Source organism: Eschscholzia californica, unplaced genomic scaffold (genome assembly GCF_041429995.1).
Source record: "Eschscholzia californica isolate CP2 unplaced genomic scaffold, dmEscCali1.0.p SCAF_3, whole genome shotgun sequence".
Lineage (NCBI taxonomy): Eukaryota > Viridiplantae > Streptophyta > Magnoliopsida > Ranunculales > Papaveraceae > Eschscholzia > Eschscholzia californica.
The window spans coordinates 39037086-39108076 of record NW_028238420.1 but is presented as its reverse complement, the minus strand read 5'-3'; the positions used below and the strand labels follow the sequence as shown (position 1 = coordinate 39108076).

Genomic DNA, 70991 nt, shown 5'->3' with positions numbered 1-70991 from the left:
TGAACTTCATTTGCTTCTCTATGTTTTTCTTTAACTCGACTCCTAAGTTTTGTATCGGCAATTCGTCATGTTTTGTACATTTTCACTAAAGGGCGTTTAATTGAGTAGAGGGATGAATAGCTAAGATATAGACACATGGTTGCAGGTTGTAGCATTCATCTCCCAGATGATCCAAGATAGTTACAAGATAAATGGATAATCCAATTTATGGAGAATATAGCTTAATATATATCCTCATTTCTGGGCTATTTAGGGCCACAACACTATGTTTTTCTGAAAACTCCACAATGTTGTTAGCTTATGCCGTATGTGGTCTTAGTCTTTGTGTACTGTCATCAACCTCTAATTTGATACCTTTTGATGGCACTTCTTGACCCATTACGATGTGAATTAGTGTTCTTATTGTTTGTTAGTATTCCCACGTGTCTTTCTCTTGGCTCTGCGCGTCCTATAAGTTCTTTTCTTGATTTGCTCCATACTACACCAGTCACATATTCTGCCAACGCTTTCTGCTGATCTTTTCACTATATTTTTTAGTTCCTTTGGTTCTATGGTTGTCGGCTTCTAGCAGACACATGACTAAATAAATCGTGTTAGTGGTAATAGCAAGACATAAACTGTGATGAAATTGATATCTAATGGATATGGCATTTTTATGTGTTCATAAAACTGGAAAATGGCACAAATAGACATTAAGCATGCTTGAACATCAAGAGTTTAAGGTTCCGGGAGAAGTGAAAATATAACTCCTTAAAACTGCCTTTCATCCAGAATATTGACAATGTTGTGTAACCTGCAGGATCTAAAAACTAAGCCAAAGTACTTGGTGACATTCACAGTTGGATACGAACAGAGAAATAATATTGATGCAGCAATTAAAAAGGTTGTTTGAAGGGTTCTCATAATTATTATTTACTCATCCTTCTTATTTGACTAGGATAGTCAATTTATTTTGTCTACTTCCTTTCCTCTCTTGGCAGTTTTCTGAGAGCTTCACAGTTTTACTCTTCCATTATGATGGTCGGGCAAGTGAATGGGAACAATTTGAGTGGTCTAAGCGTGCAATTCACATTAGCGTAAGGAAGCAAACAAAATGGTACTATTTAAAAAGTTTGTTTAGTTTAACATGTTGGATAACCTTGTCTAGTGTGCTTGACGTGCCACACCTTTCTTGTATTTAATAGGTGGTACGCGAAACGATTTCTGCATCCAGATGTAGTGGCATCATATGATTACATCTTTATTTGGGATGAAGATCTTGGAGTTGAACACTTCAATGCGGAAAAGTAACCATCTTTCGCCAATTAATCAAGCTCCTGCCCTAGCATAAAACAAATATAATTTTTTTGTTCTTATGTGTTCATATATTATATATTGACCCCAGATATATCCAATTAATAAGGAGGCATGGCCTGGAGATCTCTCAACCAGGCCTTGAGCCCAATAAAGGATTGACATGGGAGATGACAAAGAGAAGAGGTGACAGTGAAGTTCACAAGTAAGACAATTGTGCAGTTCCTTAAATGTGAGTTCTGTTGTGCCACATAACGTATCCAAGTCTTGAAATGACGGTGTAATGTCTGTACAGGGAAACCGAAGAAAAACCTGGCTGGTGTTCTGACCCACATTTGCCTCCATGTGCAGCGTATGTATTTGTAAATATATTTGTTGTTGTTGCGCATAGCACTAGGGCATGAAAATATGTACTTGTTTCATTTTTCTTATTTAGTTATTTGTCTATTGGGGAGCAGCTTTGTGGAAATTATGGCTCCGGTATTTTCTCGTGAAGCATGGCGTTGTGTCTGGCATATGATTCAGGTATGACAATATGTATCGGAAACTGCTTTCCTGTTTGGAGTTCGCCCTTTGGTTCAGAAACTATTCTGTTTTTCTTTGTTGAGCTGTTTTTGGATTCTCACTTCCCATTGATAGAAACTCTTAATATGCTTGTAGAATGATTTGGTTCATGGATGGGGATTGGACTTTGCTCTAAGAAGATGTGTAGAGGTTGGTGACTTGTAATTTTCTACTGCATTTTTATGTAATATTCACATAAAACCCAGCACAGGTGACCTGCAGGCCAGATGTGTCAGTCTCTTTCACTTGTTTTTGGAACATCAAACCCATGCAAAATGACTAATTCTTGTGTAAACCTTTGAGTGTCTTTCGAATTTGATTACTATCGTTCAGGAAGAGAACTCCAATTTGTTTTGCTATTTATTCATGTCTTGTTTATCTGGACCAGCCTGCGCATGAGAAGATTGGTGTGGTTGACTCACAATGGATTATTCATCAAGTTATTCCTTCTCTCGGGAGCCAGGTGTGTACTTGCAATATAATTTTATTGATAAGTTTTGCAAAGTTTGTCATGCGTCCCGCGCTCTTGATTGAGGTGAACAGTTTGTATTTATTAGACACCACATCAACTATGACACACTATGGTTTGTGCGGGTAATTGGGAAGTAATTGATTCGTGAAACAATTTTATGACTCCAAAAACTTTTGCTAAATTTGCAGGGTGAATCAGGTGAAGGAAAAGCTCCATGGGAAGGGGTACGTCCATTATCCTCGCATATCGTGCTAGTAGTTTCTCAAGGAGATTTCTTTTAAAGAGATCAAAACTACTAGAAAAAATTCTTTTCGTTTTTTTACATATTCTTAAATTAGACTACAAAAAACAAGACTTGTATTTTCTGGTTCCGCAGGTAAGAGAGAGATGCAGAAGTGAGTGGGCAGAGTTTCAAGACCGACTCTCTCGGGCAGACCAAGCTTACGTAGCTACACATACGATGAAGCGCTAACTAGTCTTCTTTTAGTCCGTAAAATGCCATGATCTTATACCTTCTTGATGGAGAAGGTTAAAAGAAAATTCGATTCTTCAAGTGAAAGTTTCTTCCTTAAAGAGTTGATAAGTAATCCTCAATATGCAGGAGGGAAGAAACGTTCGCTTTCTGTCCATAATCCCGACGTAGCCCATTTAATCTTTGTCGGATCTTTTTCCCACTCTTTTATCGTAGATAACCTTAGTGTTGTGTGTGAATGTTGTAGTTTTTGAGTTATTAAAAGCATTTAGTTTCTCAGTTTTTGGTGTTCTTGTAAACATAAGATTGATTATATGAGAAGAATTTATTTGTAATCCACTCACATGGAATGATGATGCTTTTTTTTTGTTGAACTTAATTTCAAAACATTGGTTGGAGCAACTCCAAGGTGGGAGGGCTGGGCTCTCAAATTCACCCACTCCACTGCGAAGCGCAGGGGCTGGGAGCCCCACCCTCTGGGCTCCCAACCCCTATTATGATCGTCACGGGGTGTCCCAACTGTCGTAATTGGGTGGATCCCCTAAAAAGAGATCTACCCATTTTTCATTTATTTTACTTTTTAATTTTTATTTAATTTTTAAAAGAAAATTACTGTTTTAAATAATTTTTTTAAAAATTTATTTTTCTAATTTTTCTTTAATCTTTCTAAAAGATCGATGTTTTGGGGAAATAAAAGTTTCTGAGGAAGAAAGTTTTGGGTGGAAACAAATTTTTTTTGTTTTTTCCAAACACTATCCAGTTTTATCTTCTTCTTCCTCCATCTTCCTTCCCACCACCATCAACTTTGGCGACCTTTACTATACTCCGACGACTTCCAACATTAACGCAGGTGATCTCCACCACCAAACCAGTCGTCTTCTCTTTCTCTGTTTCTCTTCCTTTCTTTAAGTTCGGTGAATTGAAGGGTGTGTTTGAGGAATAGCTTTTGAGTTTTCCACTTTTTTCCTCGGAAATTTTTCTTATTTCTCCAAAACAACCACCTTCTAAAATTCTCTCTCTAGAATAATATCAAATTTTATATATGAAACTAATAATTTATAGTTGAAAATACACTCGTACATAATTTGGATTTGGAAACCCGACATTAGAGTTGAAATAATACAGGGGTTCCAAAAATTGAGCTTGTGCTCTTACATTGGACTCACTCTTACAAATTGCCAACCCAACCACAGAGAAGTTTTACAGGCACACACATAATTGCCAACCCAACCACAGCTGTGGGCACCTTACCTAACAGGAAATTAAAATAGATGTATTACTCAACATTTTTTTTTTGTTGAACTAGATGTATTACTTTACTTGTTTTCCAAAGTCAGATATGAAATCTCAGTTGAAGCTTGAGAAGACTAAGAAAACTTTCGTTTTTCTAAAGTCAGATGTGAAATCTGATTTGAGGCATGAATTAACTTGAGTTAGATTTTAAAAATGTTTATTACTGTCTAATTTATTTGAATGGTTAATATAAACTGATTTCTGATTATTCATATTCAGTCAGGTCAAATTTAGATGAAGTGGAAAATCACCGTCTAAGGTGGTGTTGGTTATTTTTTAGGGTTATTTTCCGATTGGCCCCCAAAAGTATGACCAGTTTTCCGCTTGGCCCCCTAAAGTACCATAAATACCCAGATGGCCCCCTTTTGTGTTTTCAATGCTTTGACTAAAAAAAGTCAGATTTTTACTTTCCAAGATTATCCTTTTGTCTTTTTCTTCTCTTATTTTTGGTTTAGTCCCTCATAATTATATCTCTTTTTGTTTTCTATCCTCATCATCATCTTCTTCTTCCCTTTCTCTAGTTTAACGAGGGGACTCCCTAGAATTTGAATCTTCCGAAACTAACTTGTTATACTCGGGAGTCCCCTCGTTAAACTTAACTGTTAAATAGACTCGAAATTAATCTGATCAAACGAATTCTTTTAAATCAATCCGAATAAGCTATACGAGGTAATCATGTCTCAAAAGAAAATGAAACCAACACTTAAATGTTGTTTCCATTCATTAATAAGACAGTTCAAGGTAATGGGTGGTTGTGCTTAAACAAATCCATCCACAAATCGGGTGGGAAGAATGGCTAGAGGTGTTTGGCAGGTTAGGTTGGGGATGGCGGCATCAATATAGAGCCAGCCAGCTAGGGTTAATACGTTAGGCTGCTACTAACCACAAAGTCACTAACGGCCGAAATCAGAAGTTGGAATTGGTCTTTGGTCCATCCAGCTGCCTGATAGATACTTTATTTTCTGTTACAAACCCACAAACAATAAAGTCTCCATACTCGATCATATTTTACGTTTCCTGATTTAAGACAGCTGGTCCCTATACTTTTCTCTTCATTGAAATACTTGCTCAATTTATCGGACAAAAAATAATAAACCAATAGAAGACCATGAACGATTTTGGAGTTTGGACCGATCGGCTATCAACTGCTAGGATTTTCAACAGGGGTGGCCCTGGGCCAAAGCGAACAAAGCGTCGGGGCCACCGGCTTTTAGGGGCCACCAAGACATTAATTTCTTTAAGAAATATATAAGAAGTCCAACTCTCTAAGAAAATTATAAGGGCCTCATTTGACAAATGTTAAGTAAAAAAGGGCCACCAAATTTGATGATCTTTAAATGAATGGTGGACCCAACAGTTTGTTTGACTAATGAAACAAAAATGCTTTTTAAATTTCCAAATCATGAAATCTCAATATTCTTTCCTTTCTTCAAGCCAAAGTGCCAAATCGGGTTGTTTATTCAATTTCTAGAAACAAAGTCTATCTTTTTGTTGTTGTAAGTTGTTTAATTTCAGAAGCGCAAAAAAATATTTTGTTTTATGTTTAAAAATTTAAACTCAGAAGATGATGGTGATTTGAGAGATTCACGTGGTCGCCTTGAAACCTTTTTCAAGCATAATGAGTCATATGACATAGACAGACTAGTCTTATTTTCTGAACTGAAAGTGTTGAAGCATCTTTTACCAAATGAGGTCAAAAGACCAATCGAAGTGTTAGATTTTTTGAAAGATCTGAAAGGTTGTTACCCGAACATATGAGTTTCTTATAGAATTATGTTAACGATATCAGTTAATGTTGCCTCTGCAGAAAGAAGTTTTTCTAAGTTGAAGTTGATTAAGTCTTATATTCGATCTACTATGTCGCAAGAAATTTTGAACGGGTTTGCTATATTATCTATTGAGAAGGATATGACTGACAGTCTTGATTATTAGTAACTTTGCATCGAAAAATTTAAGAAGAACAAAATTTCAGTGATTGTAATTATCAAAAAAACTATTTTGTTATATATAAATATGACGAAAATATTTTGCGGTACTTACGGTTTTCATGTAGTACATTTATACGTTTTACAATTTGATAGAAGGGCCACATTTTCAGACCTCGCTTCGGGCCACCGAAAAGTCAGGGCCGGCCCTGATTTTCAATCAGCTTAAAGTGAGATGTTGATCCAAAAATTTAGGTCGTCAAACTTATTTCAGCTTAAATATCTTCACTTTTGGCACATCTATCATCCTTGTTTATTTAAAGCCCGTTAAAGTTTTAAAACCCGATATTCTTGTACATATAGACAAATTTACTTTTAGTGATACAATATTGGGTTTTTGAGGAAGTTCGCGAAAGTAAAGAAACGCCTATAACACTTTGGGGAGACGCCTATAAAACTTCCGAACTAAATACGAAAGAAAGACAGAATACCCAAGTGTATGAGTGAGATAAAGGAGAGATTAAGATTGAGGCACAACTAAGAGAAAATCTAGAAGACCAAGATATTTATAAACTAAGAATCAAGAAGTCGATTGATCGTCAACCTAGAGGGGCATCCAAGTATTTGTATGAAGGATAGACTGATGTCTATCCGAACAGACTGGGGTGCCCCGGCCCGACTGGATTGCCCCGACCCGGTTTGTTTGGACTAGGGTTTGTTTAAGATAATCTTAAGTTAATTTTAGATAAGCTATGATATGGATTGTATAGTTTTTATGTAATTGTAAATTCCTAGAACCCTACTTGTATAAATAGATGTAGTCATTGTCAAATACATTATACAAGAACTATCTCTTCCTCTCTATAACTCTCGGTTTCTCTCTCTCTCATCAGACTCAACTCAATTGGTTCTATATTAGTAATATATTTCACAATTTGTTCCGTCTTCAAAAAGAGAACTTCTTCCAAGTTGTATACATTAGACCAGGATACCTATAAACTTTTTTTTTTTTTTTGTTGAACTAGGATACCTATAAACTGTTCAACAACAAAAAAAAGAAGAGGATACCTACAAACTATGAACAATTTACATTGACCGTTGAAATGAAGTAAGCAAGAGTCAAAAATAGTGGGCCATTGATTTCTAGAAATTCCTCCTATTGACTTATTTTGATTGGCTTAGGCATCTCTTTTACTCTTTTTTTTTTTTTTTTTTTTTTTTTTTTTGTTAAACACTCTCTTTTTTTCTTGATACGGCTCCGATAAGTATATAACTATCATAAACAGACCGAATTATTGATAATGGTCCCTATATAATAAGCTAAGAAAAGCCCCAAACACCATAAGAAACAAATTATAAGGAATCTTTTACAAAATTAAGGACAAATTTCAGAATTTGAATTTAGGGGGGGGTAGTGGATAGGGATTTAGGAGGACATTCGTGGACAAAATGTCTCGTAGACATTTCGAGACATTTTAAGACATTTCGAGACATTTGTCTGTAGACAAAAGGTCTTTATAGACATTTTAAGACATTTGATATATGGACAAAAAGTCTTTATGGACATTTCAAGACATTTGGTTTATAGACAAAATGTTTTGGAGACATTTCAACATATTGAATCCATGGACAAAATGTGTAGTGGATATTATTATTATATTATTATTATTATTATTATTATTATTATTATTAATATTATTATATATTATTATTATTATTATTATTATTATTATTATTATTATTATTATTATTATTATTATTATTATTATCTCATCATGGATGACAATTGGTAGGCATTTATTATTTTAGTATTGTCATTATTGTCTAACCATACAAAATAATATATTTGTACTCATATTTTAAAAATATATTTTTCGAGTTTTGTGGACGTCTGTGGATATCTGAGGACATTTATGGACAATTAGTGGACATTTATTTATTTAATTTTATCATTATCGTTTAATCATATGAAATAAAAATAATTGTACCATTATTTCGAAAATATATTTTTCGACTTTGGTAGCCATCCGTAGATATCTGTGAACATTGATGGACAATTGGTAAATATGTATTATTTTATATAGTATACTAATATATATATATAATATAATAATAATATAATATAGTAATATGATAATAATATCATTATTACTATAATATAATATAATAATATAATAATATAATAATATAATAATATAATAATACAATAATATAGTAACATATAATAAGATAATAATAATATAACATAGTAATATAATAAGATAATATTATAAAATATAATAATAATAACAATAATACAATAATATAATAATAATAATACAATAATATAGTAATATAAGAAAATAATGTAATAATAATAGGATAATAATAATATAATATAGTAATATGATAATAATATCATTATTACTATTATAATAATAATAATAATAATAATAATAATAATAATAATAATAATAATAATAATAATATAATATAGTAATAATATAATATAATAATAATATAATATAATAATAATACAATAATATAGTAACATATAATAAGATAATAATAATATAGTATAATAATATAATAATAAGATAATATTATAATAATATAATAATAGTATAATATAGTAATGGCAATAATATCATTATTACTATAATAAAGTATTATAATAATTAATATTTTTATATGTTATTTATTATAAATTATTTAATCTAATTTGATAATAATAATTATTTTTATATTTCTTAATGAAATGTCCGCAAGTGTCTTCCATATTTTGAAAGACATTTTCTCTCCAAAAGCTCTCCAAATTTACACTAAAATGTCCTCACATGTCTCCAAAACCAATTTGTCTTGAAATGTCCGTAATTTCGTGTCTCTAACGAATACCACAGACATTTCAGGACATTTGAAATGTCTCAAACGAATAACACGGACATTTAGAGACATTTTAAATGTCCCCAACCAATAACACAGACATTTGGGGACATTTAAAATGTCCCCAACCAATAACATAGGATTTGGAGGGACATGACAATGTCCCTCCAAATCCCCAACCACTACCCCCCCTTAGAATAATCTTGAAAGAGATATACAATAGTTGAGTTAAAAGCCGCGGTACAAAATTTCTAGTATTAAGACAACATTCGTCTCACTTTCATTAATCAATTAGTTGTTTTGAGTGAAGAGATAAAGAACATCACCATGTCACATCAACACGGTATTAACACGGGTTTGATCAAAAGTAGTGTTAACTAGGATTAGATTTAGGACTAGACTTAACCAAAACTCAAAAGGGTTAGGTTAGAATTGAGGAAGAGGTTCAATAAAAATATGCAGATTCAACGTTAATATCTCAAGTTCAAGAAACAAATTAAACAAACTTCCTTTCCAATTTTTGAAAGATAAACCGAGATAGTTATATTTGGAAAACTTATCTCCAAAGATAGAAATTTTGGAAGAAATCACAAGTGGGGTTATTAATAATCAAGAAAAAGGAGATTCTTTTTTTGATTAAGACATTGTTCAAAACACTACTATATCAGAAATTTTCAAAATTATTTTTCACGTTAATTTCGAGGATAAAATTGTACTTTTACAAAATGAATTTTCTTCAAATATTACTTGAAATTCGAATTGGTTTCCTATGAGGAAAAAGACAAAGGGGGGCCGAAATTTCTTGGTTGAAAGTGGCTTGAATTGCAACTAACCCTTGGATTCACACCACTTTCTCTCTCCTGATGAAATCAGCGTGAATCCAACACATTAGATGGTGATTCACGCCACTTTCACGCCAAAACCGTCGGTCCCCCTATCATTGTTGTTCCTATTATCCCCAAAGGGTTTTTAAATTATCTCCCAAAAAAAAATTTGAGGATAGAATAGCATACACCTTTCCCATATATGCATTGCTTGTTTTTTGAGAGCTAATAATTCTCAAAAACTACTCATTACTTAGCAGAGAAATTATTTAGTTTGGTAAGAGATAATTAAAGCAAACATGTTCTTATACTTATGTTTTTCTTGTAAGAAATAATCATTAATGTTGATGACAATAAGATGGTTTTCATTTTGCCTTTTAAGACACTGCTCTCTATTTGATAGTACTATAAAATTTCATAGGAGACCCCACATGTTCTTCTACGACTTATTTCTTCATTTATTGTACATATATTTCATTTCGACTGTGATCAAATTAGGGGTTCTTGCTCACATGCAATTTAACAACCTCACCAAATCTAGTTGAAATGCTCCTAAATATAAGAAAATATAAAATCTATAAAATAGTATTTCTCAATTCTACCCTTAAATATTTTTAGTTTTTTGTGACGTCTCCTATTTAGCAAGAAATGTCGAGATGTTATATAAAAGATATCAGATAAGTCAATTGAACTACTGATTTAACCCTCGATAAATGAAAATATATAAAAACAAATCATTTCGATATTTCTTATAGAATAAAGAATCACGTGAAAAATCGATTAAGAGGCTAATCAGAAAATAGACAAATATTAATTTCTTTGGTTGATTTTCTTTTCTAAACCAACAAAACTTTTTTAAAAGTTCAACAACAAAAAAAAAAAAAAATTTTAAGGTATGATTTGAACTCCAAACTAACACATGGTATCAAAATCTTGAATAAAATTTCTCAGTGATTGAAAAATGAAAAGATATTTGGAAAGTGAGGAGCCAGGGATGAGGCAACACTTAGATTTGGTGGCAAACTTTGAAATGAAGAATCAATCTTTTTGTTAGGCACCAACCAGTTGGATACTCTTATGACCTCAGCTGCTCAGCATATATAACAAACAAAACCTCTCTCTCTCTCTCCCCACAGGCTTTAGTATTCAAATATTGTCACTTTTTTTTTCTTTTTCTTTTTTTTGGGTTTTTTTGGACTTACCCCCTCGTCACTAATTGGTAATTGAGTTTACCCCCCTCAATAATGGGTAATTGAGCTTACCCCTTTGACTTACTATTAGGGACAAAAACACAAAGACTATGTTTGGCGTACGTGAAATAATTGTCACTACCAAGAACAACTATTCTTCAATATAATTCATATTAAGGATTCTACCTCATTTTATTGCTTGATTTGGTCAGGAATATGATTAGTAAAGATTGATTTTGTTTATATATTATTTACTTTCTGATTTTATTATCACATACCAAACATATCCTTAGTAGTTTTGACAAAAAATCTAAATTCAAGGGAGTAAGCTTAATTACCAATTACTGAAGGGGGTAAACTCAATTACCAATTAATTTTGAGGGAGTAAGTTCGAAAAACTCTTTTTTTTTCGAGAGAAATATTGTCACTTTAGAGTTTTTTTTTTTTAACTCGTCACTTTGGAGTTAGACAAACACCTCAGTCCTAATTCTATGTTGGTTCACAATATCAATTTTAACTTGTTCCTCTTCTTGTAACAAAGCTATAGTTTTCCACATCCTTCTTTTTAAGACTTAAAAGAGCATATTTAAGTAGATAATTTTACTCGATATATTGTGTAGATACAATTAACACAAAAGCATAAAAGTTTAAATTGACCTATTAAATCGGTAGTTATTCTGTCACTAAAGTAACTTTATTTTGTTTACTCATTTTCGTAGTATATGATATCTATTACATTATTATATCTACACATTTGATAATTTACAATTGCCAATTGATGTGCAAGTTGGCCAAAAAGAAGAACTCATTTTGGATAAAAACATATGACAAAGATCAATATTATAGTAATTGTTTCACTAAGTTCAAATATAAAACTAAAAAGAAAAGAGTTAATTCCTATATGGCCCCCTACTTTGTGACCAGCTTCCTTTATGGCCCCTTTTTTTTCGTAAATTCAAATATGACCCCCTATTTTCATGGAAATGTCCTAACTACCCTTCCTTTAAATCTTTTTTCAAAATAAAATCAAAAAAACAAACATAATTCCACCTCACTTCCCTCTCCACCACTTATCTCTCTCCACCTCACCTCTCTTTCCAAATCATCTTTCTCTCTCTCCAACTCACCTTTTTCTCTCTCCACCTCACCTCTCTCTCTCCACCTCACCTCTCTCTCTCTCCACCTCACTCTATCTTCTCCGATGAAGGTCGCCGGCCGGAAAATTTTCCGGCCGGCGACCTTCAACCTAAAAAAAAAAAAAAATTTTTTTTTTTTTTTACTCTCTCATCTCCCTCTCTCTCTAAAAACTCCGGCGAAGGGGGTTTCCCTTCGCCGGAGGATCTGTTCGTGAACAGAGCTGTTCACGAACAGATCTCTGTTCGTGAACAGATCTGTTCACGAACAGCTCCTGTTCGTGAACAGCTCTGTTCACGAACAGAGAGAGAGGGAGATACTCCGGCGAAGGGAAACCCCCTTCGCCGGAGTTTTTAGAGAGAGAGGGAGATGAGAGAGTAAAAAAAAAAAAAAAAAATTTTTTTTTTTTTTTTTAGGTTGAAGGTCGCCGGCCGGAAAATTTTCCGGCCGGCGACCTTCATCGGAGAAGATAGAGTGAGGTGGAGAGAGAGAGTAGAGAAAAAGGTGAGTTGGAGAGAGAGAAAGATGATTTGGAAAGAGAGGTGAGGTGGAGAGAGATAAGTGGTGGAGAGGGAAGTGAGGTGGAATTATGTTTGTTTTTTTTATTTTATTTTGAAAAAAGATTTAAAGGAAGGGTAGTTAGGACATTTCCATGAAAATAGGGGGTCATATTTGAATTTACGAAAAAAAGGGGGCCATAAAGGAAGCTGGTCACAAAGTAGGGGGCCATATAGGAATTAACTCAAAAGAAAACCAAATAAAAGGACTTACCTAAGATACATCAAATCAATAGATCCATCTGCTTTTTAACTAAACGACTAATTATGATGACCCAGTCATTCTTCATATATTACTAACGATCCTTAAATTAGTTGCGCAAATGATTCAGAATTTATATGATAACATTAATTACTTAGTAATGGAAAGAAAAATGATCTAAAGATCTATTATATGTTGACAAATAGTCCTAGCTTAGGATAAAAATGACAATTAGTCCAATTCGTGTTTGGACTAATTTTATTTTTAGGCTAAATTATGGGGAAAAAAACTATAATAAGTCAAAAGTCTAAAACCAATTTTCTAGACCAAAATACTTCTCAACTTGTGAATTTTCGTGGATCCTCGTAATGCATTATGAATGTTCATAATGTATTGTGATCTGTCTTGTTTTAGGTCTTCCTTTTATGAGCACTCATAATTTAGTCTGAACGTTATTACGACAAATATCATATTATGTTCTTCAGTTCTAATACAAAATCTTTGTTCTTTTTGAATCAATTTTTGGTTTCGTACAATACGTCATGACTGGTAATAATACGTTATGAACAACAAACGATCATCATGATTTTTAAGGTTTTCTTTCTCTCTAAAAATTTTGTATTTTCATAATACGTTATGAACTTTTGCTACCTATATATTTGTTCTTAATACAATTTCTCAGTGTGTCATTTTTATGTGTGTCATGAATAATGTGGAAGGACAAAAAGGTCATTTCCAGTCTGTGGTCTCCCGCACATGTTTTTTACGAGAGAAAATCACAAATCCATTTCTACACTTGAAAGGCCGCTGATTTGAGGAAGAAAGAAAAGTTTGCGGGAAAAAACGCCGAAAACACAAAAAACACCCACCAAACGCACCCCTCATGTCGGCGTCGTCGGCTGGCGATGGACAGTGACGTCTTTCTCTACCTTTCTCTTCTATTCTCTTCTCTCTCTTCTTTCCCTCTCTCTTCCCTTTCACTCTCCCCTCTTTTCTTCTCTATCTTTCTATGTCTAACTTCCGGCGAAGGGGTTTTCCCTTCGCCGGAACCGTTCGTCTGGGAAATCAGGCGGGTTTCCGGTGAAGGGGGATCCCCTTCGCCAAGATTTAGTGAGAGAGGGAGAGAGGATAAGAGGAGAGTGGGAAAGAGTAAAGACAGAGGATAAAGAAGAGAGAAGATCCAATCGGATTTTTTACGATGGTCGCCGGTACTAATGGTGGAAGTCGCTCGAATATGGTAGAGGTCGTCGGAGTTCTAGTGGAGGTGAGAGGGGAAGAAGAAAGAATACAATATTGGAAAATAATTAAGGGTGACATTTGGAGGAAACAAAAAATTTTGTTTCCACCCAAAACTTATTGCCTCGAATATTTTTCTTATTTCCCCAAATCACCCACCACTTTGAAATAAACTTTTTGACTTGAAATTTAGTTCTTATGTTGTGTGTTTGTGTCGTAATAAAAATTATTTTTCTATAATTATGCTTGTATTATTATTTCTTTTTCAGGAAATTGGGTCGAAACCCATTTTTTATTTTTATTTTTATTTTTGAAGGTGAATCTCATATTTTATTCTTAAGTTAAAAAGACAAGTTATATTTTGTGTGGTTAAAAACTGAGAATTTGTATTTTGTTAAAACTCCAAAAATTTATATTTATTTAATTAAAAACCTAATATTCTTTACAATCGTTGTTGTAACTCTCTCGCAAGTCGTTTCATTCCTTTTGCAAGCTGTTGCAAATTATGAGAATACATATGGAAGTGAGACTATAAAAATTGAGTAAGCTTTTTAACGAAACAAAAACATTTTAGGAAGTTTTGACAAAATTTCTCGTTTTTAGAAAATTATAAAATACAAAAGGGAGGGTATTTTCGTCATTCAAGTTCTATTTTCTCCTGCCAATATCTGATTGGGAGATTTTATAGGGCCCCCTCATTTTTGTTAAAAGGCCTCCCCTCAGTGATAATTTAGCAAGTAAAATGGTTCATGGGGAGGCCTTTTAACAAAATTGGGGAGGCCTTATAAAATTTCCCAATCTGATTTAATCATATGCGCTAATTCAGTTACTTTTAACAGAGGGCGAAGAAAACAGAGAGGAAGAGAGAAAGACAAGTAAGAGAGAGAAAGAAGAGAAAGAGAGAGAGATATATAGATTATAGATAGAGAGAGAGAGAGAAGATATACAGAAAAACGATTCTCTGATTCCCGTTCAAGGGATCAGAGGATCATTTAACCCATTGATTTCCGTTCTTATGTTGTTGTGTTCATATCTCCAATTTCATTGTGATTATGATTTTTAGCAGAAATTTTAAAGGTTCCAAGTATTATTAGCTTCTGATTTATTCATTGTGATTATGATTTTTAGCAGAAATTTTAAAGGTTCCAAGTATTTTTAGCTTCTGAAATCAGAAGCTAATAATACAAAAGAAACAGGGAGGGGGGGAAAAAGGGTTGTGTGATTGTCTAAAATGGAGGTGTCACAAATGGATGGAAGAATGGAAGGATGGTTATATCTAATTCGTTCTAATAGAATTGGATTACAGTATTCTAAGAAACGCTATTTTATCCTTGAAGATCATTACCTTAAGAGATTCAAATCAATACCACTTTCAGACAAAGAGGTATATATATGATTTTTATTTCTAGTTTGCATGCTTAGTGATAATAAAACCAATCAATTTAGTGGTTCTTGATTTCAATTTCAATGAAAATGAAAGAACCCCATGTTGTAGAAATGAGGTATCTTCTATTCCCATGTTGTTGATACATGAAATCCATGTTGAAACTGTAACAATTAAGCCATTATTTGTTGAGATTTTCTTTTACTTCATTTGGAATCTCTTTTTCTTCCAAGAATAAAAGATCAAATTATCGTATTAAGTTTATGGTCATCCAACTCAAAACCAATTGACAATTTGGGGAGAGAACCTGTACATTATATTATTGGTTACTGGATCGCCTTCTCCTGTAGTCCCATGTGGGACTATTTGTTACATACAGGATTTGTCAATTTGATATAGGGTCATTGGTGACCAATATTTGTTGAGATCTTTTTTTGGGGTTTCTCCATTTTCTTCCCTTGTTAATAAGAAATAAATATATGTTTTTTTTTAAATTAGCTTTGACCAAAAATTTTGTAGTATCTCTAAATTCTCTTTGTTTATCTTGTTTTGAGTTTTGGGTAATTGAGGTTTTTTAGATTTTTCTCCATACTCTTTCACTTGCCATACAACAATAAAGAATAAATGGATCATACAATTATTCTAGATTATCTCATTACATATTTAAAGTTTGGTTATTTGACACACTCCAGTAAGGACCAGTTTCTTCGATTTACTTTTTGTTGTGTTATCTTTTCTTCATGTTGCTTCAACCTTTTTAAGCCATTGGTGTGTATAGATTACGAGATAATTATTGTTCGAAATTCTCGTACTGTTGTATTAACAATGCTGATTACTAAAATTTCCAGGATCCAGTGAGAAGTGCAGCCATAGATTCCTCCATTCGGGTTATGGATAATGGGAGAGAGAGCATTCATAGGAAAGTATGTACTTCGAGGCCATGTTTCCATTGTACTATCAATATTTTCTTACTTTTGTTGTGGTTCGGATTAGAATATGACATTTGCTTTTGAAATTTTATAGGTGGTTTTCATTTTTACTCTTTATAATACATCGAATGACAATGATCATCTTAAGGTGGGGTAAATTTGTGATAGAAAAGCTACTTGTTCTTTTGTTTCTTTGTTGGATTCTAAGTTGTGGCTTATTTACAGTTGGGAGCTAGTAGTCCAGAAGAAGCAGCGAGTTGGATTCGTTCTTTCCAAGAAGCTGCAATGAAGGTTTTGAACCGCTGACGTCAACTTGGTCCGACTTGAGACTACTTGTTTTCGTCACGAAAAACTAATTTTTTTTTCTTTTTTGTATATTTGCAGGAATGTTCAGTCACCTTGAGAGAGAATATATTGGCTTGTTCCAAGAGAAACTGGCAATCCTTTAGGTAAAATTAGATGTAGCAAATTGACCAATTCCCGAGGAATAGAAATCGGAGAAGGTGTATGGCATAAACTTATAAGAGAGTCTAGACCGAGTGTGGATGGCATAAACTTGTCCTACAAACATGTGTAGATTTGTCTGCCAACCGATTACCATTTTGTTGTTTCAGGTTAAGTCGGTCGAAGACAAGATGCCATACAAGTTCTATAGATTGGACTCTTTGTCCATCTACAAACCAGGATTTAGTGACTTCTGATGTTATTGCTCCTTCTCCTTGGACAATTTTTGGCTGTCAAAATGGTACTAGTTAAAGTTCTTATTTTCTTCCAGGAATATATGAGCCCACATGCTTACTTTCTAAAATTTTAAAACAGGATTACGACTATTTAAAGAGGCGAAAGATGGTGATTTCTATGGGAGGAAGGTACTTGTCAAATTTGATGCATGAATCGTATTATATACTGCTAAAACTATGAACTTCTTGATGACATATGTCCCTATTCTCAGCAGTGGGATGACCACCCAGCGATAATGGCAGTTGGTGTAGTTGATGGAACTTCAGAGGCCATATTCCGGACACTTATGTCTCTTGGTCCATCAAGATCAGAGTAAGATTGCTGAAGCAACTCGAATTATTGACCTGTTTAGTTGTTTTCTTACTTTTAAGCTTTAATCTTTTGAAAACTTAAAGTCCATTTGACGGTATTCATTTATCATATAGTAATGGATTACATCTTAGATAAAGTGTCTCATAAGATATGTTTGCAGATGGGACTTCTGTCTTGCACGAGGTAGTGTTGTTGAGCACCTTGACGGTCATACTGATATTGTTCACCAGCAACTTAGCAGCGATTGGTTACCGTGGTCTGATTTGGAACTTTTCTAATATTTGTAGTTAGATGTTAATATGGTTCTTAAAAAGAGAGCTTCTTGTAGAATATTGCTTATAAATATATATTGTGGGTAATCTTTTAGGGGGATGAAACGAAGAGATTTACTATTACGACGTTATTGGAGAAGGGAAGACGATGGAACATATGGTAGCTTCTATTTAAATGACATTTTATTCTCTACAATTTGGTTTATCGTTGTTAGAAACTAGCTCACTTTGAGTTTTCTTTTGCAGTAATTCTTTATCACTCGGTCTTTCACCAGAAATGTCGACCCCAACATGGCTATGTTCGTGCTTGCCTTAAAAGTAATGTATGCCTTAGATTTGGGATTTATAATGTTGCTGTTGTTCGTCTCCGGGGCTTTTGATTAATTCCTTGTTACCAATATACAACTCGATTCTTTGTTTCTTTGTGTTCATTTATACGTTAAAATTTACTAAATGTGTTGTTTTAATATTCTTGAAGGCGGAGGATATGTTATATCTCCTGTAAACCAAGGGAAACAATCAGTTGTGAAACACATGCTTGCTATTGATTGGAAATTCTGGAAATCGTATCTAAGATCATCATCAGCAAAATCTATAACAATTCGGATGCTTGGAAGAGTTGCAGGTACTTTACAATGATTAAGAGCACATATACTTCTTCTCCTTGTTGATGTTTGGATCACATTCTGAGTTCACTAACCGTGATTTTTTTCTTTACAGCATTGAGAGAGTTGTTTAGAGCCACAAGCGGAAAGTACCCCGATTCTGATTTATCTTCAGGACTCTTGACCAAAGATATTTCATTGTCTCATAGCGAAAAAGAAGACATTAAAGTTGAGGTTCAAATCCAGAAATTAGAAGAAGAGGTGAAACGGTCTTCTGTTTCTGCTAGCCTTGGGGGACTTAACGATGTTGCGGATGAGTTCTTTGATGTTCCTGAACCATCAGAGTTGCATTCTGAATACGGGTGGACTTCAGATACAAGTGCAGATGCGCAATCACAGGTACTTACTAGGTGGTGTTCTTTTGTTATCCAAATTCGACTCGCATGAGTCTGGCTTGTCTGAATTAGACTTATCTGATTTTTTTGAATCAGAGTTGTCTGATCTGACTTGATTTGGTCAGGGACACAATAGGCATTTCAGGTTATTTTTAACCAATGGGTTCTTAACTTAAATTCATTGTATGCCCAGCTAAAATGTAACAAAAATCATCCCAAGTCAGCCATTCAGACGAATCAGACACAAGTCACATAAAAGCGCTTAATTTTAAGTTTGTCATAGTGCCATTACCATTGTTTTGGGCTTCAAAAACCTAAAGACTTGCGGTCAGAAAAATGTTAGATCCTTCTTTTCTTCATGTTTGCTCGACATTTTGCCTTTGAATGACAGGATATACGCCCGAAGCTTTCATCAGCAGCCAGTTTTGTGAAGAGGTTGCATGATCTAGCAGGTAATTCCTGTTTTACTGAATTTTAGTTATTATCGAGGAAGAACATTGTCAGGTTCAAAGTTTTTCCATTTCCTCTTAGAATTTGTTTTCTTTTAAGTGAATTAGACATGTTCATTGTGCAGTTCAGAAGAAAGGTTATATAGATTTACAAGACTTAGCAATGGAAGACACTCTCTCGTGTTGCTATGGCACTACACTTCCAAAAGACGCCAATTGTAATTTGCCTTGCAGTTGGACCACATCAGATCCTTCGACATATCTTATCCGTGGCAATCATTATCTAAACGACCAGCGGAAGGTACTAAAACTAGGGTATTGCATGCGTGTGTGTACACATTCACTTTTTTGGGTCGATCTTATTTGATATATCTAAACTAATAGAACGGCACCGGGTTCTGTTTAGTTTAGTTCCTTTCTCATTGTTTGGGCTTATGCTTCTTGTTACCCAGGTTAAGGCAAAAGGTACCTTGATGCAAATGGTTGGTGCCGACTGGCTAAGATCTGACAAACGAGAAGATGATCTTGGGGGACGTCCTGGGAGCATTGTTCAGGTTTTACCACTTTTATATCCTGCCCACAGAGTTCAGCTATCAATTTTATACACCATAAAGTTATTTTGTCACAATTTTTTTCATCTTTGTAAACTCTGGTCAAAATTTTACCGTTAAAGCTTTGCCCAAATTTTCATGTGATTAAGAGTTCTCTAACATCTACTCGTTCCGAAAATAGTGTTAATGAAAAAAATATATTGACGGTCACTAAATCATGTTCACGGGTGCCCCCACATAGTTTCTTCTCATAATAGAATATTTGAATCATGCAGAAATATGCCGCAGAAGGTCGTCCTGAATTTTTCTTTGTCGTAAACATTCAGGTAAGATATGTTTATGTTATTTTTCATTCTCTAATAGGACAATGACTAGCAATATTCTTACCCTTTAACCTAATCATGGATCAGGTTCCTGGTTCAACTGCATACAATCTTGTTCAGTATTACATGATGAGTACTCCGGTCGAAGAAAATCCATTGTTGGAGAGCTTTATTAATGGAGATGATTCTTATAGGAATTCAAGGTTTAAGCTCATACCATATATTTCAAAGGTTAGTATATATAGAAACTGAATACTTGATAATATCGAATAACCAACATAATATGTAAATCTACGAACATCCGCCGAAGCACTAGTAGGCTAGCCCGGTTAGTCTACTAATGGTAACCTCTAGTTGGGCTAATAGTACAGTGTCCCGGGTATTATTCTACTTAGTTCGGGCTTATCTATCCATTACAGTATTCTGTTATAACCAGCCAGTTGAAATTCCTGGTCCTGCTGACTTCTTGATCTGCCTCTGTACAACGAAGAAACGGTATAAAACCTAGGGCTTAACTTGCTGATTTGTCTTAGGGGTCATGGATAGTAAAGCAAAGTGTTGGAAAGAAAGCATGTCTCATCGGTCAAGCACTTGAAATCAATTATTTTCGTGGAAACAACTACTTAGAGGTAATTGTTACTCTAAACTCTAAACTCGAAAGAAGAACTCTTATATTCTTACTTGCTAACTTAATGCTCTGAAAAATTCAGCTTGGGATTGATATTGGATCGTCAACTGTTGCACGAGGTGTAGTCAGTCTTGTTCTTGGCTACTTGAACAATTTGGTTATAGAAATGGCATTTTTGATCCAGGTATCCTCAATTATATTTCAACACTATGGTGGTGTTTGTTTTTTTTCTCGTTGTCTGATCTGACTCGTCTGAATGTTAATCTTATGAAACTAAAATGGACCCAAAATAAACCATCAGCCATCCATACGTGTTCGGACAAAAAACAAACAAGCTGTAATCTGACTTGAGTAAATTCAGATATCGAGTCAGATATAAGCTCTGACTCAAAGAAAAAACTAACACCATTTAGGAACCAATTATACTTTCATGTTTTCTAAATGGTTTTATCTTTATGACCCACAATGTATCTAACTCAGGCTAATACACAAGAAGAGCTACCGGAAGTTCTTCTAGGAACGTGTCGATTCAATCATCTAGATGCATCAAAAGCTGTCTCTATAGAATCATGACTGTAACCAGGCAAATGATTCTTCGCTATCTTCTTACGAATCTCGCATGTCGGCTGTGAAGCTTACTCTCATGTCATAGTTTGATATTGTATATGTTTTACTACAAATGTTTGTATTCGAAGTTATTTTACTTGATCAATAGCCTAAAAGTTTAAAGCACTGTAAGTGTCATTGTAATCAGAGAAAGAATGGCAGAGAAAAAAAAAAAACTATGTAAGAAGATAAAGAGAGAGAAATTGTTACTTTGACATTGTTGGAGAGGCAATATATGTGAAGTAAAGATAATGTAACCCTAATCAGATAGACCATTTTTCAATTCATTACAATATAATTTTCTTTTATTGACAAAGGAGATATAACTTCATTAGTGGGTGTGTCTCAAGGAGATAGAGAGATGAGGGAAGAGTCCTAAGAACCCCAAATAGTACAAGATAAATAGTAGGCGGCGCCCGGCCAAAATAGTTGAATATTCAGCTTGATAGTCAAGTGTCGTGACTCATACTTTTGATGATTCTGATCCACCAAACAACAAAATAACGGTAAACCACATAAGAGAACCCGCATAATCTTTGGTTTGCAGGCAAGGATGATAATGATCCTGATCCTGATCTAGTCTCATATTTTAAATCATACTTTCTGATAACCTAAATATAATAGTGGGGCATTTAGTTGGACTTTCCCTCTCTAAACCCTCACATGGAGGACACTGGAACGTGCAGCCGTGCAGGTACAAGAAATGTTGAGTTGTGATAGAATTGTTTGATGGCTGTACCGACTAAAGTTTGTCGGTTGACCGTATTGGCTGACCGTATCGGGTCCTGCAATAATGGATTGTAAAATTTGGCTTGGGGAGAGCGCCTGAAGCAATATTATGAAGGCGCCTGTAGAATCACCCTTTGTTAAAAGGCATCACCTTCCATCCCTGGTCGTGGTCAAATAAAACGGTAATCCGGTTTCGGGTGGCTCGTTCAAACTTCAAACCCACATCCTTTTTTTTTTGTTGAAATTTCAAACCCACAACCTACCCGTAGGTGCAGTCAAGCTCAAGCCACTCACATTGTTCTTTTGTGTTAAACATTTCATTATGTACAAAGATCCTGACCGTAGATCAATGGTGTGAGATCCTGACCGTTGATCAATGATGTGCTGCTTTTGGCCTGTACAATTTTTGGTTGGGCGTACAAACCTTTGGTCAATCAAATTTGATCTTAATTTTTAGATTTAAATTAAGTTAACTGAGAGAGGTTAACTTAATTTAAATCTAAAAATTAACATGCATGTCTTTTACCTTCTATTCTTTATTGAGTCCATGGGTATATAGACCAAAATCAATTTGATAATAGGTTTATAGACCATTCTTCTTAGATTATGGATTTTTGGTCCTTTTACAATAAGGGCATAAAGTATGGATAATTTTTTTGATATTACCCAATGTATCCCAAATCTAAAAACCCCGGGATATTTGAATTTTCGAGGGTTTTAGGAAACTTTCCCAAAACCCGTGGGCGTGATTTGGGGCGAATCTATAGAAGGCGAAACAGAAAGTGGCTGTCACTCTTCATAAAGACGTTTTCTCTCTCTAAACCTACCCAATTCCTATTTTCATCCAAAATCTTCTGAAGATCGCGACTATAAACCCTAAATAGATCGTATAACCCAGAAATTTTGCATCCTTTAATCTTCTCCATTCATCTTTTACATTGAAGAACCTCTTCAGGTGAAAAGGTAAGCTGGTTCATAAACCCCTTTTCGTTATGAAATCGATTTAAATCGAAACGTGAGGTTCTTTCAATGTAAATCGTTATAAATAGTTGTTGCATGTCAGTTTAACTTACTATTGAAGAGGATTTGTTGATTTTGGTAAAGATTTCTCTGTAGATAGGAAGTTTCTATTCGGTTTAAAGGAGATTCAAACAGATTTAGGGTTTTTTCGTTCGTTCTTATTTAAAAAAAGGGGTACAAAATCGTTTTTGTCTCATGAATAATAGATCTTTAGATGTTTTTGAAGAAAAGCTCGACATTAAAATCTTTAGTTTTACTTGAAAAACCTAAATATTCTTTTTAAATTTTTATTTCTGTTTCATAATAAGATAACTTTGTGTTATAAAAAACATATAATTTATGGAAAATGAAACCATAATTTGTATTTAGGGTTTAATGAAATTTTTGATCTTGGTTTATGGTTTAATGAGATGTCATTTTTATTGCAGCAAAAGGTTTTCCATGGCACCTAAAGGTAAATCTAAAACGAATGTTTCTGAAGAAACAAGCACATTAAGAAGGAGTCCTATGAAAAGAAAGGCCACTGTCGAAGAAGTAGTTGTTAAGAAGAAATCAAAAACAAAAGAAACATCAGTATCTGAGGTAATGTATTTTGAATTTGTTATAATTTATTGATATTTTGAAGAAAAATTGATAAATTATGATTAACATACATATATGTTTTGATCTTTTAACAGTTTATGCCTCGTTGTATATACAAATTTGTGATATACCTAAAAAATATTCATTGTCTGTAAAATTTTCCATCATGTTAAGTAAAGTATGCGTACTTTTACATGATTAATGGCTGATAGTTTACAATTGTGTTTTTTTGTCATATTTGCAGGCTGGTGGTAGTTCTAAAAGTTTGAAGTTGAAGGACAAAGGAAGCTCTAGTAGGTGGGTTGATATAGTAGGGGAACAGAAATTAATACCGGAGCAAAAAACATCGGCACTATTCAGATACACCCTCAGCAAACCAATAGAGTTGATCAATAGCATACGTTCCTATATGACTGAAGAAATGAAGGAGGAGATTAGCAAAACTCCTTTCAGTCAATTGTTTGATGCTATGGCAGAAGGTACAATATTAAGGGAGAATTATACTAGTCGTCCTACAATTGCCATTTTGGATGTTCTTTGTCGATATAAAAAATCGACAAAGAAATTTGTTATTGGGGGTATTGAGTTAGAATTCAAACCTGAAGATGTATCTTTGTTGTTGGGAATGCCCATGGAGGGTTCTGAGTATGAGGCATTCCCTAAGAAAAATGATCTAGATCCTTTGAAGTGTGCCTTCTTGAACAAGTATTTCAAGGAAACACTGGAAGCATCAAGAAACAAAAATATGGGTCTCTCAAGTGCTGTTGTTGGGAATGCACTTCAGAAATGCGTGAGGAACAGTGAACCAGCAATAGAATTTGTTGGTCTTCTAATTATGATGTTTTCGGCGAGCTTCCTATTTGCTACTTTGGCTGGTTTCACTGTATTGCCTAGCATTTATAAGAACATCCAGTCTAGAAGAGCAATCAACAGGGTGTCATGGCCAAGAGCCATACATTCATATATGATGGAAACGATCGACAAACATTCAGAAGACCCAACCAAAGCATCTGGTTGCTTGTTACTTTTGCCAGTGAGTATTCCTTTTTGAACTTCATGTCATATAAAATGCCTATTATTTCTTATAAAGTATGAATAATTTTCATTTCTTTTTTGTTCCTGTAGTTCTGGGTGTGCATGCATACTAATCTGTATCCGAAAAATGCACTGAATGAAACAAGATACCCAAGGTTCTTGAGGTGGTCTGTGGATGGATTTAAGAATGGAATGGAAAAAGATCTAGCTGGACTTGAACCTGAGGAGGTAAAATTGATTATAAATATATTGTATTTCTTCTAAAAGTATAGGTACTTTATCATAAATTTAATTTAATTTCATAAGATTGGTCGAATGCATATACAGAACACTCTATGATTTATGTAACTTCAAACATGCAGGTTTATGAGGATGTTGTGGATGATGTGAGTGAAGAAGAGAAGAAAATGTTAAAGTTTACTGAAAAGGTAGTTGTGGAAATACCTTTTGATGAAGAGTTGAATAACATGGAGATGATGGAAGCCCTCAGTAGAGAAGTAATTAAACAAAGAGAAGAATTAAAGAAAAAGGATGAGGAACTTGAAAGTTTGAGAAATGAAGTAATACAATTGAAGTTACTTTTGAAGACTGAAAAGAGGGAAGAATCATTGATGGATGATTATCATAATGAAGGAATGGGTCGAGATAATGTGGACAAGAATGAGGAGGTAGATAATGTTGGGGGGAAAGATCATGTCAATGATGAGATGTCGGATGGAGTACAACCTGATGATAAGGTTCAGGAAGATGAAAATTTTGAAGAACAACAACAGGAAGGTCAGTAATTATACATACTTTTACTGTATTCGATTATAATTTGTGGTAAATTATGCATACTTTATAGAAAATATTATAATCACAGGAAAAATGATATATAATTTATTTGTCAATTTTTTGATAAATCCATTTTTTTTACATGATTGTTGTTGTCAGATGTAGATGGAAACGTGCCATGCACGGCCATTGTGTTGGTGCCTAATGAGGAAGAGAAGCATTATAGTTCAACTCCCAATTTTGATTTGGGAATAGATTTCACAAATGCACCCGACTTCAACGACGTTGTTCAAGTTGCACAAACCTATCAAGAGAATGCTGAAACAGATAGACTCATAGATGATGACTTTGTCCAGACTACTCCAACATCAGTAAAGAAGAAGAGAACAAAATCAAAAGCTGTTAAGGGTGGATCGGACAAAACAGTTGATCAGGTTGAAACACCAAAACAGAATTCTCTTATTAAGAGAATCAAACAAGCTCCCAGAACAAGGAAACTCACTGAAAAGGCCGAACCAAAAGAAAAGGCCGAGAAAGAAAAAAAAAAAGGAGATTGCGAAAAAAGAAGTTGTGAATGTTGAAGAACAAGATAAAAAGGGGAAGGGAGTTTCGATTGATGATGATGAACCACTTAGCAACTGGAAGAAGAGCAAAGTTTGGAAGAAAGTGAAAGACAATGAGAAGGGTCTGCTTGAGGAGTTCAACCAAGGAGTGAAGATGAAGTAATGAATTTGAAGTTTAATACTTGTCTTTGACTATGTTATGAAATGTTTTGTTGTTTGTGTTACATTATGATGATTGTAACAAACATAATCTGTTATATCTAATATAATATAAATATTTTGCTATAAATTCATTTTTTAAACTAACAACAATTAACATGCAGAACAATTGTATGGGAATCAAATCTGACAAGTGATGTTAGAGGAAGAGAGGTGAATTGGCTTATGATGAACTGTGAAACCGATGCTCAGCTTATAAATTGGTGGTCAAAGCATCTATCTTCCAAAGTTTTAAAAGGGGCTGGACAAGTGTTCGTTCTCGCTTCTGAATTATGGGTAAGTTTTAATTACAGAAGTCATAATTTCATAATAGATCAGTTTTTATGTGTATAAATTACATGTTTTGTCAAATAAAAAGGTTAGAATGATAATAAAAGTATGTATACTTTATTAAGTATATGTGTTTTGTCTGTTGTAAAGTATGAATACTTTACTGGACTGTAACCGTTTTGATTTATAGAGTATGTTGTTTTTATTTGACAGACAATGATAAATTGCAAGTCAGCTCAGTCAAACATAGACCCCCACCTATCAGATCGGTTAATAAATGAGGCTGAAAGAGGGCTTATATCTTATATAGTTGCTCCAATGTGTCATTCGATGAGTACAGATGTCAGTAGGGGTATTCATTGGACTTTGTTAGTATTTGATTACTTTGATCAGTCTTGGACCCATTACAACTCGTTGTTCTTTGACATAAAGCTCCGTAAACAATGTGAAGAAAATGCTGCAAGATATGGACAATACATATTAGATGTGCTTCACAAAACAAAATATGTGAGTCCTGAATTTAAGAAGAAATGTAAGATTTCGAAGACGCCGTATGATCATCAACAAGGAGAAAAGTAAGTACATAATATTTCACAATTTTGTGATTACTGTAATGCATACAGATAGTTACATAGTTTATAAATTATTTTGTGGTTTCATATTAAATGTTATATCAATGATTGACAGTGCGGATTGTGGACTATTTGTTATGCTTCATATGGATTTAGTATTTATGAAACATTACAAATGGGCAGTACCGGATGAATACCTTGCAAGAGATTGGATTGAATTAGCTCAGCGTAGAAGAGCGGAAGTGACGTACGAGCTATTGAATGAAACCAGAGATTTGTGGAAAAAAACTTTAATATAGTTTAGATTAAAGTATGGTTTTATGTTTTGATTTTTAAAATAGTTGTAATGAATTATATTTGCCAGTTTGAAGTATAAAATATTTGGATGGGAACTGTAATTTTTAATTAAAATTTCATATTTGTTGAAAAATGTCTGAAATTTATCAAGTTTCTTCCTTTCATTTATTACACAAACATGAGTAACGTGTTGATAAATAACGTGTTATGTACTAAACACGTAAAAAAAATGAAATAAAGTACGGACAACATGAGGCAAAGTATGAATCTTTAAGAATAAATAACAGATAATTTATGAAACAAAACAAGAACTTTTAAACAGAACATATATGTAAATTTAAAGTCTGTAAAAACTTTAACTAATTTGCACCAAATACATCAATTGTACTGTATTTTGTGTAATTGGTGTTCTAACATATTAACCACATATGTTAGGCAAGTATAACCTTTTGATAGAGAATAAACTTTTGATAGAGAATAAAGATAGAATAGTGAAACAAAACATAGGAAAAAAAGATTGAATATTTGAAAATTATGTGGATTGAAAGTGTTATGTAACATATTTAAATACATCAAATGTTTACCCTACATGTTTTGCGATTGTGGTATGAAGGTTGCTTACACCTACCACATATCCTTAATTTTCTTGGCATATTTCCAGAGTTCTCGATCCGTACTGTTCTTGGACGACCTGGTCTACGACGAATCAACGGTGGGAGAATTTTGGTAGCTTCATAAAAAATCCTTGGTTCATCAACATTGGATATAGGCATTATATGTTCCTGGTAAGTCTTCACATAAGACTCCGTTGTCCAAATAGGATCGTAAAAACAATCTTGTTGGTCTTCAGACAAGCTTTTAATACACAACATTGCGTGTTCACAAGGAACACCATCAACTTGCCACCTTCTACAAGTACAAAAAATCTGTAGAAGATTAACACAATGAGAAGGTTCTGAGTAAACCTCGAATATAAATGGGGCTGCCTGGACAATATTACAAGTTGCAGCACTATCATATTTTGCTTTCAACAAATCAGTGATGGTTGGACACAAGAATGTCGTCCATTTTTTAGACAATTCGCGTGCTGTGTTCATTTTGTTCATTATATGAATACGAATTGCCTCCAACATTGCTGTAATTGGTAGTGCACGAGCATGTCGAATCTGATTGTTAAAGGATTCTGAGAGTTGAGATGATATCGCCGTGTATCTGTATCAAATAAAACACTCAAAAATTTTAAATATTTCTTTCTGAAATCGATAATTTTTAACAAGAAGAATACATATTTTACAGTAAATTATCAAAATTCGGTGTAAAGTACATGTTATTTGTAACACAAAGTCAAAACTGTATACGGTACAATACATAATGTCAACAAAAATTATCAATATAGTTAATGAAATGAATACACAAATTTATCTGATCGTACCTTATACCGGGAAAGAAAGCATCTGCCCAAGAGGCAGGGTCTAAGGAATTAAAAAATGCTGCAACTTTTGAACCACCCATTTGTATCATCTGATTAATAGTTGCGTGATATTCAGATTCGGGGAGAGCTCTAGCAGCCTTGAAAATTAATGTTTGGAAGAATTTTGATTTTCTAGCTCCATTTGCCAATCTTAAATTCAGATTGTTCCTTAGATGCCATACACAGAAGGAATGGTGTGCTGTCGGGAAAATGTTCTTGACACCGTTGATTATACCATTGTGACGGTCTGAAATAAAGATATACGTCTTTTCCATATTCAGAGCATTGCGCAAATGCCTTAGAAACCAGTCCCAATTTTGGTCATTCTCAACATCAACAACAGAATATGCTAACGGAAATAGACCTGTAAATTGAAAATATTTTAGTGAAAGTATGAAAATTTAAATATTCATCAAGCATACTTATGTAAAATTTTCTTATTGTACGGTAAATTTAAAATAATGTTCATACTTTAAAGTTTGAAACCTAAATAAAATATACATACTTTAAGTATAATTATGCATACTTTATTGTAAATGTAAGATAATGTACATAAAATGCTGAAAAATGATGTTGAAAAAGGGGATACTTTTTTAGACTAAATTGGATGAATTCTAGAATGTTCAGAAATTACCATTGTTACCGTCTTTAGCCACAGCAGCCAGTATGCAACCGTTAAAACGAGTCTTGCAAAATGTACCATCCACATATAAAACTGGTCGACAATATTGAAAGCCAGCTATACAAGCATGTGGTGCAATGAAAATTCTTTTAAATCTCCGAGACACATCGTCAACTTCAAGTTGTACTATGCTGTTTGGGTTGGTACGTGAAAAGACATCAGCATACCATCTAAGTTTTGCATATGAGTCTCCTTCTTGACCAAATGCTTCATTCATTGCTACTTTCTTCCCCTCATAAGTGTAGTAATATGGAAGTTGGACAGCGTAATCTTTCAAGAAGTCTTTTTTCAGACTTGCTGTCGAACGATCCGGGCTTCTTGTAACATCATCTAAAATAAGTTTCCCAACAAATGAACTGTTTAGTTTGGGTTTCTTGGTCTTCTTAATGAAATCTTCACAGTCATGTTTTATTTCCATGTCTTTCAAAATAAACATGGATTCGCATTTCAATGGCGCACATCCATGTACTCTCCATTTGCAATCTTCAACAGGACATACAGCAGTTACCCGCTTCGAATCATTTTTAATAAATTTAAAATCATGGCCAGTATTTATACTATATTGCCGAAGAGCAAATCGAAAGGCTTTAGCACCCCCGGGAAATAATTGACCAGGTTCAGTAAACAATTTATCCCAACCATCAGATTTTAATATCGTCTTCTTGCTTTGTAATGATGAATCTGCTTGAATCTCCATCTGTTCTGTAAAACATAATTATTGATATTGTAAAACAGACAAATTGTTAAGATACGTAAACAATTCAAACTGTAAAGTACAAATTACGTACTTTGTTCTGTATGTATGAGAATAGCATTCAATTGTAAAAAAGTACGCATACTTTATAGCATGTAAAACTGTAATTTATACCTATTACAAATTTTTATACACCACTATGTCAGAAAGTATGTATAATTTGTAATGAATTTTATATATGTACATGTTATTTACAACAACATATTATTAAAAAGTATAAATAATGTAACATAAATTATACATAATGTATACTACAGACAAAGTGTTTTCCATACAGATCTGAGATTAAATAACTGGAATCTAATACCCAACATTATCTGTACTATCAGTTCAATTTGATCTGAAGATAATCAAAGATGTGAAAAATCTAAATATTTGAATGAAAACATCAGATCTAGATTACATGGATTCAATAAAAATGAAACAGAAATATCAAATACATGAAAGAACAGTTTAGTTATGGAAAATTACAGCAATAAAGATTCATATTAAATGATATGAAAAAGATGATCATTTGATATTTATCAAATCTTCAATATGAATCGTTAAACTATAAGCAAATGTACATAAGATTTTAAACCTGAATAGTTGTGGCTAGAATAAAGAGATAATAAGTAAAAACCCTAAATAACAATGGAGTTTGTGATGATGGCTCTTGATTGAATACTAATCAATGGAGTTTTTTACAGCTGGGCGAGAGTTTAATGAAGGTTTAATGATGATTTCATTTTTAGAGAGATAATGGGAAAGTTACTGGATTTCGGTTACGGAATTATAGAGAGAGAGAGTTGTTAGTTACATAAAAAACGTGATTGGAGAGAGAAAGTTGAGATAAATATGGAGAGAAATCTAATACGGTTTAGAATGAAAATCACGATTAGATATTAAAAGAAGGTTAATATAGGTATTGCATATATAATAAGTATTATATGGATTTGTGTAATCTCTCTAGATGACACTAAAAGGACCAGATATCTATTAAGATTATTATTTAGGTTTTCAAATCCTTTTTAGGATTATAGAGGATTAAATCTCCTATTAGGACCCTATTTTTGGTCTATAGACTCAAAAATTATTCTTTATTTTCACCATTACCGCCGCCTCTTTCATCCAAGACCACCAACGCCAATCCCCTGTAACTACCATTGCCACAGTGTGGTGAAATGGAGAAGGATAAGTGTGAAAATAGAAGAAGAAGAGAGAGAGAAGAGTGGACGAAGTAGATATAGTTATTTTAGGGTTGAAAGTCGCCGGCTAAAAGTTATCGATCGACGACCTTTTGACGGAGGAAAAAGGTGAGGTGGAGAGAAGAGAAATGAGGTGGAAGAGAGGTGGGATGAAGTGGAGGAGAAAAGAGGAGATAACGTGGACATTAATATTTTTACATTCTTTCGGGATTAATTTAATAGGTTTCCGTTGCGTCCTACAGACGCGACAGATCCCTATCGGCAATGGTGTGATCGAAAATTCAGGAGTGTGATGCAGAAAAATGTGGGGTCTTTTAACTTCTAACCGTAGAGCGTAATTTTTTTTTTACACGTACTCCATTTTGTAAAAATTCAAAATGAGTTAAAGTTAGATATAAAAAAAGATTTATCTTAGATGAATCTCATATGTGTAATTTTTTACTCCTAAATATTTACCAGCATTAACAATGCTCATTGAATACATTTCTTCAACTAATTGAGAAATTAAGAAAAAGTTATTTGAGCCATGTCTAGCTTCAGGGGTTAGTCATATAAAAATTGGAGTAACAAGGTTATTTGGCAGCTTAGTGGGAAGCTTCCTCTGAACTGCAAGGGAAAATTGTCTTCCCTATCACATGGGAAATCATGGTTCCATTTGTGGAAGTACAAGCTTTGGTCCTCCTAAATGGACCCACACACATAATGTAATATCAAATTGAGTTTGAAATTTGTTAAAATTTAGACAGAGAAATCTTGCCAACCACCTATTAGATTCCAAAACAATAGTCACCTGCACCTCACATGGTGGGACTTGGACCTTTTATTATTATGTAATGTTAATATGTGCATTCACATATTTTATTCTCCAATATATTTTGTTGCATCTTTTATCTTTAGATAGGAAAGTTACTGTGTCAAATTCTTTCGGTGTTGTGACCGTAGTACCATAAAATTTTTTATTTTATTGAGGAACCATAAAATTACTCATATCTTTGTTGAGGGACCATAAAATTACTTATATCTTCAGATAATTCATTTGTTCCATTATTGAGCATATCTGGAGACAGACATTTACTTCCAAGAACTAGCATACTGTGTACTACCTTTTGATGCAATAGTTGCATAACCCTTCTTTTGTGTTTGAGGTTTTGGGTTCGAATTTCAGTGTTTATATCATCTTTAGAATCTAAGATGTCTTAATCATGGTGGTGTTTATTAAATTTATGGTGATAAACTACATGCTTCTTGTTGGAACACACTCGGTGGCTAGGGTTTCCCGACAGAGAAGAAGAGCAAAGAGGAAAGAAGAATAAGAGATACATTCGGTGGCTAGGGTTTCTCGACAGAGAAGAAGAGAAAAGAGGAAAGAAGAATAAGAGATACACTTAGGGTTTCGGCTTATTAAGGGTCAAAGGAGTCAACAGAAGTCATAGGTCAAGGAAGACTGAGTAGTCAACAGAAGTCACAGGTCAAGTCAGACTGCACCATGTCTATAAGCACTCCCCCTGTGTAAATAACAGAATTAGTTAGTTGTATTGTTACTAATTCTGTTTCTTCCTCTCTCTACTTGTACTTAGTATAAATAAGAATGTAACTAAGAAAGAACATAAGTGATTGAATAAAATTGAAGTTTTCAAGTGAGAAATCTTACATGGTACCAGAGCCTGTGTTAGATCATTAGGGTTTCTCCTCTTGGAACTTGAAAAGCAATCTCCCAAAATCAACATCAACATCTCATAAAATCAAAATCAACAAACAAAGAAGATCAAGATTAACACAAAAGAAGGATTATATCAAAATTCAAAGAAAGAATCATCAAGATTAAAAGGAAAAGGTTCAAGAAAAGGAAAAGAGTCATCAAGATTAAAAGGAAAGATTTAAAGAAAGGAAAGCATCAAGATTAAAAGGAAAGATTTAAAGAAAGAGAAGGAACAGTATCACTTACTGTTTTTTCAGACCCAACACCAGCAATTATCATCACCATCATCATCATTTCATGGCTTCCGCAAATACAAACACAGGTACTCTTCCACCCATTTCTTCAGTCACAAATTTCATCAATGAGAAATTGGATGACACCAATTATCTCATGTGGAGAGACCAAATAGAGAATATGTTAAGTACCTATGATTTACTAGGTTTTGTTTCTGGTTCTATTGAGGAACCATCACAATTGAAATTTATACAAGGAGTAGAACAAGTAAATCCAGAATTTCAAGCTTGGAGATCAAAAGAGAGCTTTGTGAGGTCTTTTCTCAAAAGTACACTATCTAAATCCATTTACTATGATACTTATGGATTAAAGACTGCAAAAGAAATTTGGGATTACCTTGAGATTACAAACAATGAGGGTCTTGAATCAAGGAAAGACCAATTAAGAAAGAAACTGCAAAATATCAAGAAAGGAAACAGTTCTGTTGCAGATTATCTAAGAGAATTGAAACAGACATCAGACTCTTTAATGTCAGTAGATGATAAGAGTCAGTGACCCAGAACTGGTCAGGATGGCCTTACAAGGTCTTGATTCAGATTATGATCAGTTCATAGTAGCAATTCGAGCCAACAATGAACAACTAACATTAGCACAACTCAAGTCTAGGCTAATTCATCATGAGCAGTGGCTACATACTAAAGAACAAGATGCAGAAGCATACTATACCAAAAGAACAATTCAAAAGTCATATCAGAGAGGAAATGGTAGACCATCACCCACTTATTATAGAACTCAACCTTCTCAAAGAAGAGAAGGGTCATACTCTAATATGCCAGCAACCAATTCACAAACCAAGAACCAGAAGGCAGAAGACTTTGACTTTACAACAGTACCTTGTGGTATATGCAAAAGATGGGGACACTCAGCAGGAGTTTGCTTCTTTAGGTACAAACCAAACAGACCTATGAACCCTGCTGGATATCACACTGAGTCCCAAAGTCCAAAGGAACATCAAGATCAAACAGCTGAGGATACAAGTGATGAAATGTATCTTTATGATGAAGAACCATTACTAGAATGCAACAATGCTGAAATATATGAGGGAAATGAATGCAATGAAGATAAGTTTCATGAATGTTACACTGCAATCATGACAGAAAAAGAACAAGAAGTAAACAATGAAGAATGTCATGCTATAATCAGTCCTATACAAGGGAAAGACTCATCATGGCTGGCAGATACAGGATCCAGCAGTCACATGACACATTCTGCAGATAATTTAATGGGCTCTGAACCTTATAGTGGTACAGAAGCAGTAATGGTTGGAAGTGGAAACTTCCTACCTATTGCCAGCACAGGTACATCCACTCTCCTAACATCTACACATGCTTTTGACTTGGGAAATGTTCTATGTGTCCCAAATTTGAAAAGGAACCTACTGTCTATATCCAAGTTCACCAAAGATAACTCATGTTCAGTAGAGTTTATGCCTTGGGGTTACAAAATAAAAGACATTTGGTCCAAACAGACCTTAGCAGAGGGGCCAATGAGAAACAATCTATACCCTATAGAGGCACAATGTGTAAGATCATCACAAGATATTACAGCTGCACATGTCACCAAGATAACTACAAATTATGACATATGGCATGCTAGACTTGGGCACTCACACAGTGGAACCATCAGACAACTTCATCAAGAGCATAAGATCATAGTATCCAATATAAATGATAAACCTTTCTGCAAATCTTGTGAATTGGGAAAGAGCAGATGCTTACCCTTCACATCATCCTCTAGCACAACCAATCATCCACTACACATGATACACTGTGATATATGGTGACCAGCTCCTATTCAAACACCTCATGGAGCAAGATATTATATCTTATTTCTAGATGATTACAGCAAGTATGCATGGATATATGCAATGAAAGTGAGATCAGATAGCATAAAGTGCTTTACCCATTTTAAAGCAACAACAGAGAATCTACTCAAAGAAAAAATTGTATACTTCCAATCAGATGGGGCACCAGAATTACAGAAAGGAGACTTTAGAGCCTTTCTAGACAAGCATGGTATCACTTTCAGGAGCTCTTGTCCTTACACTCCACAGCAAAATGGAAAGGCAGAGAGGAAACATAGACATATCACAGAATTGGGTAATACATTATCTTTTCATTGCTCTTTACCAAAAAATCTATGGTTTGATGCCTTTAGCACTGCAGTCTTTATTATAAACAGACTTCCTACTCCCACACTTCAGGGTCTTACACCATTTGAGATACTATTTCATATACCTCCTGATTTTACAAACCTTAGAATTTTTGGTTGTGCATGTTACCCACATCTAGGTGAACTCAGAAAAGACAAACTTAGCCCCAAAACTGTACAATGTGTCTTCTTAGGTTATAGTCATGAGCATAAGGGATATAGATGCTATGACCCTATAACAAGAAGACTATATGTGTCTAGACATGTAAGTTTTGATGAGAGCAACTTTCCTTATGCTAACATCACTAACAAACAGTCTAGGTGTGATCAAATAGTGGAACCACCTATTTCATTGCCTCTACCACCTATAGACCAACCTCATTCCTTTAGGCCTGAACTAGGGACACCTAGTAATCTTACTAGTACACCAACTAATTCAGGGACAGGATGCATGACTTCTCATGAGATAGGGACATCTAGTCATACTACTAGCCCACCAGCTATCACACAAGTACCATTACAACCTCTCCAATCAGAACAGGTGATCACTAGAGGCAGAAATGGCATTGTCAAACCTAAGCAGCTTCCAGCTGACTTTGTGGCCCATTTCACATCACCTCACACTTTGGATGTTGCTTACCTATCTATACTTCATCTTCCCACTGAAGCCACTACTTATAAAGAGGCAGCAAAGAGTATTGAGTGGTGCAAAGCAATGGAAGATGAATTTCAAGCACTACAACTCAATAAGACATGGTCTTTAGTACCTTTCAGCAACAACATGAATATCTTGGGATGCAAATGGGTCTACAAGTTAAAACAAAAGAGTGATGGCTCAATTGAGAGATACAAGGCAAGGCTTGTTGCCAAGGGGTTCCATCAACAGGAGGGCATTGACTACTCTGAGACATTCAGTCCAGTGGTCAAAGTGAACACCATCAGATTGGTTCTTACAATAGCAGTCACAAAATGTTGGTATTTCAGACAATTGGATGTATCAAATGCTTTCCTTCATGGACAATTAGAAGAGGCAGTGTATATGGTGCAGCCACCAGGGTTTGTTCAACCTCAAAAGGAAAATTATGTGTGTCATCTGCACAAAGCTCTTTATGGCCTCAAACAGGCTCCTAGAGCTTGGTTTCACAAATTTGCTACCTTCTTGGTTGAATATGGATTTCATAAGAGTACCACTGATCACTCAATGTTTTTCTATCATGTAAATTCAGACACAGTGGTACTTCTCTTATATGTAGATGACATAATCCTCACTGGGAGCTCTCAACCTATTCTATCAAAGCTCATTACTGATTTAAGCACAGTGTTTAAGATGAAAGACTTGGGGTCTCTGGCTTTTTTCTTAGGTATAGAGGTCTCTCATGACAAGTCTCCAAACAGTATGCTCCTTACACAAAATAAATATATTTTGGAGCTTCTTAATAGAGCAAAGTTGCTGGATTGCAAACCTTCAAAGTTACCAGTTTCCAGTGGACAGAGAGTGTCTATCCTTGATGGTATTGAACTACCATCTCCAACAGAATATAGAAGCTTAGTAGGAGGTCTCCAGTATCTCACTTTGACTCGTCCAGACATCTCCTTTGCAGTCAATTATGCAGCACAGTTCATGCATAAACCAACAGAAATCCACATGAGTATTGTGAAGAAAATCTTAAGATACTTAAAAGGGTCTATTGGCTCAGGTATTCGACTGTCAGCAGGTGATATTACTACTCTAACAGCCTACTCAGATTCAAACTGGGCTGGGTGTCCAGACTCGAGGAAATCCACAGGAGGGTATTGTGTCTTCCTTGGTTCGAGTCTCATTTCATGGAGTTCAAAAAAGCAGGCGACAGTAGCAAAATCGTCTACAGAAGCCGAATATAAAGCACTTTCAACAACAGCAACTGAGATGATTTGGTTATCTTACCTTCTTGATGAACTGCACTGTTCGATGACTCGCCCTTTTGTGCTCTACTGTGATAATATCAGTGCGAAGTCTCTAGCCTCGAACCCAGTATTCCATGCTCGAACCAAACACATAGAGGTCGATTTTCATTATGTTCGTGATTTGGTAACCAGTGGGGTTGTGGTGGTTCATCACATCGCAACCAAAGAGCAGTTAGCCGACATCTTCACCAAGGGTTTATCCCTAGATCTGTTCCATCACCTTCGCAACAAACTGATGGAGTTTCTGCACACTTCAACACCATCGGTTTGAGGGGGGATGTTGGAACACACTCGGTGGCTAGGGTTTCCCGACAGAGAAGAAGAGCAAAGAGGAAAGAAGAATAAGAGATACATTCGGTGGCTAGGGTTTCTCGACAGAGAAGAAGAGAAAAGAGGAAAGAAGAATAAGAGATACACTTAGGGTTTCGGCTTATTAAGGGTCAAAGGAGTCAACAGAAGTCATAGGTCAAGGAAGACTGAGTAGTCAACAGAAGTCACAGGTCAAGTCAGACTGCACCATGTCTATAAGCACTCCCCCTGTGTAAATAACAGAATTAGTTAGTTGTATTGTTACTAATTCTGTTTCTTCCTCTCTCTACTTGTACTTTTTTTTTTTGATGAGAATCTCTCTACTTGTACTTAGTATAAATAAGAATGTAACTAAGAAAGAACATAAGTGATTGAATAAAATTGAAGTTTTCAAGTGAGAAATCTTACACTTCTACTGGAATTTGACTATAAATCTTGATGATAAACTACTTCTACCGAGATTCGACCTCAGGAATTCATGAACTTAGAGAGGGTGTTCAACCACTGCGCCAAAGAGTGGTGCACAATCTTATCGTACATGTTGCTCATATGAAGTCCAACCCTATGTTTATCTTGAAAGGGTATGTGCTTTCTTGCACTTGATTTGATTTTCTGATTGGTATACCTAAACCTAGACTACCGACGTATATAGTAAGCAAGCTTATTGTGGAAAATGTAACAAAGAACCGACGAACATCACAAAAGACATTGTGAAGTCCAATGAACTTCACAATAAAGAGGACAATGAGACAAACCTCTTCTTTTTGTTGAAAGTGTGAAGTAAACTTAGTAATGTAATTTGCATTTACTCATTAGCATGACTGGGAAGACATACTCCTATTTATGATCGGGTGGGTAATTTAAAAATCTAAAATGTGTGGTATAATAGGAAACCATACCCAACTCTAAATAATATTGGAAAAAAACTATTTTGTAAAACGATAATTTTACTCCTGAAATCAACATGAAACTTTTATTTGAAAATTTCTGAACAAATCTTACTTTGCTCTCAACAATTTTGTAAATTTCTAAACAAATTCATTTTTGCTCAAAAATTATTTTGCTAAAATGTTTTGCATTTTGTCTTTATTCGACAAACATAGATTGACACTAACATTTTGGCTAAAGCATTTTTCGATATGTCTTTTAAAGAAAAAGATGGTTTCCGCATTTTTTTGTTTTGCTTTTGACAGAAACATACATACTTATGTTGTATATGTTGTTAACAACATAAGTATGTATGTTTTCAATATTTTATAACAAATCAGGGCAAAAATACATGTTGTCACATTTTATAACAAGCCTGAACAGTATTGCGTATGTTGTCAACAGTTTATAACAACATAATTATATATTGTTAACAGTTTATAACAACATATTTATATGCTTTATTTTCCAAATAGCCCCCAACTTTATGACCAGCTTCCTGCCTAGCCCCCTACTTTATTGAAAATACCCAGATGACTCCCTTTTTCAGTTACCGTTATATGTCCGTTAACTAGTCACCACCTCTCTATCCTCCATCTCATCACCTCTTTCTGCCACCTCATCCTCTCGCCACCTCATCTTCTTCACCGACGAAGGTCGCCGACCAACCAATTTTTCGGTCGATGACCTTCAAACATAAAAAAAAAATAAACTTTTTTCCCTCTATCTTCTTCTTCCTCTCTCGTTCTCTCTCTAACTAATCTTTTTCTCCAATCTATACCAGATGAAGCCCCTGGTATCGACTGGAGAGAGAGATTAGTTAGAGAGTAAACCTTCGAAATTGTTAGGTTTTACTCTCGTGACAACCCCTGGTACTCCTTCGAAATTGTTATTAAATCCCCACCGAACACGTGATCTCAGGGTAGGAAAAGGAACACTAGATTACCGATAAGAAGAGTCTCTCTCTAAAAATAGTGTTTTCTTTCTCTTTCGACATCAACTGAAGATGAGTGTGATCGACATTCTTACTCGAGTCGATTCGATCTGCAAAAAATACGATAAGTATGATATCGACAACCAAAAGGATCTCAACGTCTCCGGTGACGATGCCTTCGTTCGTCTCTTCGCCGCCGTCGAAACTGAAATTGAAACAACACTCCAGGTTCAATTTCGCCGATTTCTTTCTTTCTCTCTCTCTAGTTTCCTCTTTAGCGTTTTCGTCAATATCTGACTCAATTGTTAAAACACAGAAAGCAGAAGATGCTTCAAATGAGAAAAATAAGGCTGACGCAGTTGCCATTAATGCTGAGATTCGCCGAACAAAGGCTTGATTACTCGAGGAAGTCCCGAAATTACAAAGATTTGCGATTGAGAAGGTTAACTCTCTCTCTGGATTTTTAATTGCATTCTAACGTTTGTTCGAATAATCGTTTAGGGTTTTGTTGAACGTGTCATAGAGTCCTAATTTAAGCTTGTATACATGGGGGATTTGTACTTTTATAGCTTGTTCCAACACAATTGAACTTATCCTATACATCACCTTTGTTTGATTTAATTGGAGAGAGAGATTAGTTAGAGAGAGAACATGAAAGAGAAGAGAAAGGAAGACGAGGAGAGAGAAAAAAAAGTTTTTTTTCATGTTTGAATGTCGACGACCGGAAAATTGACCGGATTTTGAACGGGTCAATCCCTTTATACCCAGAGGTCAATAGGATGTTGGGGTCAAATGAGATTGACTAAGGTCAATATCCTCCTCCGAGTGCTAACAGCCTTTTGTCGAGGTGCTCTTAGCCGAACCTATGAAGTTTTCATAAAGACAAAAAAGATAGGGTGAAAAAGAAGGGTGAGGGGGGAAGGGACCCACAACACCAGTTGTTTGCTTTCCAGTTATGAGAGAGAGAGAGAGAGAGAGAGAGAGAGAGTAATAAGGAAGGTAAAAAGACAGGGTAGCAATGAAGGGGAGGCTCAACTACCAGAAGTGTATACCTTAACCTTCTTCACGTTCTCCTTCTTCTTCTTCTAAACCCCCATCCATCCATCTTCCCTCTCTCTCTCTCTAAAGTCTAAACTACCCTCCCCACCCTCTCTCTCTCTCTCTCTCTAAACCCCTCTCTCTGTCTCTCTATTTCTTTGTACCCAGATAGATTTTTAAGTTAACTGTTTCAGGAAGTTGTCTCCATTCCTCTCTCTCTAGCAAGTCAATCGAAGGGTTTCGGGAGCTTTTCTCTTCTGAATTGCATTTTCTATACAGCTCAACCTATAATTCGAAATTCACAGGTTCATTTCCTTTCCCCCTTTCAGCTTCCTACTTACAATTTAGGGTCTCTCTCTCTACCTAATTTTCTCAAGGAAAATTAGAGAGGTATTTGAAATACGAAAATGTTTCTTTCTCAATTGTTTGCTGAAATTCACTTATTTTTCTTCAAAATTCTCTCTTTATATGTCCTTCAATTTCTAAAACAAATTCTGAATTTCAAAGGTCTAAAACTTTTTATTTTCTTTATTACTCTTCAAGTTAAAGAGAAAATTGAACCACCCCTAGAATAGAAATCATCATTCTCGAATTCCTAGGGTTTCTTCTTCAAACTCTATCTTATCTTCATTGCATTTTAATTTTTGTTTCAAATGCAAACCTTAATTTTTCCCCTAAATTCAAATAAAGGTGCCCCTTTTTTTTTGTAAAAAGTTGTATTATTGATTTTACAGCTGGATTCTTTATTTGAGTAATAATTTTTCTGGCCCACATCATGTGCCACATGTACGGTTGAGCTGTCGGTGATATATTTATATATATTTTTTTTATCTTATTCTTTAAATAAATAATATAATAATAATGAAAAATCAGGTTTTCCATTATATAACCATTAACTCTTTTAATATGAGGTCTCAATCCCCATGATCTAGGCATAACAGTAGTGGTTCACTAGGTATTATTGTTTTGGCATGTGGGACTATTTTAACATAATTTCTCAAACTGATATAGAGAATTGGGTTTGTGGGTATCAAACCTTTTCAATTGGATTTGAATTGTTGAGGTATTATAAATTCATAGATTGGGTATTGTTCCTAATATGAATAATGAAGCTAAGAATGAAGAATTTTATTCCTTCATTCTAAATGAGAAAAGAATTGAAGTTGAACTTATTGATTTGGTTTTGTTCAGGTAAATATGATTGGGTCTAGCTTCCTAGATGAAATGAACTTCGATATTAGCGGGGATTTCTTTGACCACATTGATGATTTACTCGACTTTCCCATTGAAGAAATCGAGGGTGGTAATGGCTTCCAAGATCTTTGGGATACAATGCCACCACCAGAAGGTCTTGTTGGACCTTGTTCTGATTTCTCTAACACCAGTTGCTCAGAAGTTCCACTTCCGGTGAGTTTATTCTACCTTCACATGTGTCCCCTCGAACATGAGTAACGCTAATCGGACCGTATTATCTAATTTCATGAACCGACCACATGCCATGTCAGCTGATGTATGAACAGACCAAAGAGGTTTAGTTATACCAGAGAGCAAGTTATAAAACCACAGCTTAAACAATGTGGCATATACACATAAGATCCCATGGCATGCGATCATAATGTGGTCAAGCTATCGTGCTGTCATGATATACTAACATAGATGAGTTTTTGATGACTGATGAGTTCAAGTCTTAAATTGTAATATCAGTTAGAGACTACTTTTGAATGTGATATAATCCTTGACGAAATAGCGGTTGAATTATGATACAAGTTGACCCTTTCCTTTTATCAGGATGAAGACATTGCTCAGTTGGAATGGTTATCGACGTTTGTCGAGGATTCTTTCTCTGCTGGAAGCATCAATCTCAAACCCAACTTCTCTAACAACAAAAAGAAGGAGAATTCCGGTCGATTATTTCGGACATCCAGCCCAGTCTCGGTGCTTGAAAGCAGCAGCTCCTGTTCTGGAAAGAAAAGAGTTCCTCTCAGCTCTGACACAGTCATTCCTACCCGTGCACGGAGCAAGCGTCCACGTCGTACAATTTTCAACCCCCGATCATCTCTCAACCTCGTCTCGCCTATCTCATCCATAACCAATTCGATGTCTGACTTCTCATCAGAATTAGAGAATTTTGCAGAATCCCATCCACTATTTATACCAAAACCTGATGGAACAGAACAAAAGAAGAAGATGAAAAAGGAGAAGAAACTGTCACTGTCTCTGCCACCCAGTAGCTTAGAACAAAGTGTTTCACTTCAGCAGCAGACTGCAGTGGCAGTTAGAAAATGTCTGCATTGTGGGATAACAAAGACTCCACAATGGAGAGCAGGCCCAATGGGTCCCAAAACCCTCTGTAATGCTTGCGGTGTTCGACATAAGTCGGGTCGTCTCTTCCCTGAATACCGTCCGGCCGCTAGCCCAACATTCGTAGCTTCTGTACACTCTAACTCCCACAGGAAGGTACTGGAAATGAGGATCCAAGCTGGCTACAATATTAGAGCAACTGAAACCATGAACCAGATCAATCCAGGCCCTGAGTTGATTCTAGCAAGCAATCAGTTGCTTGATTGCATGTAAAAAAGGAAGAAGTGATGCACGCTTAGACCAATGTTCCATTTATGTTATCAGTCTGTCCTTTCATTTTTTTCTTTTCTTTGGAGTCTGTACAGAGAGGTGGGAATGGGGAGGAGCATAGGAGCAAATAGATGACAAAAAAAGTGTATTAACTACTAGAGAGAGAGAAAGAGAGAATTAAGAAGGGTAGAAATGGGGGAAACTGGAAGGGTTAGAGTTAGGAGATTCAGATTTTAGATAATGTTGTGCTTTAGGTCTCTCTGTCTTTGTACTTTGTAGGTAAGTTGGTAACTGGGTATTCATTTTGCAGTGTTTGATTTGCTAGGAAACTACGAAAGATGTTCTTTAATTCAATATTTTCTTATAAGATAGTCGCGTATTTTCTTTCTCCATCTCATTATTTCATATTGTTGTGAGTTCACCTGACTACTATCATTGATTCCGAGTGATTTTAATGTTAAGATTCGAACGGTGCAGAGACGTACATGTTACAACTCAACCGAAATGGGTTTTATGGTGATTTGAGTGCAATTCCGAATATATATATATATATATCAAAACGCCAAACCGACACAGCAATAGATTATTTACCAAAACTCCATCTGAATGTCTCTTCCATACATAGTGCTGAAACTGATGGCGTGCTGAAATTGACTGCCCACGACCCAGTTTTTACAGGGCATATCCAAGTCCCAGCTCGCTGGAACTTCATGGTGCCTGACTGGCGGGTCCATACAGTCCTACTGCTGTGCCAGCTATTGTGCCCATTATACAGATCTTGTCGACTGACAACGATCTGTCGGGAACCTACATAGCTGCAGAAGGGTGCAGTCATGGAATCCCGATACCAACATTTCCTTCCTATGACTATGAGTAGAAACTCTAATATAGAGGAATTTGTTTGTCATTTCTTTCTCACTAAAACGAAAACAGTGTGCTAAACCGTAATATTACAAAGTGGTAACTACTGGAAACACTTATTAGTAAAGAAATGCTAATCCTACAACTCAGGATCAAACACAAAAATGTCTACATTACAGAAAGAACTCGAAAACACGAACTGAAGTATATGTGAAGTTCTACAGAATCTAGAAATCAACAGGAAGACTACTTAAGAATGCTAAAGCAAGAGGAGATGTTGATTTACCGAACATCGAACACCAGTTAGGAAGCTTTCTAAGAACTCTTTCAGCTTTGGGTGTCAATCTATTCACATCAGTTCGTAGTCTTAACAGAAGATTCTGATTCTTACGTTCGTTTTTAGGAATTGACCAGGTGGAATTGTTGTTCCAGAAGAGAGTTAGATCAAACTTTGTCGGAGAATTCTTCCCGCCTGAAAACTGAATAGTGTGCCATCCATCAACACCGATGTTGTTCCCAACTTGGACCAACTCTTCTGAATTCCCTGCAAATCAAAAGAAATTAATGTAGTGCCTTAGGTTTGGTCTCATGTCTGAAAAGTAATTAGAGGTAACTAAGTTGCTGAGTCCGCCTGAGAATGGCCCAATAAGGCCCGCTTTTTTGGCACACTCTGGAGCTTATAGAAAGCCTCAAACGCTAAACAGAAACCAAAGAAAAGTTGGGGCAGGCCAACTTGGACAGCCCAGCCACGGGCACGGCCATGCACAGCTTGTGCCTGGCGTGGTTAACCTGGCTGACACGCCACAGGCAAGTAACATAGTAGAAAATTAAGATTTTTTAGCGATATGTTACCTTCAAACTTGAAATCTTTGATTTCGTTTGTATTGATTGCAAGTGCCCATCGTGTAGAAACTTTTGTATCGATTGAAACCCGTGTTACCCTATCATTGTTCTTCGTGTCACTCAGAACACTTAGCTTAGGAACTTCTAACTCATTCCAGCCATTTTCTGTGTCATTAGAGCTCCGGCAACCATAGTTCACTGTGAAAGTCACAAAATCAGTTACCTTCGCTCTACCACAAACAAACCCTTCTTCCTTAACATGTTTAAGCTCTTCAGTCAACTTTCCAGGAGTCTGAGAAAACAAAGAAATATATGAACTTGGGGAACGGGCTTCTCCATCTGTTCCAGTTGTCTCCACTACATGCACAACCTGAAAATATTAAGGTGTATATTGGTATGAACTTGGGGAAAATGTATGATGAGTTCATATTTTTGCAAACAAAACAGGTGCGGGTAAAACAACAGATTGACGACAACCTGGATTTAATACATTAATAACTAACCGCTTCAAAATGACGGGAAAAAGTAGAAGTCCTAATATACAACGAATCAAAGTTCAAACGGCAAGAAAGAAAAAACAGTACAGAAGAGACACCCACAGAAATCACAATCAAATATCTCGGGTCAGTTGCTCAAAATAGTAACTGTAATTCGTAAGGTTTGTGTGTGTGTGTGTGTGTGTGTGTGTGTGTGTGTGTGTGTGAGCGCGCGTCGGTGTGCGTGTGTGTGTGTGCGCGTGCGTGTGTGGTGTACATATATATACCACATATATATAGATGAAAATGAGCTTATTTATCTTGTGTGGTAGAGATACTTACATTTACCGTCCTGGCGATATCTTCAGTAAATGAAGGGATGATACCAGACAATACTGCAGCAAGTGTGAGGCCAAATAAAGCAAAAGCTGCAAATAAAATTGATCTTTTTCGACCTACACATTGTTAGGGATAAACAACTTAATTTGATTTTTTGTAAAGGCAACATTAGATAAACACCACTAAACCGCTACTGTCAAGTACAGAGAAATTTTGACATGCGCTATAAAATGAAATTGAGACAGAATAAAAACCTGAAAGGTGAAAATATGAAAGAAGATACACTAATGTCAGACAAACAATGGCTGCAACAAATGCAGCAACCATAACATTTCCTAGCCACTCAGGTGTGCTGCCTGGGTTTCTGCATACAGATGTATATGAAAAATTAGTACCTCTAAGTCAGCACTAGGATCGCGGAAGATATATGTCAAATTTCCGAAGTCAATTTTTCTAAAAGTAATTCTGCAGGGGAAAGATATGAGAAACCAGAATTATTACCTTTCCAATCGAACTACAATCCCAGTTAATGTCCCTGTCAGCCGAATAAATACACCACCAGATATTAAAATTGGAAGAGTCGAACCCAGCAGCAAGGTTGCACTTTTGAGCGGCTTCGGCGATCGAACTGGAGTTAATGTTGCTTCGAGGAAGCCAACTATGAATTCCAAGGCAACATAATCACATAAAATAATTGCATAACAGTGATGAGGTACTTCTAGAAGTTACTAAAGACAAAAGGGCACTTGCTTACATGCAAAAGCAGGCGAGACTAGCCAAAGAAGAGCTATGTAGGAAGATCCGATTCTATAGAACGTTCCCATGAATAAAATAAAAAGCCACTGCAGAAAACCAGATTTATATAGCCACCTCTCAGCGTCCAACTTGACTATATCAGCTTTAACAACTGACGATCTCCTTTGATCTCTCTTGGAAGAAGTACTCCCTAAATACCTAACTAGCAAAAGATAGCCGATATGTTGACCAAACATGGCCCCAAGGACAGCTGGAGAAGCAAACAAGCCAATAACTACCCACGGGTTGGCTATGTAAGGAGCAGGTGAAGAACAAATGAGAGGTAGAAGAAACGCAACAAGAACGGAGAAGCCTAATGAGAATATCCACATCAGAAGAAGACTTAATAATGATAACCCCATTGAGACAATGGCTGGAAAACCACCCATGAACAATGAAGTTGACCATATTATAAGTGATTGAAATATAATCGTGTTTTGGAGCATAGTTGCCAAGCCTTGACGATACACAACCATGTATGACCCCTATGAAGTAGCAAATGAATACAAGTTTCAGCAAATGATAATGTTCAAACTTGATATTGTAGTAATTGAATATTTAGTATTTACTCAAAGAGAAGCTCAGAATAAAGAGATAGCTCTAGTAGTTATTCTACCAGAATGTCAAAAAATATAGCTTGCTTTTCTGCTGCATCTTTATTGTTTTCCACTGCCTCCCCTTTAGGAAGATGAGATGAAGTAGCACTCTGGATCAAAAAGGCGAGCATATTTTCTCCAAGGTGCTGAAGGGAACCTGGCTTTAAAAGCTTTAGTTTGTCATTCTGCAGGGTAGAAAAATTGATATTTATCATCAAAAGACAGATTAAAATTCTAAGGAAAAAGATAAGGATCTCAGCAATCCCACATTACTCCAAACTTGGAAGTAACACGTCAAAAACGAGATTTTATCATAATAAACTGAATTTCCCAATTCCTCAGCAGGATCACGTTGGGAGTTGGGAAAAACAAACAGGTAAAAGTCATGAGACTATTTTTGTCAACTTTTATAGGTCTTCCTTACAAAACTGAGGAGCTACAAGATTGCAAGTACAGGGAAGAGAGCAAAAACTTCAGATCACTGTTTTATGCAAAGACAAACCTTCGTGTGATATACAGCACCATTATCTGTAAAAGCGAAATCAAGCCCAGAAAGACCAGCAACTTCTTTGTAGATTTGGAAGTCGGTGGCAGATTTTATCAGTCCAGAAAAAAAGAGATCCTGCACTACAGCAAAATGGATGAGTCAAACATGAAAAAAATCGAATCCACGTCCATTACAACGGAGTTTGATAATCTTTTTATAAGAGAATTTATATATATTTCTTTGGAAATGGACTACTGGAGTCATTACAAGGCTTATACACCGTGAAGATGAAATACACGCTATAACTGCCTGATTTTAAACATCCTAACTATCAGGCCTAAACTACCTTAATTTTTACCCAAGTTCAATAAATCATGCATTTGCTTTTCCACGGGATCGAACTTGGGACCTCCGGGCTGCGGAGTAGACGTCCAACCACTACATCAAGAAGTGGTGAACTTATTTGTTTGTTGTGGTATACCAAACTATAAAGTTTGGAACAAATGTAGATGCATAGGAAAGATAATAACGCAGCCATAGATAATTGTAGATACCAAATATGGATACTTCTGAACAGAAATATATTAAATAGACTGGACCAAAGAAAAAATGTCAGAAGCAAATTTACCCAATATTTTTGTGGTCAAAGGATTTGACAGGGAACAGCCCATATTTCTTTTGGCTTGACATTTAGTAGAATGAAAGTGTGAAACATATAATTAGCACAAACAATTACTAACCTGTGAAATAATCTGCGCAGATGGATACTTTGCTACCTTGGCATAGGTTTCGATAGCCCATGGATCAGGACCAGCCTGTTATAGTGAATGTGATATAAGCAGTGAATTGCCAGCATGAAGACTTGAAAAGAGGAATTACATTGCAGTAACCAAGTGAGAAAAAATGTTAATAAACGAAAGAGTATATCGTTGTAGAAGCCAAAAGAGTAACTATTTGACATTTTACCTGAAATATGCTGGACTGCCCTCCGATACCCATGGCCTCCAAATCAACAGCCAAACGTATGCTACTACTCCAAGGATGCTGCATCAACAATTTCACTGGTTATCCTAATTTTGCTATTATCTAGTCACAAAGAATTGAATTAATAATTTATAATTTGAAATTTGAGTCTGCAGTATGTCTCTGTTAAAGGTTCCACACCTGAGTTATAAAGCTATGAGCTCCATTAAGACCCTCCTCCTCCCCAGTATTGAACAGAAATATAACAGCATTTTTAAAACCATGAGCCCATTGAGAAATTCCTCGAGCAAGTTCCAACATAACAGCCACACAAGAACTGCAATCTCCAGCTCCTCCCCTGCAAATTTTTCAGTTGGTTTAATTTTCAAGTCAACATGCTCGATTCTCAAAATATGAAGGTGTAAATAGTGTTCTTTATTGTTCATGATAGATGATTACAACCAAGGAATGAAATTTCGGTTTCGGTCGAAATTTCGGACGGTCCAAAAGTGGAAACGTTTCGTAGAAACGTTTCGGTCAGTGTGGAAATCTTACAAATCTACAGAAATGATAGATATATGATGCAATTATGTATAACAAGATTATTAAACCATAATGAAACACAAAAATGATGTTTAACATTATCTATTAGTTTGAGGGAGTATTAACAATTACACAGTTCCGGGGGTAAATTGAATAACTTTTGGCTATAACACCCAAAAGATAACATAATAGTTTGAGAAGGTATTGTCAATTACACAGTTATTTCAGGGGTGTTACTAAGATAAAATCAATTTAGGCAGTTAAGTCGAGACTTAAATCATTCAAATAGATTTAAAAACAATTAAAAACATAACATAAAAATCAAGAGAGATCTAAGAGAAATGTAGATGAAAAAAGAGAAATGAAGATGAAAAAGACGAAGGAAGGGATATGTTTCAAGTATTAGTTTCTCAGGTTTTTTTTTGCTAGATTTCTAATATGTCGGTCGAAATTTCGATATTTCTAACAATTTCGGTGGAAATTTCGATCATGTCGGTGGAAACTATGCAGGAAATAGTTGTAAGTGTTGTTTCGTGCACCTAATCTCATTTTAGGAAACGTTTCGCGAAGTTTCGGTGAAATTTCGGGAAGTTTCATTCCTTGATTACAACACTATCTTATTTGATAGCAAATATTATCCAACACATTATAGAGCGAGAGAGAAGCTAGCTGGCCTCGTTAAGACAAACACTCGGTTCCCGATGAAATTACAATCTCTTGAAAGTTAATACTGGCAGAGAAGCTCATCAATCTCCTTATTGATGCCAGTATAAGAATTACACATGTTCTATGAGCTGACAAGTACATGACGAGAAATAACATGCATGCTTGAAAGCTAGATGGACCTTAACATACAAGAACAACTTGAGGAGCTAATTTCAGAATCAATGACAACACTCCCAATCAAAGGACGAGTTAAATATAAAGGTAACTCCTGCAAATAGAGATTTTCTATCAGGAATTATTCGGAACTAAATGTTCTCTAAGAAGCATTTCTGTAGAAATTGAGAAAAATTGAAACTTCATGATGCAGTTTAAACAGGTTGAGACACCTCGGTAATAAACTTGACTTCTTTTATCCAGTCTTTACTGGTTCACCAACTTTAGCTACAAGGTGAAATGTACAACTAGCAATATTTTACTGTCTAGTTAATCTCATATGCAAAACAAATAACACATTCCACAATGCATTTACACTTTTACAGATAATGGTTCAAATATCAAGCATATGTGAATAGAGTCTCAATTCATGAATGACGATGCCATATATGATACAACTCTTACAGGCCGTAAAATACAATCTATATGAAAAGCACTAACAGTATAAGAAAATCAGTTTACAACCAGTCATAATAAGTGTTGCATACAGCATAAGAGTATGTTCTGAAAGAAAGGTTGAAACGAGACAAACAAACTTTAATTTTATACGGAAGCTCTTTAGTGAGAATAGTCCCACATGGGAGAATTGGTATCTAGCAACCAAGAATATAAGGTCTAGGTCCTCTCCACTCATTGCCGATTGGTTTTGAGTTGGATGGCCACAAACTTAACAACAATTAATCCTTGCTTTAAATATACTCGCTTTGGCATAATACAGATAAACATGAGTACATATCATTCTTTGTATCGTAGAACAGACATTCATGTGTGACAAGTGTTTTATTTCTTCATTTTGTTTGCAAAGATGCATTTTGGAAATTAGGAAAACCAAACAATAAACAGAGAAATTTGAAAGAATCATACGTTGAGAAAACAGTGTCAATGTGAGAAGAAACCAGAATAGCGTTATCTTCCGCTTGAGGTAGATATTTCGGTACTATTCTCAAAACCACATGTTTTAGATCTGAATACACAAGTGTCTTCCCTTTAAACAAACCACTAACAAGATTATTCGAACCAGACTCTGCATGGAAGAAATCAACTTGTACATCAACCTCTTCATGAGCTGTATATTTAATGTTTTCCGATGCTGCCAAGACATACTGTAAAAGGGGTAAGTACTAAAAACGAACATCACAAATAATACATTCTAGGGTTTTTTATTCGAGCAATTCGAGTTTCTGATGTAATGATTATTAAAGAACAGTTTGATGATGAATGAAATGAAAATGAGTTTAGTATTATTATACCTTTAAAGCAAGATCAAGGGCATCAGAACCAACAGGATGAGGACCAAATTGAGTCAAAGCTTTAACATGTTCCATTGCTTTGTATTCAGAAAAACCCCTTTTACCAGCTTCATTAGAACTTAAAGGTTTAGGTAATGTTTGAAATTGATAACGATAAACTGACCAAGAACCATAAACAATTAAACCAAGTAATGTTATCCAAAGAAAAGCTGGTCGTCTTTTTGATATTTCTCCTCTTGATTCTACTTTCTCCTTCTCCCTTAATTTATTAGTATTAGATAAATCAATAACTGGTTCATTCCCTCGAGATCGTTTAAGTGCTAATGAAGAATTTACAGATCTTCGCGCCATTTCTGATTGATGGATAATAATATTAGTAATTCATAAGAGTAGTGCCTGATTAAAATCGAAAAAACAGAAGAAGAAATATGGAGTTTGAAATTCAATCAGTAAGGGAGAAGATCATACGGAGAGATTTTCAGTTCATATATATATATATAGGTTGTGTTTGTTTTTTCTTTGTGAGTCTGAATCTGAATTACTGAATCTGAATTGGTTGAACTGAAATGGCTGAATCTGAAAAATCTGAATTATTTTACATTAAGATGTTTGTTTTTCATATCTGAATAATTAAATCTGAATTATGGCTTTGACATTTATACCCTCATGTATCTTTCTTAAAAGAAAAAAACCCTAATTTTTCTTAACCTTTCTCCTCCTCTTTCTGCTCACTCTCTCTCTCTACCCTACACTCTCTCTACACAGCATATCAAAAACCTAAAAAAACCCTCACAGATCCGGTTGATTGAAAAACCCTCTCTCTTAAATAATGAACACATAACTACTCTCTCTTCTAGACAGTAGATATGTGGACTGGTTTTGCTAGAAAACTCTCACAGATCCGGTTGAAGGTCGTGGATGAAAAGCTTTAATGGATCCCTAGGGTTTCCCTCTCTCTCTCAAATAATGAGCACATAACTACTCTCTCTTCTACACGTCGTGGCTTAAGGTCGTGGCTGGTTGATTGAAAAACCCTAGGGATCCAAAAGAACCCTCACAGATCCGACGAAGTTTCACAATCTTTTCTACAATGGCTTTCGTGGAGTGGTTGTCTCCGTGGTGTTTCCTACGTGGTGGTGGTAGTGGTTTTCGGGGGTGGTGGTCTGGGGTGGTGGTATATGGTGGTGGACTTTGGTGGTGGCCTGTGTTGGTGGTGGTCTGTGTGGTGGCCTGTGGTGGCGGTCTGTGGTGGTGGCAGTCTGTGGTGGTGGCAGTCTGTGGTGGTGGCCTGTGGTGGTGGTGGTTTGTGGTGGTGGCCTGTGGTGGCAGTTTGTGGTGGTGGCCTGTGGTGGCGGTCTGTGGTGGTGGTGGTTTATGGTGGTGGTGGTAGTTTTGTTTTAGTGGTGGTGGAGAAGAAAGATTGTTCTAAATTATATGGGCATAAATGACATTTTACACTTTTCAGAATTTATTTCTTCTTTCAGACTTGTTTTGAAGTCTGAATAAAATGGGCTCTAATTCAGCCAATTCAGACAAATGCATGATTCAGCTTAATTTTCAGATTTCACTAATGATAAAAACAAACACCTGGAATCTGAATTGGCACCCAATTCAGATTTCAGATCTGAAAAATTAAAAAAACAAACACAACCATAAACAATAAAGTTTCGATTGAAAGATCATAGAAGGAGAGGAAGTCAAACGTGTGGTCAACTTCACACATTGACTTTCAATCTGAAACCAAAAGGGTGCGTCTACAGGTGTCTATAGCATTTTCGGAGGCGCCTTTAGCAGTTTCGGAGGCGCCTATAGCATTATGGAGGCGTCTATAGAGGATCCCAAACCAATGGTTGTTCACCTCGAACCGGACCTGACAACCCGCCGACATCCAAATAAGGCGGTAAGAATATTTCACTTCTCATACTATATATATAGAACTTCACTGGGGGAAAGGAAGAGAAGAAAAAACAACAAACAGAGGGTGTTTCTGCGTGATATCTACGATCAGTCTATCATACGAGCCATGGGAAAAAGAAAGTCGAGAGCGAAGCCAGTTTCAAAGAAAAGAATGGAGAAGCTTGATACAGTGTTTAGTTGTCCATTCTGTAACCATGGAAGTAGTGTTGAATGTATAATTGATATGAAGAATTTATTTGGCGAAGCTGTCTGCGGGGTTTGTCAAGAGAGCTTCAGCACAACCATCAACGCCTTGACGGAGCCCATAGATTTGTACAGTGAATGGATTGATGAATGTGAAAGGGTCAATGCAGTTGAAGATTAGTAAAGGGAAATAGGAGGTGTTCAAGATCATCTACTTTAAGCACAATGAAGTTTGTTTGCAAAGTTCATTCCTTTGTCAAGCCCAGAGTTTTCTATGTGTAAGTGTGATTCAATTGGTTCTATAGCACATCCCTAATATGGAGATCCGACAATAAGTTTTGTACTTACAAAGGTGTTGTTTGCTTAGGTAATATAAGTTGAAAGTATGCAAATAATGTATTATTCTCAATGACTAATGAAAGTTTGAATTCTTGATTTTTCAGAAGTTTTTAAAATCTTAGATATCATCAAGTCGAGTTATTTTAGTAGTGTTCTATTTTTTTTTAGTAGATTAGTAGAGAATTATGAGTTTAGCAGTTTTGTATTTTTAGGAAACCTTCGAGATTTTAGATTCTATTATTTTATTTATTAGAAGTTGTTAAATCAAAGTTTGTTTAGGTCTAGAAAACCCTTAATTTATTATATTAAAACAGGTCAGTCGGTTATCCAGGGAATAAGTCTGACCGTCCATTTTATTTTAGAGATTTGGTTAGGAACACATTCGACGGATGATATAATTTTTTTTTATGTAAATAGACTACAAAAAAAAGGGTATCTATGTAAATCAACTAAAATTAGTTAGAGTAACTACTACTACCCTGTTCAACAAAAAAAAAAAAAAAACTACTACCCATATATTTCTCTTTTTTTTCTATTGAGTAGAAAAACGTGGGAGGATGAGAAATTAGTGGGGAGAAAATCTCTCTTCCACATTCTTGATCGGTTTTTTATGAAAAACTTCCCAAAGTAACTACTTCGAAAAATATATAAATAGGACTCTTGTCAGACTGATATCTTTTCACTGTAAGAAAAAAAACAATCTCTCACATGTATTTTATAGTTCAGGCTTCAATGAAATATTATTTTTCTTTTTTAAATGTAATTCTCTTTTTTTTAAATGTACAATGAAATATTATTTTTCTTTTTTAAATGTAATTCGATTTTTTAAATGTAAATAGCTTAGTATTTGATTGCTCCTTTTGGTTGTTTAATGTATAATTATTGTTTCTCTAAATGTAAAATGGCTATTCAACTGTTACAATATTCTTAACACGACGGCGCAGCCAAAAGGGATCTACCGCGTCCGTAGGACGCAGTGGGAACCTAGTGTTATATAAAGGGGAATCATGAATCCGCGGAATCATGAGTCCGCAGAATCATGAGTCCTTCGGATTCATGAATCCAAGTAATATTTTTTTGTTTGTTAGACAACTAATAAGAATCCTATGATTTATTATTATTTGAGTATTTTTAAACGCTTTTTTGAAAAAATATTGAAGAAACCTTGCTCTCGAAACTCGTTTCAAATATCGTTTTATTCGTGATCCTTCTATTTTCTCCATAATATTTTTTTCCAAAAATAGTTTTTCCTGAAAGACGTTTTTTCCTCGAAAACCCTTTTACCCTAAAAAAACTTTTTTTTATTCGAAATAATTTTTTTTCAAAAATCATTTTTTTCGATAACCGAAATTTCATTAAACTTTTTTTTCACAAAAATCGTTTTTTTTTTCTTAAAGGCTATTTAGGTTCACAAAATTATCATAATAACAAAAAACACCTACATCTTTTGCTATTAAGTGGAAGTTACCAAAATATTATGGGTAATAATCGGTTAAGTTTGAAATAATATTGATAATTAATATTTAGGTCATTTTTTAATTGTTTGTTTCCGAAAATACCCTTTCATATTAAAACCTACTCTTTCTTAAAAAAACAAAAAAAAAACTCTTGGGTTCCTCCTTATAAATGTACAATACAAATGTATTTCATCTCTTTGTACAAGGGTAGTTTAGTACATTCACTTGTAATACTCTATCTATATAATAGAAGTTACTGCCCTTGTTTAAGGCATCTTGACCGAGAGGATAAATCTAAGGCCCAAAAAAGGAGCCCAAATACCAAATCCAACCCAATAGGGAATATTATCTAAAAAAAAAACCCAAAAAGTGATTTTACCTCTCTATCCCTACAAAAGAAATGGTTACCTCTCCTCTCCCTCACTCATTTCCCGCCCAAAAAAAGCCAACCTGACTTGATTAGACACAACCCTCTCCATCACTCATGTCAGCCTTACTCTCTTCTCTCTCGGACTCCGCGCGCTCTCTCTCCTCATTCAAACCCGGTCAGACACAACCCTCTCCATCTCTCTCTCTCTTCATTCAACCGATTGCACTCTATCTCTCCTCTCTATCTCGATCAAACTAAACCGGTCCATCTCTATCTCTCTCTATCTCTTTTTCAAGCGAAACAATTTCCAGCCATTAACGCTTCTTTCATTCGAAACGTTACCGCCGAATCTCTCTCAACCAAACCTATTTAAGCAACCGGATCTACTCATCTTTCTCTCTATTTCGCTCACTTGAACAAAACCGGTGCTTCTCTCTCGATTTCTCTCTCTTTCAGACACAGGTACGTCCCTTTCTCTCTCTTTCAAACCGGTGCTTCTCTCTCGATTGTTAGAACATTTTTGGGGTATTTTGTTTCAGATCTTTGTTTGTTGGTACAGTTTTAGGGGTTTGGGAAAATTTGGGGGTGTTTTCAAACAATTAGGGTTTATTATTTCAAGTTCAGTAGTCTGATCTTGTGTTTTTGAGAAAACATTTTGGGTTGTTTTTCAAAAAAGATTTAGGGTTAAGTTGCTCTACAGTTTGTGATAAAACATTTTGGTTTTTGTTTTGTGATTTCGGAAGCATTTGAGAGATTATGGTTCTTCATCAAGCTTGTAGGTTAGGTTTGTTTTAACATTTAGGGTTGTGATCCGAAAGTTAGGTTTCTGTGGAGACATTTAGTACTTTGTCTTTGATTTTTACCTAAATGTCTTTGTTGATGAAGGGAATGATTTGTTTTATCATTCTGGGTTGTGTTGAAGAAATGTTAGTTATGTTTAGACATTTAGACAGTTGTTTGTGATTTCGGAAGCATGCATCTTCACAGAAAGGTCATTTTGGGTGTTTATGAATCTTCATCAAGTTTCTAGGTTTGGGTTATTTTAACATTTAGGTATCTGTGGTGACATTTATGGCTGTTTGTTTTAACATTTTTGGTTGTGTAAAAGAAATTAGTATATGTTTAGACATTTTGATTGTGTATATACATTCTGTGTTTGTTTGAAACATGTGGGTGTCTAATACAAAACATATTCCCTATTGCAGATTACAAAAGATGGTGAAAACAAACACAAAGAAAGGAGATGCTCCTGTTAAAAAACAACAGACTCCACTGAGGGCTAGCCCTAGGAAGAGGGCTGCTGAAGAGCCATCCTCTGCTGGGCCTAGCAAAAAAGGCAAAAAAGTTGCAAGTCCAAAACAAGCAAAGGTATCTTATTGTATACACATCTTTGACCATGTCCTGTATTTAATGTTTGTGGTTTGACATTTCATATAATGGTTTGGCATATTTGTTAGTGTGCTGTCATTCTTTAAAATGTTGCTTCAATTAGTGATCTTTCATTATTGTGTAGACCAGCATTGGCCTAGGCTTATTGTGTGGACACATTCCAAAATGATCTGCCATTATTTATAGTGATGTAGCATTCAGTGTAGTGTTGAACATTTTGTAGAATGCCCTGACATATCTGTTACTTTTTTGTGTGAAGCATCGAGGCAAAAAAGTTGCAAGTCTTGAACAAGCAAAGGTATCTTATTGTATACACATCTTTGACCATGTCCTGTATTTAATGTTTGTGGTTTGACATTTCATATAATGGTTTGGCATATTTGTTAGTGTGTTGTCATTCTTTAAAATGTTGCTTCAATTAGTGATCTTTCATTATTGTGTAGACCAGCATTGGCCTAGGCTTATTGTGTGGACACATTCCAAAATGATCCGCCATTATTTATAGTGATGTAGCATTCAGTGTAGTGTTGAACATTTTGTAGAATGCCCTGACATATCTGTTACTTTTTGTGTGAAGCATCGAGGGTATACTTCGAAGAAGTGAGAGCCCACGGTGGAGCCTCAACCAAAAGAGCCTATGGAGCAGAAGAAGAAAACTGCTTTTAATTACAAATGTAATTTAAAAGCAGTTTTCAAGGTGGCGCGGGAATTGCAGTTATATATTACTGAAGAGCAAAGGAAGATGTTGCTTGCTTCACCATTCGGGGCCTTATTTAAAGCAGTGACCAGTATTAGTTTCCGAAAAGAGAATGTGATGGAGAAGCCTAACAAAGCCATCTATGATCTTCTGTACTGCTACGACAAACAGAGGCAAGCCTTCAACATCGGAGGGAAGATGATTGAGTTCACTCCCGGAGATGTTGCTTTGCTGTTGGGAGTCCCCATGGAAGGACAGATTTACGAAGCATTCCCAACAAATGTCACCATAGATGTGGCTAAGGACCAGTTTTTGAGCAAGTATTTCAAAGACTGTATTGTAGAGGGGAAGTCTGTATCGTTTGGGGGCCCGAGCATCGAAAGGGCACTGAATGTGGTTGCCAGAACAAGGGCTCCTGCCATTGAGTTCTTGAAACTCTGGATCATGTACATGGCAGCAACCTTCCTCTTTGCTTCAGCGGCCGGCTCCTCGGTGGTCGGGACTTTTTATCACAATCTCCAAACGGAGAGAATGATAAATAGAGTTTCATGGCCGAGAGCTATTCACTCCTACATGATGGAGAGAATCAACAAGCACTCGGAAGACCCGACCAAAGCTTCAGGCTGCCTGACTCTTCTGCCCGTAAGTATTCCTGATCATGCACTGAAATGCTTTATAATTACTTATAATGATAAAAGTCATATTAGTTTGCTCTGACAATCTCCAAAATGTTTCTTCATTAACATGGGGGACTTATATAATGCTGCAACATTGTGCAGAATGTTTGAGAATTCTTTAGTATTTTACCCCATTCCTTGTGATGATACAGAAAAACACTTCTGACCTATTTGTGTTTAATTTATTTGCAGTACTGGTAATGCATGCACACCAGGATCCATGAGGACCTGGTAGGAGAAGTAGGGGTAAGTCCTAGAATAGCTCGATGGATGATCGAGCCATTCTTCCTTAAGGGACTGGAAGAAGAGCTGGAAAGCATTTCAGAGGAGTAGGTAATTTGTTTTAACATTTCTTATAATGTGTCTGTGATTTGAATAAATGTTCTAACATAACTGATGTCTGAGTGACATTGTGTGTAATGTTGGAGCATTTGCATGAATGTTCACACAATTAATTAAATGTATGTAACCCTCCTTGTAGGTGAAGGTGGAGTTGGTGGCGGAGTCTGTGGAAGAGGAAGAGTTGTTAAAGTTCACGGAGAGGGTGGTGGTGGAGATGAATGACGAGGAAGTAGAAAAGTTGAAGGAGGAAGTGGAGAGGTTGAGAGAAGAGAATGTGTTGGTTAAGAGAGAGAATGAGATGGTAAAGAGAGAGAGAGAAGTATTAAGAGAGGAATTGGAGAGGATGAAGAGAGAGAGAGGAGAGAAGAATGATGTTTTGGAATTTGATTTTGGTGTCGGAGGGGGAGGTGGATGTTCGAGACGAGGTTGGTAGGGATGAGGTGACTGTTGGAGAGGAGGTGGAGGGTGGGGAGGTTAGACAAGAGGTGGAGAGTGGAGATGGTGGAGAGAAGATAGTGGAGCAGAAAGTAGCCCCAAAAAATCCGGAACAAGTAAACGTAGAACCCCGCAACGAAAAAGAAAGTGATGCCGAAGCCCAAACTGGACCAGCAGAAATAGACAATAAGGGTAAGAAGGCAATTTCTGATGAGTTGGTAAAGGGTCAATCTTCCGGGGAGGGGCAAAACCAAGAGCAGACAGATAGCCAAGTTGCTGGGTCAAGTGAGTAAATGCTCACGCAATTCTTTACTTCTGTTAACATTCCTGTCTTTGATTGAGAAGAAGTTTCAAATGTTGAAGCAAATATCAGAATGCTTCAACATTTAACATTATGTTTTTCATCAGTTTACGTTTATAAAAGAAATGAATATTGTTTTTTTAGATTTAAGTTGGTTTTATTTCTAGTTTATTTAATTTTAACCAACGTATTAACTTGTGTGGAATCATTATATCTTCTCTGAAATTCTTACTTACTTGTCAGATGATTGGTATGAACATAAATTGTTCGGCCATCGTTACAAGTTTTTTGATAAACGGTAAGTAAAAGAGTTCTATCGTACTCCCACGATGTCTTTTACCACGACAATTGAAGACTGTCTTTTACCACGAACGACAGTAGAGTGGTCGGCTAAGTAATAAAAAAGAAACAAACAAGTAAGTGTTCTTCTCCGCATAAATACGTAAAATGTTAGAACATCCGTGATAACGTTTATATATATTGATCAAGAATTGGAGAATGATTTTTGTTAAGATTTGGTTTTCTATCGAATGTTGACTAGTTAAACGTGTGGTGGTGGGAACAGGTGAAAAGCAATTTGCAAGTGTTTTGAATGTAGGTGAAAAAGAGACGGAAGAACTAGACTTTCAGCTGACTTGGCCTTCAGCTTTCTTTTCAGAGGTTTGTGAAGTGGCCAAAGTATATGAAAACTACGAGATCGTGGAGAATGAAAGTTCTTCGGAAGACGATTTTGTAAATAAGCCACAGGTTGAAATGGCTGAAGTTGTTCAAACGAAAGAGAAAAACAAACAAAACTCTTTGGTTAAGAGGGTAAAAACTCAGCCAAGAACCCGAACTTTGACCGAGAAAGCAAAGCAACTCGAGAAAAAGAAAACAATCAATGTAGAAGACATTATAGAGTTGGGAGCCGGAAGGTCAGAAGAGGAGAAAGTTAAGAAGCTTGGAAACTGGAGAAGAAGCCCAGTCTGGAAGAATGTCAAGGAACAAGAAAAGGGTCTGATGGAAGAATTCCTCAGGAAAAGTGACAAAAGGTACGAGTAGGTTCCTGTAATGTTCATGCACTGTAATGTCCTAGCATTGCCTGATATGTACTATCATTAGAAAAGGTGACACTGTTTTTTCCAAATTTGCCAGTACTAAAGTCTGGTTTAGTGACGGCATTAACGACATATGTGGAAAGCAGCTCGATATGTTGATGATGAATCTCGAATGCGATTCACAAATAATTAACTGGGCCAGTTCCTTCGTCACTAATCACAAGGAATTGAAAGAAAAGTGTGTGCTATGCCTCCCATCCGAGATCTATGTAAGTTAAGTGATTAGAATGTTTTCCTATCGTCATCTTTTATATGAGTGAACATTTTGATAACTTTGTGTTTGTTCGACAGACAATGATAAAGTCCGAGGTCAACCAAGCTTCAATCGAACAAATGCTCAATCGTACGTTGAGTAATAATGCTGGGAAACCGGAGATATTATTTGTGTGTGCACCAATCTGCCAACCAACAACGGGGGACGCAGCAAGGGGGGGGGGGCACTGGACACTATTGATATATAATGTATTTCTCCATCGGTGGACCCATTATGATTCGATGTCATTTGATAAGAAGATGGCCAAGGAGTGTTAAGAAAATGCCAGGGAGTACGCGGCATATGTGGAGGATGTAATGGAAGAGGTGGGATTCACAATGTTTGGAACCCAACAAAAATATGCAGATGTCGTTGGGGAGCCTGAATTCCCTACTCAGGGAGAAAAGTAAGTGTTCTCACTCTTTATTTGTTCCAACATTATGATGCATGTTTTAATTAGTTTGAAATTGTTCCAACATTCCGGGAAATGTTGGAACAAAAACTTATATGTTTTTAGACAATTGATAAAAACACACGTAATTATTAATAATGTAGTCTCATTTAACATTATGTTTCAGAATTGTCTGTGACTGTGGAAACATTATTGGTTACGCTTTAACATTTCGTTTGTGTCTTGAACAGCCCTGATTGCGGTCTGTTTGTCATTTTGAAAATTGAAGAGCTCGTGGAAGACTGCACGACAACAGGACCCAAACAGCGTACACAAAACCCAGATTGGGTTTCCCTGGCACAAAGGAAGAGGGCTAAGCTAACCCACAACATTTTGAAAGAGAATACGATATCGTGGAGGATGGCCCGAGCTTGAAGTAGTTGCCCCTGTGTATGTTTTTTTTGTAAAGGATCTTTTTTAATAAAAAATGAAGTAGTTGTTCAACGGGTTATGTTCATATCACTAAACCAGAAACGACTTCATTCTTGATTAGATTACAAACAAATATGGTTTGTAAATTATTTTGGGATGTTAACAACATACAATGATTTTGGATGGGATGTTTATGTTAAAACAATATGAAGTAAATTTGAATATATTATTATTTTTCTTCAACAACATGTGTGACATGCATTGTCCCCTTAGAGTTTGTTTCAGGGAAGAACATACACAGATATGTTAGAACATTTCTTTCAATGCTGGGACAAATTGACAAATGTTTGAGAAATATGTAATAATGTTCCTTCATTAATACGAATGTATTCAAAAAAATTTATAATGTTGACACATTGTAAATAATAGTAAGACATGTAAGGATTCATTCACTGAACATTTTGTAGAATGTTATAACATTTTCACAAGAGAACAAAATATGTACTAAATACCAAAAGATTTTACTAAAACATTCAACACAATGTACAGACAGTTTGTTACATGTTGCCACATATCGTTGAATGTTGAAGCATTTAGAAAAATGAGAACTACAGTTGGGCCCGACATGTTGCACTGTTGTGATAAGCGGGTTGGTTGCACCTGCGGCATATTCTTTTCCTCCTGGTAACATCCCCGGAACTCTGCAACCGTGTTGTACGTGGTCTCCCTGGTGCCCTTTTAACTAGTGGGGGAAGAGTCTTGGTTAATGGATCAAAAGTATAGGGTTCGTCAAAATTTGGAACGGGGTAAACACAATGTTGGTATGTGTTTCTGTAAGCCTCCACCGTCCATACCGGATCGTAAAAACATGTACTATCACCCCGGGTCTTGTTGATGCATAACATTGCATGTTGACACGGAAGCGAATCTACTTGCCAACGCCGACAAGAGCATGTGAGAGTACCAAGATTTACGGAATGGCGTGGAGTCGAATATACTTCATAAATAAGTGGGGCTGCCTCGACGTATCTCCAAGTCTCCGCAACTTTGTATTTCGGTTGTTGCTCCAAGTTAATGGATGGGCAAAGAAATGTATTCCATCCAATAGCGGCGTCTCTATGCTTTCTCATCTTGTTCATAATCTTCTGTCTTATAGCATCCAACAATGCTGTAATAGGGAGAACGCGGGCTTTCTTTACCATGTTGTTGAAGCTCTCAGACAGTTGGGAACTGATGGCGCCATACCTGTAAGAAAACATTATAACGACTGTCACAACATTTTCAGGAATGCTTATAATAAATCATTTTGTGTTCGAACATTGCGCTACATGTATCAACATGTATCGGAATGACGGAACACTAGAAAGAATGCCCTTCCATAACAGAAGCTATGATTAAATGTGAAAAAATAACTCAGTAAACTTAAAGTGTGCCGGTAACAGGGTTCATGGTGTTACAACATTTCAACTGAAAAAGAGTAAACAAAATACCTATCCCCGGGGAAAAAGGAATCTGCCCATGATTCCGGATTAAGGGATTGGAAAAACCTCTCCACATTGGTTCCACCCATCTCAACCATTTGTTCAATGGTTGCGTGATACTCGCTCTCGGGTAATGCCCGTGCCGCCGTAAACATAAGACTCTGAAAATAACGTGACTGGCGCGCCCCGTTACGTATTCTCAAGTTTAGATTACATCGTAAGTGCCAAGCACAGAATGAGTGGTGAGCGGTGGGAAAAACATTCTTCACGCCTTTTAGAATTCCAGCATGTCTATCCGAAATAAAGGTGTAACGTTTGATCGGATCCACCACTAATTTCAAATTTTGCAGAAACCAATCCCAATTATGATCATTCTCAATGTCCACAACTGCGTAAGCAATGGGGAAAAGACCTAACAAAAAAATAATAATACAAAATTAGTTCTGTTGATGAAATGTCCAAACATACGTGGTAATGATGAATGACATCAATAAATGACACAGCATCTCACAGTATGCAGCGTCATTCTAGATCATGTTCTTAAATTTTGTCAAGTGTTAGCAGAAACATTAGAATGTTAACGTAAGATGTGAAAATGAAAACATACCGTCGTTTCCGTCCTTGGTAACCGCAGCTAAAATGCAGCCATTAAAACGAGTTTTGGCGAATGTTCCATCAATATAGATCACAGGACGACAGTGTTGAAACCCAAGGATAGATGCGTGAAGGGCAATAAAAACTCGGACAAATCTATTGGTAGTGGGTTCGATTTGCAAATCAATTATGCTATTGGGATTAGTAGTCGCCAAAGAATCTACGTACCACTTCAACTTTGCATAGGAATCACCCTCCTGCCCAAATACTTTGTCCATGGCTACCTTCTTACCACCGTAAGAAAAGTAATAGCTCAACTCAACACCGTAATCGTCTTGAAACTTTTCTTTAACTTCAGCCGTACTCCAATTTGGGTGTTTTCTGATGTCTTCATCCATTAGGTTGCCAACAAGTTTACTAGAGAGTTTGGGATCCGCAGGTTTGAGAACAACATCGAGACAATCGTGTTTCGGTTCGTACTCTTTCAACAGAAACACGGATTTACATCCCAATGGTGCAACCCCGTGGACTCTCCAATTACATCCGAGTTTGGAACAAACGGCAGTCACACGACCTGGTTCATTCTTGATATATTTGTAGTTGTTCTTGGTTGCAATGGTATATCGACCGAGAGCGTGTCGAAAAGCTTTGACACCACCGGGAAATATTTGCCCAATCTCCGTAAATACGTCGCCCCATGAGTCACATACTAACTTCTTGTCATTATTTTGAGATGTAGAAAGTGACCTTTCAGGTTCCATACTGCAAATTTGAATAAAATGTTATGAAAGTATCAAAAAATGTCTTAACAGGTTGTCAAATGTTATAACAAAATATAAATGTTGTAGCATTTATTTGCATGTTCCAACATTCCTTGCACTGTCATAAAAACTGGAATAATTTTTTACCTTGGTAAAAAATGTTTGCGTTTCTGGGAAATTGCAAATTAACTGGGAAAATGGGGACATTTAACAAAATGTATTAACACATAATACAGAACTGTTAACATTTCACACAATGTTGTACAAAGGTACACAATGTTAACACAAACTGTCCTGTTTAGTTACAAAAACAGGAAAGGTTTTGAGAAAAAAAACTAATAAACTGAACGACCAAACAAGATATATGTGATAAAATCATATGGTCCACACTGCAATGTCTGATCATTTCATAAAATGATAATCACAGTAATCATTAGATAGCATTGCAACAAATATGTTAACACATTATAAAAGTTAGGTTAACATTTAACAAAATGTTTTCAAATTCTGAACAATGAAAGTACAGAAACAGAAGTGTAGAGAAAAAACCCTAAACTGTACGGACAAATCATAAACATTGGGAACAAAAACAGAAACTAATCATCACAAAAGAAGGATGAACAAATAATAAAAAGGTACCTGGTTTTATGGAAGAAGAAGATGATGACTGAAGTTTCTACAGAGAAGAAGATGATGACTGAACCACGAAAAAGGTAAAAAGGTTATCTATCTCGGGATGGTTTTTCCACCAAGAAGAAGATGAGGAATGAATGAAGGTGGAACTTTTCAGGTCTGGGCTTCAACGAAAACAGAGAAGAAGATGATGAGTGAACGAGCAAAGTAGGGTCTACAGTGAAGAAGATGATGAATGAAGCAGCAAAGGAGGGTCTACAGAGAAGAAGATGATGAATGAAGGTGGAAGAGATGGCCGGTGAGGTTGGAGAGAGAAAAGAGGGTTTAGTGTTGGGTGGTGAGGTAGAGAGAGAAAGAAACCCGGTTATGGAGAAAGGGAGATATTTTAGAGAGAGAAAATTTTGGTTTGGAAAAGGAGGGAGTAGTTGGATATATATATAGGAGGGCAAAAGAGGGAATAGAAAAAACAATTAGGTCTTAGAGATACAAGTTGGGAAGAGATGAAGCATAGGGATGTGTATTTGGGTTTGATATGAATTATTATTTGATTATTGGGTTTTGGGTGAGATAATAAACCTTGTTGGGTTTTTTTTTGTATTTGGGCCCAAAATTTGGGCCTTTCATCAAAATTTTCCTTGACCTATTCCAATTACATGGTATCAAGAGCCTCCTAAGAGTAATTCTCATTCTTCTTGTTTTCTGTGTCTTTTCTATTGTCTCTTTCTTCATCTTATTTGTCTTCTTTCCAACTTCGATGGTTGACTCAAGTGAAATGGAGTCCACTCCCATCACTACTCAAAACCCTCCCACCTCACTTTCTTTTCCCATTTTTACCAACATTTCCAATCTCATCTCTATCAAGCTTGAAATGGAGTCCACTCCCATAACTACCTTCTCTGGCGCAGCCAAATGCTGCATATTCTTCACAGTCAAGATTTGTTCAAATTTGTTAATGGCTCCTGTCCTTCACCCACTGAGTTTCTTCCTTCTTCTACTCCTTCTTACAATCTCATGTTAGAAAATATTGTCTACGAATACACAAAGAAGATGAAAAGAAGAGGGATGGAGATTAGAGGCTTGAAACGTGTACTAGGTACACTTTCCTTAAAGCATTATTTGCCCCCTCTCACTCGAGATTACTTGAAGGGTACAAGGCAAATTGCTTCCCAAGATATGACAAGCCTTTGTGAAACTACACCAAGTAACTTGTGGAGATTTCACTAAAGGAGCATTAGAACATGATGAAGATGGCAAAGGTTTTCTGACATTGTTTCTACATGTTGGTTCATCAACTTATAGTTTGTGTATAGAAAATCTTATTTATAGAAGACAAAAAGACACTTTTCAAGTAGAAAATCTTTTCACAAAAAGAGATATCTCTCCATATAATTTATCAAAAGATATAACTATTAGACATAAATTTCAAATTCAAACATTATAAAAATTAATTTCTGATTTTATAAAATAGATTACTTAATAACTTGTCCAAAATTCCAACAATCCCCCACTTGGACAATTATTAATAAAACTCCTTTGCCAAACGAAATATATTAGTATTAGTGCATAAAGTACGGTATCTTTCGATTTGAACCATACCTTAGTGTAAGTGCACAAAGTTTTATCGAAATCCCAGGTAGCTTGTAGCTTTGAACCAGTTATTCCTTGTGATAAAACCGGTAACACCACACACACAATACATTTGTTCTTTTGCTCCACACGTTTCTCGCTTAGCACTTATATGGCCATGTGCTTCTTGGTTTCATGAACTCTCCTTAGATAAACTCTAAATCTAATGAGAGGCGGCACCACCTCTAAGTTCACATAGTTGAAGTTCTTCCAGTATCTTTGCTACTTTAGAGATACTTGTCTTTGACTGAACTTCATTAAGAGTTTTAAACTCAACCTCATACCGTAGCAACCAACATTTATCATCTTAGATAGGGTTAGATATAAAATTTAAGTGTTGAAACTAGCCACTTATCAATGACTTTTTGTTACCCATTGAACCTAAGACTAGTCATTTCCTAGTGTTAGGTTGGGTTGCCGTCAATGGTGACTTTTATGTAAAGAGTTTCAACCCCATCTCTCTAGATGTTAAAGTTTAAGCATATCTCTCGTCAGAGATTTGATAAACGATGTTTACATTTTGCAAATCTAACACTATTAATTCCATCTTGAATTATGTGTTTCACATAGACGTCTACACATATTCAAGTGACTTGTCACTATTATAAACTTTTCTCAAAAGTTTTCTCATATTTTCAAATTGATATTGGATTCCAAAATAAAAGAAGCCAATTATATTCAACACATTTTGAATATATAATTTTTTTTTTTTTTTTTTTTTTGTCAAAATCTCATTTAGAATCGAAAGATATTGATCTTCTTTTACCATGTAACAACAATCTTCTTGATATTAGATTGACCACTCTAATGTCAAGATTGTTACCACTTTGTTGATAATGATTTTCTGAATCTCATAATCTCAATATATGAATATATTATCTCTTTCAAGTATCATCTCATGAAAATGAATTACCCCCACTATTTTGAATTTATAGGTTAGTATATATGTAATCCTCCTTGATTAACAAATATATTAACCCCCACTATTTCAAGTTTTGTGTCAAACATTAGAGATTAGACACCCTCACTATTTTAGTTTCGTGTTGAACAATAAGAGAACAACACAAATAAATCCAATTTATAACTTATGCTATTTTTGTAGAATCATTGAGAGTTTGAGAATTCACTAAAATCAATTCTCAAATACTCACATTCCTTGGTTCATTTTACACTAGATTCCAAATCTAACTATTTGACATTGGGTATTATTATTTTATTATACTTTAAATATCCCAAGATAATTAGGTGCACAACATTGTAAAGTTGATGGAAGATTTTCAATCTAATGATCTTCACATTGATTGAGTCAAGTTTATGCAGGAACATGCTTCACACTATGTAGTATTACATGTGACTAAAATTTACTCGTATACATATGCTGACATGCCTCTTATAACAATTACAAATATATCAAAAATAAGATACGTTTGCTCTTGCACCTAAATCTATGTCAAAGAGATTATAATCTATTTTCCATTGATACACTATAACTCCAAATATTAATCAATAGTACTCTAACACATATAGTGCATAGCCAAAACATTGATTAATCGAAATACACCAGCACCTAATTTTATGCAACTTATAAAATGTGAGTAACATATGATGTTGATTAATTGGTTCATGAATCTTATGTATCATAATCTCACAAACATTACCGTATAAAATAACAAATAAGTGTTAAGGTTCATGAAATACGAATGACTTAACCGTGCATTCTATAACACAATGTATGTAGATGGTTCAAAAAGATTAAACCAGTAATAGTGTACCATCATCCACTTGCTATATAGAGGGATTGAGCCATTGGTCCAAAAAGGGGGCCAAAATGAAAATTTCACCCAAAGTTGCCTAAAAATGAAAGGGAGGTCCAATGTGTCAGTTTGGGGGTCAAAATTACGTAAAGGGCCCTTAGAAAATAAAGTATTTACCGTTCATGCCATCGAAAATTACAAAATTGCCATCGAAAATTCTCGGGAAACGATTTTTTTTTCTGAAAATTATTTTATTTACTGGAAATTTGAAATTTTCGGGAGATTATTTTATTTACTGGAAATTACAAAATTTGGGCGGGAAATTATTTTATTTACTGGAAATTTTCGGGAAATTATTTTATTTACTGGAAATTTTTTTCTGTACTAGACATTTTTGCTGGGCGGGAATTTGAAATTTCGTAAAAAAATTTGAAAATTTGGGCGGGAATTTGAAATTTCGTCTGAAAATTTCAAAACTTCGAAAAAAAAATTTGTGACCGGGAAATTATTTTATTTACTGGAAATTTTTTTCTGTACTAGACACTTTTGCTGGGCGGGAATTTAAAATTTTCAAAAAAATTTCAAAATTTGCCCGGAAATTTAAAATTTTCAAAAAATTTTGAAATTTTGGGCGGGAATTTGAAATTTCGTTTGAAAATTTCAAAAGTTCGAAAAAAAAAATTTGAGACCGGGAAATTATTTTATTTACTGGAAATTTTTTTCTGTACTAGACACTTTTGCTGGGCGGGAATTTAAAATTTTCAAAAAAATTTCAAAATTTGCCCGGGAATTTGAAATTTTGGCCGGGAATTTGAAATTTCGTTTAGAAATTTGAAAATTTCGAAAATTTCGAAAAAAAGATTTCGTTTGAAAATTTCAAAAAAATTTGAAAATTGGAATTTTTTGTGTAAGGGAAATTATTTTATTTACCGGGAAGAGATGGTTTGCTAGGCGGGAATTTGAAATTTCGTTTTCAAATTTTCAAAAAATTTTGAAACTTTGAATTTTTCGTATACTGGTAAATTATTTTATTTACCAGACATTTTTTTTTTTCAAGAAAACGTCAGCATGTCCCGTCCAAGGGCAAGAGGGGGATAAAAAAAAAAATCTGACATTTGGACCTGCAACTAATTTTTGGGCAAGAGTGGATTTTTTTTGGGTTTACCCCCCACTTTTTGGACCCCTAGCTCAAAAATCCTATAAACATTAGACAAACAACTCAGATCAATTAACTAATACGGAAACATACCTTAGCCAAGTTTGATTCCGAAATCTCTGTCTCAACAGACTTACTGTTGTGGACTTTTGAAATTAAGTATCTCTCTTATTTCTTCATACTGTCCCAATGACAAACGAGGTCCAATTTTAGAAAAAAAACATTGAAGATGAGCCATTAATGAATAATGAACCATCGCCTCCTAAACATGATAATTATAGTCGTTATATAGCCATCCCATGCATATAACTTGAGTTGAAGTCTTCTAAACGCCATGTTGGGTTTGTGAATAGGTACCATGCAACTCTTCAAATCTATAGGTTTTATAATCCTTTGATTCTAGTTAATTGTCTCCTCTCACTAAACCAAAAATCACCCTTCTCAGGATGTAATCTCTACAGCCTCCCATAAATGATCCGTCTAGGTTATACATGTATTTCTACTTCCCCAATGAGATGGGTTACTAGTTCCAACTTCTCCTTGGATCTAAACGAATACCACAAAAATATTTGATTTCACCAAATCTCCATAATCACTTGTGTCGTTTTAACTTCTCTATATCCCTATGCTAAATAATGCTTTAAGATTGTTAGAAAATATTGTCTACGAATACACAAAGAAGATGAAAAGAAGAGGGATGGAGATTAGAGGCTTGAAACGTGTACTAGGTACACTTTCCTTAAAGCATTATTTGCCCCCTCTCACTCGAGATTACTTGAAGGGTACAAGGCAAATTGCTTCCCAAGATATGACAAGCCTTTGTGAAACTACACCAAGTAACTTGTGGAGATTTCACTAAAGGAGCATTAGAACATGATGAAGATGGCAAAGGTTTTCTGACATTGTATCTACATGTTGGTTCATCAACTTATAGTTTGTGTATAGAAAATCTTATTTATAGAAGACAAAAAAGACACTTTTCAAGTAGAAAATCTTTTCACAAAAAAAGATATCTCTCCATATAATTTATCAAAAGATATAACTATTAGACATAAATTTCAAATTCAAACATTATAAAAATTAATTTCTGATTTTATAAAATAGATTACTTAATAACTTGTCCAAAATTCCAACATCTCATTCCCAACCCTGAGTTTTGTTTTTGGTATCGTATTGACCAAATGTTACTGTCTTGGATCAATGCTACTCTAACTGAACCTGTTCTATCTCAGGTTTTTGGTCTTACTACTTCTCAAGCTGTTTGGGAAGCTCTTGAGAGAAATTTCTCTTCTGTCAACTCAGCTAGGTTAGTGAATCTCAAACTTCAGCTTCAAACCTGCAAAAAAGGTTCCCAATCCATCTCTGATTATCTCTTGTGTATCAAAAATCTTTCAGATTCTCTAGCCTCTGTTGGTCACTCTGTTTCAGACCAA

At 35.4% G+C, this 70991-nt stretch overlaps 5 protein-coding genes and 1 pseudogene across 23 annotated transcripts in view; 4 read left to right on the top strand and 2 right to left on the bottom strand.

Annotated features, from left to right (window-relative positions):
- Positions 1–3136, top strand: part of LOC147550152 (uncharacterized) — a 5364-nt gene extending 2228 nt beyond the window's left edge. For both annotated transcript variants that reach the window (XM_086670766.1, XM_086670765.1), the window contains exons 6-15: positions 800–883; positions 981–1096; positions 1185–1286; positions 1385–1498; positions 1589–1645; positions 1752–1818; positions 1954–2007; positions 2246–2320; positions 2518–2553; positions 2706–3136. In XM_086670766.1, the coding sequence (XP_086526892.1) occupies positions 800–883; positions 981–1096; positions 1185–1286; positions 1385–1498; positions 1589–1645; positions 1752–1818; positions 1954–2007; positions 2246–2320; positions 2518–2553; positions 2706–2801 (801 nt within the window). In that variant the 3' untranslated portion in view covers positions 2802–3136. The remainder of the gene's footprint in view (positions 1–799; positions 884–980; positions 1097–1184; positions 1287–1384; positions 1499–1588; positions 1646–1751; positions 1819–1953; positions 2008–2245; positions 2321–2517; positions 2554–2705) is intronic.
- An 11685-nt stretch (positions 3137–14821) lies between these two features.
- LOC147550151 (protein ENHANCED DISEASE RESISTANCE 2-like) lies at positions 14822–21535 on the top strand. Of its 15 annotated transcripts, none has more exons than XM_086667149.1 (22): positions 14822–15108; positions 15167–15408; positions 16257–16331; positions 16432–16485; positions 16563–16628; positions 16722–16786; positions 16952–17082; positions 17157–17206; positions 17290–17390; positions 17551–17643; positions 17758–17822; positions 17909–17980; positions 18141–18287; positions 18383–18666; positions 19054–19114; positions 19237–19412; positions 19564–19665; positions 19938–19988; positions 20073–20216; positions 20519–20614; positions 20696–20797; positions 21094–21535. In XM_086667149.1, the coding sequence occupies exons 2-22, from the start codon at positions 15256–15258 to the stop codon at positions 21184–21186; spliced, it is 2181 nt and encodes a 726-aa protein (XP_086523275.1). In that variant the 5' UTR covers positions 14822–15108; positions 15167–15255; the 3' UTR covers positions 21187–21535. The 15 variants fall into 15 exon arrangements, with proteins under 15 accessions (XP_086523275.1, XP_086523273.1, XP_086523277.1 ...); XM_086667147.1 differs by having other exon boundaries at positions 17551–17646; XM_086667151.1 differs by having other exon boundaries at positions 14826–15117; positions 15184–15408; positions 17293–17390; positions 17551–17646.
- Positions 21536–28174: 6639 nt separating this feature from the next.
- On the bottom strand, positions 28175–30130 carry LOC147550150 (uncharacterized). The gene is made up of 4 exons (XM_086668428.1): positions 29386–30130; positions 28713–29115; positions 28405–28492; positions 28175–28189 (listed from the first exon to the last, which is right to left on the bottom strand). The coding sequence occupies exons 1-4, from the start codon at positions 30128–30130 to the stop codon at positions 28175–28177; spliced, it is 1251 nt and encodes a 416-aa protein (XP_086524554.1).
- A 10430-nt stretch (positions 30131–40560) lies between these two features.
- Positions 40561–43608, top strand: LOC147550149 (GATA transcription factor 8-like). 2 transcript variants are annotated; one of them, XM_086667137.1, is made up of 3 exons: positions 40561–40975; positions 41862–42077; positions 42459–43608. In XM_086667137.1, exons 2-3 carry the CDS (start codon positions 41868–41870, stop codon positions 43242–43244), a joined length of 996 nt encoding a protein of 331 aa, XP_086523263.1. In that variant the 5' UTR covers positions 40561–40975; positions 41862–41867; the 3' UTR covers positions 43245–43608. The 2 variants fall into 2 exon arrangements, with proteins under 2 accessions (XP_086523263.1, XP_086523264.1); XM_086667138.1 differs by having other exon boundaries at positions 40606–41060.
- Positions 43609–44129: 521 nt separating this feature from the next.
- On the bottom strand, positions 44130–53175 carry LOC147550148 (uncharacterized). 2 transcript variants are annotated; one of them, XM_086667135.1, is made up of 14 exons: positions 52928–53175; positions 51274–51774; positions 50888–51126; positions 48803–48959; positions 48605–48682; positions 48379–48453; positions 47654–47773; positions 47172–47336; positions 46515–47040; positions 46262–46418; positions 46015–46124; positions 45764–45876; positions 44955–45315; positions 44130–44646 (listed from the first exon to the last, which is right to left on the bottom strand). In XM_086667135.1, the coding sequence occupies exons 2-14, from the start codon at positions 51622–51624 to the stop codon at positions 44330–44332; spliced, it is 2769 nt and encodes a 922-aa protein (XP_086523261.1). In that variant the 5' UTR covers positions 51625–51774; positions 52928–53175; the 3' UTR covers positions 44130–44329. The 2 variants fall into 2 exon arrangements, with proteins under 2 accessions (XP_086523261.1, XP_086523262.1); XM_086667136.1 differs by having other exon boundaries at positions 51274–51790; positions 52916–52976.
- Positions 53176–53296: 121 nt separating this feature from the next.
- On the top strand, positions 53297–61076 carry LOC147550147 (uncharacterized; annotated as a pseudogene). The gene is made up of 5 exons (XR_015237434.1): positions 53297–53553; positions 58846–59069; positions 59922–60411; positions 60515–60686; positions 60769–61076. The product of XR_015237434.1 is annotated as an uncharacterized LOC147550147 (transcript).
- Positions 61077–70991: the final 9915 nt, after the last annotated feature.

What these genes read in the sequence shown, in the direction of transcription:
- LOC147550151 (XM_086667147.1), top strand. Translation starts at nt 15,256, where the DNA reads ATGGAGGTGTCACAAATGGATGGAAGAATGGAAGGATGGTTATATCTA. An exon ending in TCTTTGTCGTAAACATTCAG is followed by an intron (nt 19,989 to 20,072) that starts GTAAGATATGTT and finishes ATCATGGATCAG; the next exon opens with GTTCCTGGTTCAACTGCATA. An exon ending in TCATACCATATATTTCAAAG is followed by an intron (nt 20,217 to 20,518) that starts GTTAGTATATAT and finishes GATTTGTCTTAG; the next exon opens with GGGTCATGGATAGTAAAGCA.
- LOC147550150 (XM_086668428.1), bottom strand. Translation starts at nt 30,130, where the DNA reads ATGGAGATTCAAGCAGATTCATCATTACAAAGCAAGAAGACGATATTA. An exon ending in GGCTAAAGACGGTAACAATG is followed by an intron (nt 29,116 to 29,385) that starts GTAATTTCTGAA and finishes TTCAATTTACAG; the next exon opens with GTCTATTTCCGTTAGCATAT. An exon ending in GCTTTCTTTCCCGGTATAAG is followed by an intron (nt 28,493 to 28,712) that starts GTACGATCAGAT and finishes TATTTGATACAG; the next exon opens with ATACACGGCGATATCATCTC.
- LOC147550149 (XM_086667137.1), top strand. Translation starts at nt 41,868, where the DNA reads ATGATTGGGTCTAGCTTCCTAGATGAAATGAACTTCGATATTAGCGGG. An exon ending in GCTCAGAAGTTCCACTTCCG is followed by an intron (nt 42,078 to 42,458) that starts GTGAGTTTATTC and finishes TCCTTTTATCAG; the next exon opens with GATGAAGACATTGCTCAGTT.
- LOC147550148 (XM_086667135.1), bottom strand. Translation starts at nt 51,624, where the DNA reads ATGGCGCGAAGATCTGTAAATTCTTCATTAGCACTTAAACGATCTCGA. An exon ending in ATTGACACTGTTTTCTCAAC is followed by an intron (nt 48,960 to 50,887) that starts GTATGATTCTTT and finishes AAAAATTTGCAG; the next exon opens with GGGAGGAGCTGGAGATTGCA. An exon ending in ATTGTAGTTCGATTGGAAAG is followed by an intron (nt 46,125 to 46,261) that starts GTAATAATTCTG and finishes ATCTGTATGCAG; the next exon opens with AAACCCAGGCAGCACACCTG.